At 42.5% G+C, this 72089-nt stretch overlaps 1 protein-coding gene and 1 non-coding gene across 2 annotated transcripts; one reads left to right on the top strand and one right to left on the bottom strand.

The window, feature by feature from the left end:
* Nucleotides 1-2440: 2440 nt before the first annotated feature.
* On the bottom strand, nucleotides 2441-2543 carry LOC130887094 (U6 spliceosomal RNA). The gene has a single exon (XR_009058328.1). It is a non-coding gene; the product is annotated as a U6 spliceosomal RNA (small nuclear RNA).
* A 22343-nt stretch (nucleotides 2544-24886) lies between these two features.
* Nucleotides 24887-69882, top strand: Ndfip1 (Nedd4 family interacting protein 1). The gene is made up of 8 exons (XM_057788681.1): nucleotides 24887-25149; nucleotides 49066-49153; nucleotides 51118-51248; nucleotides 52126-52213; nucleotides 53140-53264; nucleotides 57707-57773; nucleotides 62487-62592; nucleotides 68936-69882. The coding sequence occupies exons 1-7, from the start codon at nucleotides 25087-25089 to the stop codon at nucleotides 62588-62590; spliced, it is 666 nt and encodes a 221-aa protein (XP_057644664.1). The 5' UTR covers nucleotides 24887-25086; the 3' UTR covers nucleotides 62591-62592; nucleotides 68936-69882.
* The last annotated feature ends 2207 nt before the right edge of the window (nucleotides 69883-72089 follow it).

Raw genomic sequence — 72089 nt, 5'->3', positions numbered from 1 at the left:
TGCATACATGCAAACACACACACAAACACACACACACACACAGTGTCCAGGCATCTTGGAGGAAGACACAATGGCCCAGTGGACTCAGCAGGTGTATGAATATGCCATCCGTGACTATAATAAAGGAATGTTTGGGGCAACACCATTAATCTGAAGCCTCTGCAAGGAGCAATGCTGCATTGATGGGCAGAACGATGACCCTTAGCCCCAGCGTGTGACAGCCTGCTAGGACTCACTGCAAATAATCTTCACCCTGGTGCATTGCAACATTTATTCCTCATCCTGTGTCCCCTCCTCCCCATCCCAGTCCCACAGATGTTCTGCCTTGCAGTGGCGTTTGCCAGATGAAGCGAAACTGCTGGATTTTGAGCGAAAGGGTGAAACACTGATTAGAAGCAATCAGAGGCTTTCAGGGTGGAGTGGCCATTAGACTCCCTCTTACTGATAAGCAGTATTTCAAGTGGCTCCAGGGGCCCACTGGAATCTTTAAAAGATACCCTGCCACTGATAAGGACACATACATGTGTTAGAAACCCATGTGAATGAGTGAGTAGGGTACAGCCGAAAAGAATGCCAAAGTGTGTTCATCAGCTGAAAGAGATAAACCACAGGTGGGTGTGGTGGCCTAGGCCAGCACTTGGGAGGCTGCGGTAGGAGAATTGCTGTAAGCTGGAGCCAAGCCCGGGCTATGTAGTGAGTACCAGGCCAGCCAGGGGTACATAGGGAAACCCTGCCACAAACGACCAAACAAACAGAGCATGTTGTAGTGTAACATCCTCTTCTCCCTCCTTTCCGTCTTTCCCCCTCCTTCACTTCCTCCTCCTTTTCCTTCAGTCATGAACCATGTGCTCCATCAATGAACTACATTTAGTCTTTTTTAATTTTTTTTAACTTTTTCCATCATGCTTGGCTCTTTATTCTCTTCTTTTTGGTAAGATTTGTAAAAGAATATATATGATCCATTAAAGGACACAGTTAAGCAATCGGCTAACATCGGGTTACTTGAGGTCATCTTTTGGCATGTGAGGACAAAGGCAAGGTGAACTTGTCTAATCTGTTGGGATGTGGCCCAGAAGCCCATCCAAAACACTGGCCACCTGTATTTTTCACTTAATGCACTTGCATTTTCGAGAGAAACCTGTAAAAAATTGTGAATAATTATTAAGTGTGGCAATTAGAAAGCACAGGGACCAAAGCCGTCAGCTCTCACTATGCTCTCAAATTTAATTCTCTCTCTCTTTCCTTCCTTCCTTCTTTTCTTTCTTTCTTTCTTTCTTTCTTTCTTTCTTTCTTTCTTTCTTTCTTTCTTCCTTTCTTTTTTTGAGTCAGGGTTTCTCTGTGTAGTCCTGGAACTTGCTCTATAGACCAGGCTGGCTTTGAACTCAGAGAGCCACTTGCTTCTGCCTCTTGAGTGCTAGAACTAAAGGTGTGTGCCAGCATACCCAGCAAGCTCAGCATTGCCACTAATGTGATGTTGTAACTGTTGTCTAGTACTGATAAGAAAGAAGTGTACAAGCAGTGAGAATGTGCACCAGTAAATGTTTTGTTCTCCATTCTTCAAAAGTGCTAAATATTTATTACTATTATTATTAATCATTAATTATTTTGGTTTTCAAGACATGGCTTCTCTGTGTAACCCTGGCTATCCTGGAACTCTCTCTCTGTAGACCAGGCTTATCTCAAACTCACAAAGATCTGCCTTCCTCTGCCTCCTGAGTGCTAGGGCTAAAGGTGTGTGCCACTACTGCCTGTCCCTAAATACTATTTCTTATTTGAACTTTTTTGGTGTTGGAGAATAAATGAAAGCCCTAGTGCATACTAAGCACACATTCTACCACTGAGATAAACCCCTGGACCCAAATTTTATTTACTCATTTATTTAGTTAGGTTGTTTTAAAGACAGGGTATCACTATGTAGCCCAGGTTGTCCTAGCTCAGCCTAGGACAGTCTTGAGCTTCTTGAATTTGGAAATAAAATCATGAACCATTATCCCAGACAGATTTTATTTATTTGGGTGTGTATGTGTGTGTTCATATTCATCGTATGTGGGTGCATATACCTGTGCACATGTATGTGTACCTGTGTGAATATGTATAAACCCAAGGTTGACATCGAGTATCTTCCTAGATCACTGTCTACCTTATGTATTGAGGCAAGGTCCTTCAGTTGAATCCAGAGCTTGCCATTCAGCTAATCTAGCTCCCCAGCCTGATCTTGGGGTCTCCTGTTTCCCCTCCCACCTAGCATGTATGTGGGTGCTAGGGTCTTCACTCTTGCTCCACTGAGCCATCTCCTCAACCCAAATTTTATTTTAAAAAGGTATCTTTGTAGAGATTTCCTTTTTTCTACAGACAAGGGGCTGGCCCTCTGACCTTGCAGACTTTTGATGTTAGTAGAAAACAGCACTGTTTTTTTTTTAATTTTTATTTATTTATTTTTAAAAATATGGAACGCTTCACGAATTTGCGTGCCATCCTTGCACAGGGGCATGCTAATCTCTGTATCGTTCCAGTTTTAGTATACGTGCTGCCGAAGTGAGCACAAGCACCGTGTTTTTAAGGCTCCGTTATGACCAAAAGGACCTGAGCCACAATGAAAACTGAATCCAGTCTGGGGACAGACCATCTTTCCTTTTACAATGTTTGTGATAAATCGTGTAAGACTGCCAATCAATGACATAAAAATCCGCCAGCTGCTGCCTGGAATGCCGCATCAAGAGCACGGTGGCCATCTTGGGCTCAGTGGTGGCTGGGGAATGCGTTCATAATGCCGTGGTGGCAGTGGGGACGAGAGTGAGTGGATGTCCCTCATCTGAAGAGCAAGCTTAGTGTGGGTGGCGGTCTCTCAGAGGTGCGTTCTCTCTGGGGTCACCGATGATCTCTTCCACCTAAGCCTGCCATCAGATCACACGGTATTCCCCAGTGGGCTTCTGGCATCGCAGTGGGAGACGCAGAGTCTAATAGAGCGGAAACCTAACGGTGCATGAAATTAACAGCGAGTGCTGGGAAATGCCATGCAGTCCTGTCTGTTCTGGGACAAGGCAGTCATCACAACTGTTTCATCGGAAGAGAAGAGCAAAGCAGAAAAAGCCTGTGTGTCCGTGGATGGAAAGGACCGCCACTGCTCTCTCAAGTGGCGGCTCTACTGTCACCTCACAGCACCCATCGGGTGCTTCAGAAGTGAGTGGGGCTGGGGGCTGAGAGGGTCAAAAGCTAGAAAAATCTCCTCCTACATGCATCTCCTCTCATTCTCTTATTTAGCAAGTACAGAATACTTCTGATGTACGTACTACCCAGCTACAAACAAGACATAATCTTTGTTCTCAGAAACTTGAAACTTCAGTGGGAAGTCAGGGCCATTAAAAACCCATCAGCCCTGTGCATCCATTCTTTGACCTTAATAAACCTTAACTGTGGTGATCCTGTTAGCAGCAAGATTCATCAGCAAACAGTATATGTTTGTAACATTTCAAAAATTGAGCCTCCAGTGGGGAGATGGCTCAGGCGGTAAAGGTACCTGCTGCCAAGCCTGATGACCTGAGCTCAATCCCAGGACCCACATGGAAGGAAAGAACTGATTCCCTCAAGTTGTGCTCTGACCTCTTCATGAGTGTCATGGTATATGTGCCCTGACACAGGAGAACACAATAAATAAATAAATATAATTAAAAATAAATAAAATCGCAAGGTGGTGGTGGTTCACGCCTTTAATCCCAGCACTCAGGAGGAAGGGGCAGGCAGATCTGTCTCTGAGTCTGAGGTCAGTCTGGTCTATAGAACAAATTCCAGAATAGTCAGAAATACACAGAGAAATCCTGCCTCAAAAAACCCAACCAGTCAAAAAACAAATAAATTGAAGGGAACCATTGTAGGTGGTCACAGCAGGCAGAGAAGCAAATCTTAAAGAGATGAGAATGAACACTCGGTCTAGACTGAGTTCGTCAACTTAGAACAAGACTTAGGGGAGCCTGATACCAGGCAGTTTATTCCCAATACATTTAAACAGTATAATTTGGAAAAAGGTTTCCTGGGATAATACAATCCCTGATGTACAAGGAAACATAGTTACATGGAAACTTGACTCAGGGTACATGCCATTTCTTCCAAGAAGATGGGTTCTAGAAATAGGCTACCTCTACTAGCTTAAGGGCCTAGGGAAGGGTCTGGCCTGGTCTCAGTCATACAGTATAAAGGTCATTTGGACTATTGGCCATTTCTGGTCCTGGTTGTGGGAGTTTGGGGGAGCCTGGCTATATAGATAATGTAAGGGCCATTTAGACTCTTTTATGTCTCCAGTCTGGTTGTGGGAGCCTCTGGCTATATTTATATTATATTATAAATGATATGTTATATCATTTATATTCCTAGCAATGTTTAGTCCTGGTTGTAGGAGCTTGATATGGCCTGGCCCAACAGATAAAGCAGGTCCCTGGCTATTAATCACCTCCAATTCCCAGCTTTCTGGATAGAAGAACAGGTTTTGCATCTTTCCCCTTGGAAAGACAATCCTGTGTGCTTCACATTTCTGGTCTCCCTGGAGCTCTGCGGGCACAGTGACCTTTGTGCTGTGCTCCCAACAAGAAATAAAATTAAAAACTGACAAGAAAGAGCACACCGTTTGGTTTTCCAGTGCCAATCAGCCCTGAAAACATGATACAGGTAGCATTATACAGACAGACCAGGTTATTTATGAATATACATGTATATACATAAATATTTGCAAATAATACTTTGTACAAAAAGAGACCAGGAATCCAAAGCGGAGTGGGAAGGGTTTTATGGGAGGGTTTGGAGGGAGGAAAGAGAAGGGAGAAATGTTCTAATTAAAGGACGTCAAAAATTAAAAAGAAAAGATTGAATCTTGAGTTACTGCTATACCACTTCCATTGTTGGGGCTCAGCACATGACACCCCAAAATGTGATGTTTTGATGTGATGAGCTGGAGAAAGAGTCTATGAACTAAGATGTCCATACCACAGAAGACGAGATGCACGTCTGTCACAGAATCTGCAGATCAACATCTCAGCTAAAGCCCCTAGGAACAGCGCCTCGGGCCATTGCCTGCTCTCCCGGTTCAATCATTTCTCCAAAGAGCGTGCACCACCTTTTTTGGGTTACTCAGCTTCCTTTGATCACCGTGACAAACAACCTGGGAGAAATCAATGAGAAGGAACGAGAGAGCATATGGATCATGGTTTCAGTTCATGGTCACTTGCTCGGTTACTTGGAAAGCTGCTTGTTTCATGGAGGTCAGGGAGCAGAGAGATCTTGTTTTACTACCAAAGTCCTTCACATGAAAACTATTAAGCTAAGAATCCCTAAGTAGATTAAATCATTCATGAAGTCAGAGCCCTCACGAGTCAATTATCTTCCTAAAACCAATCTCAGAACAGGAGCTTTGGGGGGGGGGATAGTATCTAAACCATAACATCCAATAAAACTGTCCAGAACTACCCCATTGCCTCCTCCTCTTCCCGGTATGAAAGGCTGTTTGAGATTCAACCATGTGACCTTCTTGTATTTTTGTAGTGCTGGGAGCTGAACCCAGGACCACATACATGCATATCCTCTAGCACTGAGTCAAACTTTTTCTGGTTTTCACGTGTTCTAGACCGCCTGCCCTAATTAGATTTTTTGTCAATTTGATATCAACTAGAGTTGAGAAAATGCCTCCATCAGATTGTCTTGTGGACATGTCTCTGTGGCGTGTCAAAGACTGGTGTGGGAAAGCTGGGCGGTGGTGGCTCACACCTTTAATCCCAGCACTCAGGAGGCAGAGGCATGTAATCTCTTTGAGTTCGAGGCCAGCCTGGTCTACAAGAGCTAGTTCCAGGACAGGTTCCAAAAGCTACAGAGAAACCCTGTCTTAAAAAACAAAACAAGGGGGCTGGAGAGATGGCTCAGTGGTTAAGAGCATTGCCTGCTCTTCCAAAGGTCCTGAGTTCAATTCTCGGCAACCACATGGTGGCTCACAACCATCTATAAGGAGGTCTGGTGCCCTTTTCTGGTGTGCAGACATACACACAGACAGAATATTGTATACATAATAAATCAATAAATATTTAAAAACAAAACAAAACAAACAAAAAGATTGATGTGGGCGGGCACAGCTTACTGTGGACAGTGCCACCCCTGGGCAGATGGTCCTGGGAGGTATAGCATCCTACTGACTGAGCCCCTTTAGTGACTATTTAAAACTTTAAAAACTTTTATTATTTTGTATATATGGGTGTTTTGCTAGCAAGAATTTCTGTACACCGTGTGTTGGCAGTGCCCTTGGAAGCCAGAAGAGGACATGGAACCCCTTCAACTGGGGGTGGCCATGTGGGTGCTGGGATTGAATCTGGATCCTCCAGAGTCACCTAGTCGTCAATCTAGCCCTGTAAGCTTTTTTGGAGAGGTGGGGGAGGGTCTCACTGTGCATCACTGACTAGCCTAGAACGTGGTATACACTCCAGTCTGATTCAGAAGTCACAGAGATCCACCTGCCTCCATTTCCAGATTGCTGGTATTAAAGGTGAGCGTCACCATGCCAACCTTAAGTGATTTCTTAATTTAATGTTCTTATTGGCAATATAAATAGCATAGACTGATAGGGTTTAGACCTTCACAAATAAACTTGCATTGGGCTTTCAAGAAAGGAGGCTGTGAGTCAACAGAGTTTCTAATTATCCTGAAAAGATGGCTCACAGAACTGGTGGTTGCATAAAGTACACGGGTTCAGATAAAAGCTAATGCTTCTTTGAAAAGAAATGTATAGTTCACACAGAAACTCACTCATGAATATTCAGGGTAGCATTGTTCCTAAGCAAGAAGTGGAAATGGCCAAGATGTTCATCAGTTGACATATCAATACACCGATTGCAGCATCTACACTATGGAATATTTGCCAACAGAGGACAATGTAGTGCAGATGCAAGCTGTACCAGGGGTGAACTTTAAAAACAGTATGCTATAAAAAGAAGCAAGTCACAAAGTGACACAGAGACAGAACGTTGATTGGTGTAGCAGGGGTTGGAGAACGGTGTGAAGAATGACTGTCTGATTAGTGCACAGTTACCTTTGGAGGTGATGAAAATGCCTTGGAACGAGGTAAAGAAGACAGGAAATGCCACTAGGAGTTGGAGAGATGGCTCCACGTTTAAAAATACTAGCTGCTCTTCCAGAGGACTTGTATTCAATTCCCAGTACCCACAGGGAGGCTAACAACCTGTTGTCATTCCAGTTCCAAGGGAGTCCTCTTTGCGCTTAGTCAGACACTGCAAGCACTTAGTGCATAGACTTGCATGCAGGCAAAACACCAATATCATAAAATAAAAACAAATAAATTCTTAAGGAAAAAAAAAGCCACTAAGTTTTATTTTTAAAAATGGCTAACTTCAGGCTGCTCAGTAGTAAAGCCCTTACCCGACATGCACACTTTTGAGCACACACACACACGCACACATGCATGGACACACATGTACACACACATGCATGGACACACATGTACACACATGCATGCACGGACACACATGTACACACATGCATGCACGGACACACATGTACACACACATGCACGGACACACATGTACACACATTAAGTAAAGGAAAGTAGTGAAAGAGATCAGAAAATGTTACCTAAAGTATGATACTCTTAAAGCTTGTTGCTTTATAGCAAGACAGTTGAGGAGCTGGTTACAGGCTCTCTCTGAGCTCTCTTTATATATCTAAAGAGGGGCCCTCCAAAAGGCACTCAGTTGCCATGAGTCCCCTACCCAGGAATTTCATAAACCAGAAAATATTAACTGGGTCACAGGAAAGGAGACAAGAAGCTGACTTCATGCCTGGTCTAAAAGACTCTTCGCAGACAACTACCATCTCATCTGCACAAGGCATACGTACCACACCCTGCTTCTCCCCACTCTCCCTAACTTGTGCCACTCCACAGACGCCCCAGGCTCCTGCAGGCAATGAGTCTGTAGTTCTCCTGCCTCTGACTCTCACATGCTGGGATCACAGGCCAGCAGCTCCAGTCCTCTCTGTTGGTCAGGATGCTGTATAAGCTTTAATCGTCGGACCTTCCCGGAGTCCCATGTTTATGGGGACTTTTATGTGTATGCAGGTCATTAAGATGTTTTAAAGTTGCCTGTTAATATGCCTTATGTCTATTTAATTTGTAGTGCAGCCAGACAATCTAGTAAGGGAGGGCACTTGCTTAGCATGTACAAGGTCTTGGAGATGGTGATCCACACTTGTGATCACAGCACTTGGAAAGCCAGGGGAATCAGGAGTTCAAAGCCAGCCTTGGCTGCAGAAGAACAAGTGGGAGGCCAATTTAGACGATATGAGACCCCATTTGGCGAAAAACAATAATACCAACAAAACGAGGTCTTAAGATATTTTCCCAGCAAGCAAATTTTTTCTCCCACTCCCTTGTCCCACATTTCCAAGTGAGAATCAGTCACTCTCAAGGAGACCAGGGCCAAGAGCCATACAGAAAGCCTGGGTTAAATCCCCAGCATTGCACAAACTGGGCGTGGTGGCATAAACAGTAATCAGAGATTCAAGGTCATCCTGGGCCACATCCTGAGTTTGAGGCTAGCCTGGGTTATATGAGACCATTTTTCAAAATATTTATTTATTCATTATGTATACAGTATTCTATCTGTGTGTATGCCTGCAGGCCAGAAGAGGGCACCTCATTACAGATGGTTGTGAGCCACCATGTGGTTGTTGGGAATTGAACTCAGGACCTTTGGAAGAGCAGGCAATGCTCTTAACCACTGAGCCATCTTTCCAGCCCCTATGAGACCATTTTTAAAAGAAAAAGAGGGAGAGAGAGAGAGAGAGGAAGAAGGAGGAGGAGGAAGAAGAGGAGGAAGGGAGGGAAGGAGAAATGACGAAAGGAAAGAGAAAGAGAGAAAAGAATGCTTTCTTAATTTGTGTGAGGTGGGTCTGAGAGAAAGGAGAAATACATGGGAGACTATGGAGGGAGAAAAGGGAAGGGGAAAATTATATAATTATACTCTCAAAAAATAGAGACATAATTTTTAAAAAGAATAATTACTACTCCCACCTCTTTAACATGGTGATAGGTCAATCTACCATTAAGACAGGCCATTAACCCACCCGACTGGACTTAACCATGAAGGGAAGAGACAATGCAGTGCCATTCTTTTGGTTGGGAGGTAACAGCTTCCCCTTAATGGGCCCTCAGTGTTACAGGGGCTGCACCACAGCCCAAGGTTTGGGCTGAGACCCAAACTAGGATCTACTCACTCTTCAGTTGGGCAGGCTTTTTTATTTTTTTCGAGACAGGGTTTCTCTGTAGCTTTGGTGCCTGTCCTGGCACTAGCTCTTGTAGACCAGGCTGGTCTCGAATTCACAGAGATCCGCCTGCATCTGCCTCCCGAGTCCTGGGATTAAAGGCGTGCGCCACCACCGCCCGACTGGTTGGGCAGTTTTTACCTGAACATTACACACAACCTCCTAAAATGGCTCTAAAATCCACATAATAAGTATCTTAAATGAGTGGGAGAGAGAAGTAGTATTTCCATGGAAGAGAACCACAACGGGGCTTTGAAGAGCATCGACTCTCAGAGAACGGGCTGCTTTCTCCACAGCAAGCCTCTGACCTCTGTTTACCCGCTCCACCCAGGTCTGATGGAAACTAGCTAAAACTGCCCTCTTCTGTGGCTTCTTTCGCAGCCGCTTCAGCACCTATGGCCGTTTCCTCCTCTCTTGAAGTTCTGCAGAACTCTAGCAAAAACCCGTAGATGGAAAGAAGAGGTTACCTCCAGACAACCCGCAGTGACTCCTCACAGAGTGGAACGGAGCACAGTGTTGGGGAGGCCTCCTGCCGCCTCTGACTCTCACCTCTCCCTCGCCGGAGTGCTGCAATGCATTACTGTTAGCTGTTCTGGCTGAAGAGGAGAATTGCACGCACTCTCTGTGTGGTTTAGACAGCAGCACTTCCTGTGTCTATCCGTACTACCAAAGTCTTGAAAATGCCCGCAGTGACTCCTCTGTTTGTTCATTTGCTTGTTTTTTTGCCAAGGAAGCTAGTCGTACAGACTTCGTTCTGTTTAGAGGCTTGTGTTCATGCTGTCATGACTTTTATGGTCCCCAGGAATGCAGCGTGCAGTTAGGACAAGAACGCTCAGTAAGTACTCCGTCCATGCTACCACATCATGTCTAAAGGCTGAAGGTAAGCTTGTTCACAAAGCAGACATATCTGTTCTATCAGGCGTGCCCTGCCTCTGACCTGCTCCCAACCAAAATCACAGGTCTCTTTGGAATATTTTCTGAAAACACTCTGTATACATACATACATACATACATACATACATACATACATACATACATACACACACATATCTTTTTTTTCAAGTTTCTCTGTGTAGCTTTGGAGCTTGTCTTGGAACTCGGTCTGTAGAACAGGCTGGCCTCAAAGTCACAGAGATCCGCCTGCCTCTGCCTCCCGAGTGCTGGTATTAAAAGCGTGGGCAACCACTGCCCGGCTAAAAAACACTATTTTCAAAAGACCACTGTACTCTTCTTTTATAGTATGTTAGAAGAGTCTAGAGACTGACCCAAGGCCTGTGCTTGCTAAGCATGTGGTTCAACATGGACCTACATGCTAGTCCTTAAAATGATGTTTTTTATTTTTTTATTTTATTTTTTTTTTTTTTGGTTTTTCGAGACAGGGTTTCTCTGTAGCTTTGGAGCCTGTCCTGGAACTCCCTTTGTAGACCAGGCTGGCCTCGAACTCACAGAGATCCGTCTGCCTCTGCCTCCCAAGTGCTGGGATTAAAGGCGTGTGCCACCACCGCCCGGCAAATAAACAGAGAAAGTTGCCTGTGGAGGATAATTAAATATTTCTTTATTAAACTGGGCGGTGGTGGCACATACCTTTAATCCCAGCACTTGGGAGGCAGAGACAGGTGGATCTCAGTGAGTTCGAGGCCAGTCTGGTCTAGAAAGGGAGTTTCAGGACAGCCAGGACTGTTAGAGAGAGAAACCCTATCTCAAAAAATAGATAAACAAAAAACCAAAAATCTCTTTATTGAATGACTGAACACAATAGAACACATGAATAAAATTTTAACAAGACTGAAAACACCTCCAAGATAAGAAGCGTCTGTGGATCTTAAGTGCTCTATGACTTTGGCAAGAAACCAACAGTCAAGTCTTTATGTCAAGACCAGGCTTGCAGGGAACAGAATCCTCCCACGATAAATGCAGTTCTTCCCCTGTCTCCCCAGTTCTTAGAAGTACTATGGCTTAGGTGGTAGTGACTCTAAGCTCAGCATACGAAGAGTTACAGACAAAGAGAGCTAGGCTAGGGAAACTCCCTGGGTATTGTGTCTGGAAAAATCTATGTCACTTAGTGGTATTACTAGTGCCATTGCCCACTCACTGGGAGTGTGAGTGTGTGTGTGTGTGTGTGTGTGTGCAGGTGTTGGGGACTGAACACAGAGCCTTACGCATAATAGCCCAGTACCCTCCTGCTGAACCACATCCCCAGCCCACTTGATATCATTTTGAAGAGGCAGGAAATGTACAGAGATACGCGATAGTTCTGGGGATTTTGTGCTTTGTTCCATTTAGTTCATGTTCAGGATGGAAAGGCATCTAGAGAGCCACTCCCTCCTCCTTGATGTCATCCTGCTTTAGAGAAAGCAGTTTTTGTTCAGGTTCCCAGGAAAGGGCTTTGCTGCCTGGTGAGAAACACTCTTCTCCCTACTCAAGAAGGAAGTCCTCTCCCCAGGCAAGAAGGGAAGAGCCATGCGCAGTGCCCAGGCAGGCAGGGGGAGAGCTGTTTCTGAAAGGAGAAAGGAATGACTTTTAGGGGTTACGAGCCTCTTCTGGAAGCTGTTGTCGACTCTATTTAGATGTGTTTTCTGAACCCCTACAGAAATGCAAAGATAACTAAGCACTTGGCAAGGGTACTGAGCCCGGGAGCTCAGCGTTTGACCTCACCAGGCTGACACAGACAGAACGCACCTTTTACATAAAAATGTAAGGTCGTATTTGGTTGTACCAGGATACTGGAGAACGGCATGTATCTTCAGAACATGAAAAGCTCAGACTCAAAGAGAGCAGTAAGCTTCAGTGATGTACACTAACTCAGAGCCACTTCCTGACTGTACGACCACGGGCACGTGACCTGATCTCTCAGGTTCCTCATCTCTAAGAAATAAACACTTAAACTAAGTAATTAAATCATTTCTTCTTCTTTTTCTTTCTTTTTCCTTTTTTTGTTTTTTTGTTTGTTTTATTTTATTGATATTTATTGAGCTCTACATTTTTTTCTGCTCCCCTCTCTGCCTCTCCCCTCCCCGCTTCAATCCTCCCCCAAGGTCCCCATGCTCCCAATTTACTCAGGAGATCTTGTCTTTTTCTACTTTCTACTTTCCATCTTTTTTTGGTTTTTTTGAGACAGGGTTTCTCTGTAACTTTGGAGTTGGTCCTGGAACTACCTTTGTAAACCAGGCTGGCCTTGAACTCACAGAGATCCACCTGCCTCTGCCTCCTGAGTGCTGGGATTAAAGGCGTGTACCACGACTGCCTGGCCTGCCTCATTTCTAAAGTCCTTTATGGGCCTTGTCCTCCTCCTAATGCCTCCTAAATGATAGGATTATAGGCCTGTACTAATTCCTAATCTCCTAAAATACACACACACACACACACACACACACACACACACACACACACACACACACACATGCATACTCCACTCCACATGATTCTTTCTTTTCTTTCTTTCTTTTCTTTCTTTCTTTCTTTCTTTCTTTCTTTCTTTCTTTCTTTCTTTTTTTCTTTCTTTCTTTCTTGAAACAGGGTTTCTCTGTTGTTTTGGAGCTTGTCCTGGAACTAGTTCTTGTAGACCAGGTTGGCCTCGAACTCACAGAGATATGCTTACCTCTGCCTCCCAAGTGCTGGGATTAAAGGCGTGCGCCACCACTGCCTAGTGATAATTAATTTCTATATGGTCTGTTTCCTCATTCACACAATGAGAAAGATCTAGACCCCGCTCTTTGTGTTTATTGTGAGTGGTAGAAAAGATGTGTACATTGCCTACCATAGGCCCTGACATAAAATCTTCTATGCAGGTGTTACTAAAATAGAGTTCTTAGGGCTAGAGACGCTTTTGTTAAAGCATTGAACACTAAAAACACTGTATGGTGGGCTGTGTGGAGGGAGGGAGCCCAGTGCTCTGCAGGAGCTGTCAGGCTTTTGACCATGGTGCTCGTGGATTAACATTGACTCAAGGGAGAGTCAACGTCAGAGATGGGTTAGTGTTTTAATAGCCAGTAATATAGCCTCAACTCAGCCTCTGAGAATGTGTCCATCATAATACCATTTGGAGTCGAACTCGGGGGATTTATGACTTATTCTGTTATAATCAACTCGAGAAACACCTCATTGCCAGGCGGCTGTGCCACCCTGTGCTACCGCTCATGTTAGCTGGCTTTCACGATAATACATACCTGAGATAATCAACTTAGGATAAGAAAATGTTGATTTTGGCTTACAGCTTTAGTGGGCTTGGGCTGCGGTTGCTTAGCTCCGTTGCCGATGAGTGTGTGTCAAGGCAGCACACATGGAGTGATTCTCCCCACCTCGTGGATGGGACTCGAGGTGAAAAAGAGGAAGAAACAAATATTCCACAATTCCCTTCTAGGACACATCCCAGTGACCTAATAACTTCCATTAGGCCTCACTACTTCCTCCTCCTTCTCCCCCCCGCCCCTTTTTCATGAAACAGGATTTCTCTCTGTAGCCCTGGCTGTCCTGGAATCATTCTGTAGAGCAGGCTGTCCTCAAACTCACAGATCTACCTGCCTCTGCCTCTGGAGTGCTGATATTAAAGGTGTGTGCCATCACAGCCAGGCAGGTGCCTAGCTTCTAAAAATTTTAAATAATTAATTTATTTTCTCTACCTTGAAAGGTTCCACTACTTTATAAGACATCCTATGACAAGCCTTTAGCACATGGGCATCTGGAGGCCATTTAACGTCCAAATAATAGCACAGCCCTGCCTGTTATTCGCTGCTCATTCGATGCCAGAGATGTGGAATGAGGTGGGTTTTGTTCCTGTCGCAGGCCTTCGGCTATTGAAGATGTTGCCTTCTCGGGGATAATGTCAAAAAGGAAGTCCTGAGTTATTTGACCAGAGCTAAGGCATCATTTGTAGCCTTGGAGTCATCTTAAGGACACCGTAGCAACCAGTCTGCATGGCCCCAAGCTGTGGTCCAACTCTAACCAACGTGGGCTTCTTTCAGCGGAGCCAGGCAGGTGGCTCCTCTTCTGTGTCCTAATGAGCGCATACCACTCCTCCCCTGGAACACCTCAAGGAACACGAGAGCTCCAAGCGTTAGTGATTTCCCTCGTGTTATTGTGTTTCTGATGATAATTCCCTAAACACGGCAGCAAACTACCGTCCTGGGGAATGTATATGGAACCCTTGTTTGACTCTCCAGATCAGCCTGGGAGCTTGGAAGAGCCAAGCATCCCCCCACCCTGCTCTTCTTGGTCCTTTTCCAAGTTACTTGAAATTCAGCTGTTTGCAACATTGTATCCAAAGATAGGGCTCATCAGCCTTTCCTCCAGCAGGGACATTTTGTTCTTCCTAGCTTCTCCACCCCCCCCCCCATAAAAAAACAGGGTTTCTCTGTAGCTTTGGTGCCTGTCCTGGAACTAGTTCTTGTAGACCAGGCTGGCCTCGAACTCCCAGAGATCCGCCTGCCTCTGCCTCCCGAGTGCTGGGATTAAAGGCGTGCGCCACCACCGCCCGGCTCTTCCTAGCTTCTTGGTCACCCACAGCAACTGGCAGGGTACCAGAAATAATTTACCCCATACTTTTCCTAGTTCATGACTGAAACCCCTGTAACAAAAGACAGATTAAGGGACAAAAGAACAAATGAAAGGTGACTAGCACACTCATGTCAGGCATACATGGGGGATCCCCAAGGAATGAGGAATTTTCATAGAGGTGGCTTGGAGCTCAGTTTGAAATAACATTCTCAGCTAAACCAGAGTTTAAAAAGCACATGAGGTCATTTAGCAGAGCAGGTAGTAGTGTAGAAGACGAGGTGGTTCGCAGGAGAATGTCCCCCATAAGCTAGGATGTTTGAATGCTTGATCCCTAGTTAGTACAACTGTTTGGGAAGGACTAGGAGGTGTGGGCTTGTTGGAATAGTTGTAGCATTGTTGGAGGAGGTCTGTCACTGGAGGTGGGCTTTGAAGTTCCAAAAGCCCATGCCAGGTCCAGTCTCTCTCTCTCTCTCTCTCTCTCTCTCTCTCTCTCTCTCTCTCTCTCTCTCTCTCTCTCTCCTGCCTGAGGATCAGGATACAGAGTTCTCGGCTCCTTTCGCAGCATTACATCTGCCTGTGTGCTGCTGTGCTTCCCATCATGATGGTAATGGACTAAACTTCTGAAACTGTAAGCAAACCCTCAATTAAAAGCTTTCTTCTAAAAGTTGCCTTGGTCATGTGTCTCCTCATAGCAATAAAACAGAACCTAAAACAGTAGGTAAATAAAACAGAGCCTAAAACAGTAGGTAAATTAGAAGAACAATCAGGAAAAGTGAACACAAAATTTTTAGATTTAAATTGGAGCCTTCATTGATATAGTCTTTTGAGATCTAGAATTATTTTTCCTGGCAAGGGAATGAAAACACATATATAAATAAAGATTTCATTTTGTTTAAAGGGAGCTGTATCGGTCATGTAGCAGCGTTCTTGTGTCTTTCCCCAGCATCAGGATTTATTGAAAACAATACATTAACAAGCTATGCCAATTTCATCATCTCTGAGTCTTTATCTTTAATTTCACTTGTCACTGGGATCTTTTATTCTGTTTCGATCTTGATTTTTAGTATTGGGTCTCAGTTTCTACATTCCACGTCACACCATGATATATAGATTACAGAACGGATGAACAGGTGTTTGAGTGGCTGCAGGGTCCAGAGGAGCCTCACTGAAGGTAGCAGAAAGCTGATGTGGATGGCAAGGAAGAGTTAGTGCATACTGCATGAGGTTAGCCATCAGCATGAGTTTAGTCCCATACTCTTCAGTCAAAGCACAGTGGGTCTACACAGATGACAGTCCCAGTGGGCAATGGTGGGCTCAGCTGAAGTCCTGGAGACTGGGTTGGGAGTCTGTGATCTGCCACTCCCATGACACACACACCAAATGGCGCATCTGTTGTGTGGGAAGGCAACGTACCTTACTGTGTTAGGCACTTTCCCTTTTCTATGACCCACATGAGGGTGTTATATTATTTGTTAGTCTAGTGGTGAGCTCACAGGCCTGCTTCTGACATGGTTCTTGTCATGTCCATGTGTGCTCGTTTTAAATGGGTGAGTTCACAGGTGGTGAAGCTACATTGGCATCAGTAAGCTGTCAGTCTGCATGTCAGGGTTTGTGCGGGCAGATGGTGACCGTTCACGTGCACGAACTAGGTGCAGAGTCATTCTGCTTCCCTGCTTGCCACTGCTTTTAAAAATGGAGTCAGTTAGGATGAGGCCTCGCCTGGGAGCTTCTGATCTCTGCAATGAGGAGTAACTTAGAGCAAAACACAGCCAGATCTCCACACCTATAGGTGCGATTTCTCCGTACAAAAGAGCCACTTCTGCTTTCATGGCAGCTCATGCCCACCATTTCATGAAATAATCAGTTTGAAGTAATGGGGAGTACCATATGTCAGAAACACAGAAGAATATATTTGGGTCTTTATACAATATCTAAATTTATTGGTAAACAATAAATTAACAAGGCATGGTGGTTTCAATGGCAGTAATTTGCCTGATAGTCCCACGTTCTTCAATAGCCCTGAATAATATGAGCACAGATACTTTTATTCCAATATTTTTTGAAAATCTCATTATATATTATTTATTTATTTATTGTGTGTGTGCGCATGCACATGTGCACTTGTGCGCGCTTGCACTCACACCGATATACTTGCCAATATATGCTTGCATGCCAGCAGGCACCTTGCAGGAGTTGATTCTCTCCTTCTACTATGTGGGTCCCAGAGACTAAACTCAGGTCATCAGACATGGTACGGTGCTTTTACTTGTTGAGTCATCTCGCTAAGCCCTTTTATTCCAATCTTAATTACTAATAGATCATAAATCATAGTAAATTATTTATCTACGTGCCTATCAATCATCTATCTATCTATCTATCTATCTATCTATCTATCTATCTATCTATCTATCTATCTATCTGCATATAGGTTGTAAAAAGATCCCAAAGGGTTAAGGAGGCAAGGAATTTCAAAAAGGCATAAGAGGCTAAGACCTGGAAACTGCTAGGGATGCGGGAGTTTTGATACAATGATGAGCCCAACTGAGCAGCAGAAGAAGCTGGTGAAACAGCTGCTGGCCACAAGGGTAGGTGTTAGGATCAGAGCTGAGCTTCAGGAGCAAAGTGAAGCTAAAAGCAAAGCCAGGAGTGGATAAAGAAATGTACAGACAGAGGGAAGGTCCAGATGGACAGACAGCAATTTGAATAGGCTATGTCAAAGGTAGGGTCCAAGCAAAGCTGAAGCTCCTGAGGCAGTTGAGAATTCTCTGCCTGTCTGTCCCTTGATGCACACACGGGGTGGTCAGATGACAGGTGGGTGGGTGCCATCGCCATCACAGTGCTATTTTCTCATCTCTGGATTGGGTCCAGAGGAGAGAGTCACACACATCCCTTAATCTGGTGTGTACGAAAAGTTCTTGGGCTTGGTCTTCTTGATATTTTAATACACATATTTCCCCCTAAAATCTCATATTGCACAGATAAGTTTACAGAGAACAGGAATAAGTCATTTATTGGTTTCTGCCATGTGGGTGGTGCCAGACAGATGGTGCTGCTCACACGTCCACTCAGGTGCAGTCATCCCACGCCTTCAAAATAGAGTCAGCTGCTGCTCATAAAATGGAACCTCTCTGGGTAAGACACAGTGAGGGGAAAATATAGCTGTTTTATACAATATAGAATATCTTCAGGCAGGGAACAGCCTTCTCCCCACACAATCCTCACTTAAAGAGTCACATTTTGGGCTGGGGACATTGTTTGATTGGTAAGATGTTTCAGTGCAAGCCCGAAGACCTGAGTTCAGATCCCCAGCACATATGTAGAGGCTGGGTATGGAGGTGTGTATCTGTAACCCCAGCATTAGCAAGGAGGGTAGGTGGAGACGGTTCATCACTGTGACTTGCTGGCCAGTCAGTCTAGCCAAAATAGCAACCTTTAGGTTCGGTGAAATATTCTGTATCAAAAAGCATGGTGGGAAGCAATGGAAGAAGATACCTGAAGGAGGCAACCTCTGACCTCCATATGCCCAGGGGCAAGTTCAAGTTTGTGCATACACCCCCCCCACACACACACACAGTTGGTGGGTTTTTTGTCTGTTTATTTGTTTTAACTCTTTGCTCTCTTTGGGGGCTGTCACCTAGCTTCCAAATAAATACACAGAGACTTATTCTTTCTTATGAATGCCTGGCCTTAGCTTGGCTTATTTTTAGCCAACTTTTCTTAAATTATCTGTCTACTTTTTGCCTCTGGACTTTTACCTTTCTCTTATTCTATATGCCTTTCATTATTTCTTACTCTGTAGCTGACCGTCACTGGCCCCTTGCGTCCTCTTTCCTTTTCCTTCCCTATCTCCCCCTCTTCGTTTCTTCTATTTATTCTCTCTGCATTCCAGTTCCACCCATCTATTTCTCTCTTCTGCCTAGCTATTGGCTGTTCAGTTCTTTATTAGACCAATCAGGTGTTTTAGACAGGCAAAGCAACAGAGTTTTGCAGAGTTGAACAAATGCAACATAAAAGAATGCAGCACATCTTTGTATCACTAAACAAATATTTCACAGCATAAACAAGTGTAACACATCTTAAACTAATATTCCATAGCACACACACCCCACACACCTGCATACATACTTTCAGAGAATAAAAAAATAAAAACACAAAGAAGCATATTTTGAGGTGGCATATTTTGGTCTCTTAAAGCCCCTAACTATGGGCTGGAGAGATGGCTCAGAGGTTAAGAGCATTGCCTGCTCTACCAAAGGTCCTGAGTTCAATTCCCAGCAACCACATGGTGGCTCACAACCATCTGTAATGGGGTCTGGTGCCCTCTTCTGGCCAGCAGGCATACACACAGACAGAATATTGTATACATAATAAATAAATATTTAAAAAAAAAACCCTAACTATATAACAACTAGTAAGCCATTTTTATAGGAGAGGGATCACTCAGAACCAGGTGTGGTGATGCATATCCATAATGTCAACTCCTTGGAGTGGAGGCAGGAGAAATTCTGTGAGTTTGAAGTCAGCCTGGGCTACACATAGAGTTCCAGGTCAGCCAAACTGACACAGAAAGATTGAAAACAAAACAAACCCAAACCAAAAGAAAAAGAAAAAAAAAAACCACTAAAAACTGACCAAACAAAAAAGAATAAAAAGAGGAGGGTAAAGAGGAGGTAGAGAAGAAGGAGGAGGAGGGAGAGGAGAAATAATTACTCAAGCATTTTATGGGGAAAGCTCCTTTGAATGCACAAGTTGTATTCTGTCCAAATACAGAGTTGGACATGTCATTTGAATGTAATGTGATATTGGTCATTGGAGATGGATAGTGTATATTTGAACACTCAAATGTGGAAACTCATATGGTCCAATTGTAGCATCATTCGTGGGATGAAGGAACTCCCAAAGTTGGTGGACTGGAGAGATGGGTCAGTGGTTATGAGCACTTGTTCCTTTTGTTTAGTTTTGTTTTGAGACAGGGTGTGTTTGTATAACAGCCCTGGCTGTCCTGAAACTTGCTTTGTTGACCAGGTTAGCCTTGAACTCACAGAGATCTACTTGCCTCTCTCTCTCTCTCTCTCTCTCTCTCTCTCTCTCTCTCTCTCTCTCTCTCTCCCTTCCAAGTGTTGCAATATAAGTCGTAAACCACCATGCCCAGTTTGCACTTGTTCCTTCAGAGGGCCTGGATTAGATTTCTAGAAACCACATGTTGGTTCACAGCCATAGTCTATATCTCCAATTCCAGGGGATTTGATGTGCTCTTCTGACCTCCCTGGACACAGGCACACACGTAGTGCACAGACATACATGTGAGCAAAACACTCATAAACATAAAATAAAATAGACAAACCTAAAGCATTACCCTATTTAAGATAAAGGATTAGTTCTAGCATATTTATAATTTCCTTTTGTGTGTGTGTGTTTGTAATTGAATACTAGTGATCATCCATGGATAAATTTTTCCATTGGTCTTGGTCTTATCTCCTGTTTCATTCATCTCAGTGTCATTAGCAACTATGTAATCAGCCGGGCCTCTAGCTGACACCGTGTCAAACCTGTGGTGCATTTGTAACATTGATAACATCTTGTTTGGTTTTTGAGACTGGCTTTGGAGCAGTGTTCCTTTGCTTCAGCTCTTCAAATTCTGGGATTACAGTCCTGTGCCACCACGCCTGTATCAATACAGCTGCACGGGGACCATTCAAACCATAACAACAGCCATGCCAGTTTGTTTAGTAACGTCCATGGCTGTGTGTGTGACCCAGTGATGACAGACTATCTATGGTAGCCAGTTACCGGTCCACAGAGCCAGAGGTGGAGGTGGTTACTACTTGTCCCTTTACATAAAGTTTCGCGAAGCTCTGTGCGAAACTAAGCAATCACACTCACACGTGACTTGGTATGCTCCCCCCTTTCCCATGACAGCAAAGCCCGTTTCTCTTTTAAAATGCTTTCTCTCCAGTCCTTATGTAATTATCCCACCCGGGCACATAATTTCCTTCACTATTTCTCAGCTCAACAGGACTGCAATTAAGTAGTACTCTGTGTGTGTATGTGTGTGTGTGTGTGTGTGTGTGTGTGTGTGTGGTTGAGTATTAAACCCTTGCTCAACTATGCAAGCATTGAGCTGTGGCCTTACCTTCAACTTGAAATTTTTTACATCAAAAATAATCTTAAATGTGTGCTTACTAAGCTGGGCATGGTGGCACATACTTTAATCCCAGCATTTAGGAGGAGGAGGCAGAAGCAGGTAGATCTCTGAGAGTTCCAGGCCAGTCAAAAACAAAACAAAACAAAATCAAACAAACAAAAAAGCGTGCTTACTGTCTGCTCTATTTCATCATGAAGACCCAAAGGTTGGCCCTTCAGCGTCCTGTATTTTTTTGTATGCACTGAGCAGTGCTCGTGTTTTTAAGTCAGGAAGACCTGAGTCTTCACTTTGACCCTATCCCTCCCGAGCTGAACAAGTGCCATGAATTTTTTGAATCTTGTCATCTGCCGAGTACATTTGTTATGAGTATTAGAGAGATGGTGCGTGTTCACTTCCAAGACCCAGAAAGCACTCTCTGACAGCATCAGTCACCAGGGTCCAACCTCTTTCCTCGGAATATGACCGACATTACTGGCCCTTAACAATCACATGGCGAGGCAGTGTAGCTAAAACAAAACGCTCAGCTGGGAGAAATAAAACTGCAAGGCTCAGGGGGAGCCCTGTCTGACTAGCTGCAATGGCTAACGCCTCAATGAGACGCTAGACTAATGAGACTTTGAAAAAATTAAACAGACACACTTGACTATTTAGGGAGCCAAGCACTGCCCAGGCTTCTGCAAGACAGAAGGCCATGCCTATCCCATTTTTATCTAGGTTTGAGGAGGAGAGCAATGCAGACCTGACCTACGCTCCCGCTTCTCCATAATGTCTCCTTTCTCTCCTAGGATGGTTGCATCAGCAAGTCACGTAAAGAGTACTGCGCGTGGAATGTTGGACTGCGGCTCTCCGGGGAAATAGGTTTCTAAGTGCAGCAATTGGAAATTAATAACGTTCTGGGGGAAGTTGTTTTGACAACATCTGGAGATGAAGCTGGGTGCAGTTTTCACCACCTTGGGTTACCCTCCCTGTTCGCTTGGCATGTAGCAGGCATGGGTCCACTGGGCAAGCAACACAGCCTCTTCTTTCCTCCTGCAGTCTGCAGCAGCTGGAGGTCTCAAACAGCAGTGACTTGGGGCGCTATGGGGGCTCCGACGTGAAGGCATCTGCTCTTTCTGTCAGGATTGGTTTGATGTTGGAAAGTCAGAGAGAGAGCAAACATGTTTTTAATTTTCGGTTTAGATACTCATTGAATCAAGACAAATAATCTTGACTTGTGTATTAAAAGTTTAGCGAAAGCCAGGCAGTGGTGATGCATGCTTTGATCCCCACACTGAGGAGGCAGAGGCAGGTGGATCTCTGTTGAGTTTGAGGCTAGCCTGGTCTACAGAGTGAGTCCCAGAACAGCCAGAGCTGTTATACAGAGAAACCCTGTTGGGGGTGGGTGGGTAAAAAGATAGAGCAAAATGTTACTCAAAACACCGTGATTGAGGGTATCAAAAAAGGAGCTGGGAAGGGACATTAGAAGGGAGAGATCAATTGTCTGTGGCTATTGTTTATAGCTTGCTATTATCTGGGTGCACATGCAGGCAGTATATAGACATTAAGGGAGACATAAGAGATGAAGAGGAGCATCTCCTCCTCCAGAGTAAGCCTTCGAGAAGATGGCAGTTCCTGTAACAGCCATATGTGACAGGACAGACATATGCTTTTTTATTCCTTCTTACTTACAAATTTAGACAAAGTGACCTGATTTCTATTTTCCACTGATGATATATGCTTTTAAATTTCAAAACAGGCTTTCCCCCTTTCTTATATAAGACCACATGGAAGGAAATTGTGTTTGTTTGGTTCGCTGTAGCAAATAACATGTAAAGTTTGTCCTTCTGGATTTGATATGCTACTCAGAGGCAGAGAGGGCTTGTCTTGCGTGCTCAAAGCACGGGCTTCAGTTCCCAGCACTGAAAAGGAAGAGGAAAAAGAAAAGAGAAAGGGAGTAAGCAGCCTAGCTGACTTCCCAGCTTAGCAAGTTGCTAAGTATCTACGCTCTTAGCACACAAATACATACCCAGTGCTAATTCTTAGTAATAGGGAGTTATATAGGGGCTTAGATATGGAAAGACCCAGAGTGAAAATATATGTATCTAGATATTTCATTTGAAAATTACTTTGTGTGTATGGGTGTTTTCCCTGCATGTATGTTTATGCACCATGTGCCTGCAATGTCCTTAAAGGCTAAAAACGGGAGTCTGATCTCCTGAAACTGGAGTTACAGATGTTTCTACAATGTGGGTACTGAGGATTGAACCTGGGTCCCCTGAAAGGGCAGCCAGTGCTCTTAACGACCAGTGCTCTTAACCACTAAGCCATCACTGTCTCTTTATAGAATATTTTATTTTATTATTTGAAACAAGGTTTCTCTGTGTAGCTGTGGCTGTTCTGGAATTCACTCTGTAGGGCTGCCTGCGTCTGCCTCCTGAGTGCTAGGATTAAAGGAGTGAGCTACCACTGACCCATGAATTTTTATTTGATTATAATGCACTCCTATACATGGAAATCTTAGGGTAGTTCAAAACAGCTATGTTTAAAAAAATACAACCAACACATAAAGATATATCTAAACTTCAAAATTAGAAGCTAAGATAATCCTATTATAACCAACTGCAGAGTACTAACTTGGAAAGACAACAAAAAAGGAACAGGAATTGCAACATGCTTTCAGGAGTGAGGAATTCTCCCCCTATGCCTCCTTCCGTGTTAGCCAGGTTCTTAGAAGTGATTCTAGACGGCTGAATGTGATAAGAACAGTTCCTGAACTGTGTGCTACGCAGCTGCACCGTTCATTCACTGTAGAAAATGGAAGGCCTGTGTCAATCCCACTGGTGGAGAATAAGACCACTAACTGCAGTTCAAAGTCAAATTTGAAGCAAGTTTAAATACTGGCCAGGTCCATCTCTGGTTTCCCAGAAAATGGTCCCCAGTCACAGTTTGCAGGGGCTTATTTTCCAGCGGGTCCAATGGAGGGCAAGCACACATTCTGATATATTTCCTGCCAATGAACTTCCACCCACTTGTGATCCAGCACATCCGGTGCAGGTGTGTCAAACAACTTGTTCAGGGGAGTGAAAACATGTGACCTGTTATCTCACCTAAACAACAGCCTCCAGCGTTTTAGGAACTGTCCATCCTCGGGCAAGGGGCTTGCAAGTTAGAGGCATTTGTTTCCCGGATCTCTTAGGCCCGGTAATTAAGACTTAAAACTTAACTGTCTCTCACACCTGAGAGACACTGTTGTCTTCACAAAGCTTATAATTTAAACTGTGTGGCAATGGTTAAGAAAGCTGGCTTAATGGACTCGCATTCCACCTCTTCTTAGGAGCTGAACTGAATCCTCACACACAACTTCCTCATCTGAACCACCGCTCACAGAAGCTCCTCCACCAAGGGCCCAGAGCCTTTCAGTTCTGTGAGGCTAGCTCTCTCTTGTCTCGGCCACAGCACACGTTCCTGCTATCTGAATAGAATCCTTCAATTTGACTTTCATGCCACTTCCTCAGAGAGTTTTGTTTCAGATAATATGGATTCTGTATCAACAGAAGATCTACTAAACGGCTACATACATGAGGCTGTATTATAAATAACCCAGGCTAAGATTTAGGGTCAGCATTTTTTTCTCTATAAAAGGTCAGGCAATATACATTCTTCAGCGTTTGCAGGCCACACAAGACAGAAGGAGCCGTGTTACAATAAAACATTTACATATATCCTCCAATTTACATACATCCTAAGGGTCTTGACTGGAGGGATGAGGCCCCTGCTCTATGGCTGGTTGACGTCTGAAGTCTGAGGATGGCAGTTAGGTAGGGAACCGATAGAAACCTCAAACCTATAGAAAAGCGACTTCGGAAACTGGCGGAATCTGGGGCGGGGGCAAGGGGCGCGGCCGGGCCTGGCGGGGCGGGGCGGGGCGCGGAGGGGGCGGGGCGGCGGCGCAGCGTCGTCGTCGTCCCCGCCTCCTCCCCAGGGGCCGCGACGGAGCCTCGGCGGCGACGTTCAGTGCCCGAGGAGAGCGTGCCAGCGCTAGCAGCGGCCATCCCCGACACCGCGGCGCGTACCTCTCGGCTTCCCGGCGACCCTCGGCCGCGGCGTCCGCGCCCCTTCACCTCGCTCGTTCGCGCTCCTTCCCTGAGGCCCGCTGCGCCATGGCCTTGGCGTTGGCAGCGCTGGCAGCCGTGGAGCCGGCCTGCGGCACCGGGTACCAGCAGGTGAGCTGCCCTGGGCCCGCCCCGCCCTCCGCCGGCCACTCGACGCCGGGGCTTTACAGGCCGCGCCGGGCCTGGGCCGGACCTTGGGGCCTGGGCCTGTCGCGGTTCGGGCCAGCCGGGCGGGGACCTCGTTAACCCTGGTTCCTAGGTCGGGCGGGGCCCGGAGGCCGAACTCGTGGCGCTCTGGGGGCTCCGACCTGGAGGCATCCGTCCTTCCTTCTCTCAGCGTTGGTTTGATGTCATTGGAAAATCGTGGGGGAGAGGATTTTCTTTTCTATTTTTTTAAGCCAAAAAGGTAAAGGAAATGGGTTTAGAAGCAAAGATCGCAATCGCCCGTGCTGCCGCCGGCGGCTGTCCGCAGCGAGGTGCGATTACTCAGGGTTTCAGAACCTCGCTTCTGCCCAAACCCACCCCCGTCGTTCCCTTTAAGACTCGAGTCAAAAAAATAAAGCGAGAGGCGAACCCGCAGCTTTTAATCGATTTGGAAGAGGCGATGTTTGGTTGGAGAGAGGCCCCCAAAATGTAGGGCTACGTGAGGCTGTAGGGCGTGTGCCCGGGTGTATTTTGCACGCTTGGAAATGACGTTTAAAGAGATTTAATAGCATATCTAGGGAGGAAATATATCCAGATGATTGGATTATTATCTGTGTGAATCTGTAAATTGGGGCCCTAGGGAGAAGAGATTTTTTTTTTCCCTACCGGCCTGTGGGTTGGTTTCCTCGGGAAATTAGAGACTTTTTTTGGGGGGGGGTGTGAGATAATAATCTAAAGCCTCGTAATTGTGGGAGGTAGCCAGAGAGAGTTGTTGACTGAACTGCTTCTGTTTTGTCAAATTTCAAGTGTTTTCAGTATAATTTGCATACGAAAACGTCAGTCTTGCTTTTTCCGACATAAAATGGCGTGATTTAAGTGTTCTACGTTGTAGAAATAAAACCAGTACGATTAAAGCGTGTTGCAGATTAACCCTGGCGCAGTCGACTACTGGTTTGTTTTGCTGTCTTCAGTGGTGTGTTGTAATCCGCCCTCCTTCCCGCCCCCGCCCGGACTCCTGAAATGACTAGTTAAGGATTTAGCCTCTTGGTTTCATAAACACTCCAAATTGTGGCCCCGCAGTCTATCTTTATATCTTCTCTGCCTTTATTCTGTGACCTTGGATGAGAATCCAGTGCTTTCTTGTTTTAATAAATTCGAGTCACAGGCTTTTATCAACCTGTTTACAAATCCCCTGAACCTTAAGAGTGTCTATCTTTCCATCCCGACTCGGATAGGCAAACAAGCAGAAGAACTGTGAATTTTCTTTGTACTGCCATCTTACTGAGCTACGGGGTAATGCTCGTTTACGGCTAGAATACAGAAAATTTGTTAGAGTGCTAAAATAATGCTTTTGTTGGCGTCTGTGTTTAGGAACTTTTTGATTATGCAGAATTTATGTATGTTAGAGATAGGTCATCTTTATATCATTACTCTAAAAGTATTGATTTTGCTGGGCGTGGTGGCTCGGGTCCCTAACCTGGCACTTGGGAGGCTGAGGCAGGAAAATCAGAAGTTTAAGGACTGCCAGATTAGTTGCAAGCAGCCTGAGGTACAGGAAGATCCTGTCTCAACAACAGCAAAATAAATTTGAAGAAATTTCAAGAAATAATCTTCAATAAAACTTGAAAAAAATCCTTCTAGGAAAAAATTGTAAAATTTGAAAGCAAAGGTCGAGGCAGCACCAAATCTGTCCCCATGGATAAGCAAAGTTTACGGATGGGTCGGTATTTTTGTGGATTGGAGCCGAGTAGACGTGGAAAAGTGTGCATGTGTGCAGATGAGGAGTGCTAGCTGATCTCCCTGTGCCAGGCACGACGGACTCCGTTTAAATCCGCCTTCATTGAACCCTGACAACGCCTTGATGACTCAAGGTTTGTTCTCATTTTATAGATGACATTTTATAGAAGTCAGGTCTCTTAGGGTCTCAGTGACGTGCTCAAGTCAACAAAGCTGTCAGATTGTGATTATAAGAGAATTTATGTACTTACATAAAAGGCTTAAGGCCCAAAACAGGCTGTGTCCATTAGTGGGTACATATGTGTACATGTATATTATGTACGCATGCATGTCTGTACGGGCCATCTTTACATTCATGCAGTTCTGTGGGCTCCTAATCACACTTGGATGTGTCCATAGTCTCAGGCATGTGCATTCATGAATATTCATATGTTGGTCTTGCATCAATGTATGTACAAAGGCACACAATTATTAGCAAAATTGGATTTTTATGTCTCATTTTTGTTTTTAATTTTTTTTTAAAGTCAGTGCTGAGAGTAGGGCCTACAACCTAAGGCCTTACACTGTCTAGGTAAACCCTGCCACTGAACTATATCTCTAGCCTCTCTTATCAACCATGGGGGGGCGGGTGAGACTGGGTTTCTCTGTGTAACATATCAGCTATTTTTAATGCCTGTGTGACATTTAATTGCATGACTGAGCAATAACTCAACCACCTATTGGTAGTCCCTATTGGGAGCAGTGAGACCCCAGATCCTGAATTTCTTGTAATCCCCTGATCTGAGTGCCTACAGCTGCTCTGAGAACAAGACCTTCAGGAGTTCCTGATGACAGGAGAGTGGTTTCTGGTGGGTTTGGCTGGGGCGTCACTATCTCTATATAATCTGCCCCTGAACACAATAAAGGGAGCATTCTTTGGGAATTCAAGGATGACCCCTGTCGCTGTCTCTCTGCCTGTGTGTGTCTGTGTATTTTAACCTCCAGCTCCCTTGTCCGAAACTCGCGAACTGGATGCCAGCGCACAGAGCACAGACAGAGGGGCCGGGGCAGTGCGTGGCAAGTCCCTAAGAATATTTTTAATTTTTTAAATTTTTTTCATTCATTGAAGTTTGTTTTCCACACACATGTAACTGTCCTTTATAGTGTGATCAGAGACTATACATATTTTTTTTTTTTTTTAAATATTTATTTATTATGTATACAACATTCCTTCCATGTATGCTTGCAGGCCAGAAGAGGGCAGCAGACCTCATTACAGATGGCTGTGAGCCACCATGTGGTTGCTGGGAATTGAACTCAGGACCTCTGGAAGAGCAGTCAGTGCTCTTAACCTCTGAGCCATCTCTCCAGCCCCAGAGACTATACATATTTAAAAGGCTTTTGAATTATAGAATGCTGGTGAATTGTCCAGCCCCTTGATAGGAACATGGCTACTCTTTAGACTGTCACGAAAGACTGTTCTGACTTCTTTTGATCTGGTTCATCTAACTGAGATGGTCTTCCAGCTAAGTGACTGTAATGGAAAGCTTTATGATTCATTCAGAAATGCTAACACTGCTGGCTTCCTTTGCTCTTACAAGATTTTATGAGTGTGTGCACATTTATGCACAACTTGAACTTAGTATGGACCCAGTGTCCCTGTAGTATGATTTCTCCCCCCACCCCTGTTTTTGCAGTTTTAAAACTGAGACTGTATCCAAATAGATGGAGCAGTGTTTCTGAAAGGTTTACCTGGGCTCATGCCCAGCTGTGGCTAGCTCAAAGAAGACATTAGTTGCATTTTCCTTACTGCAATAGATCTTTGCCTTTATTTCATGAATTTTGCTACCTCATGCCAGATATTTTAAGATATTTGGACTTGAGCTGGGAGGTGGTGGTGCATGCCTGTGATCCGAGTGCTCAGGAGATAGAGGCAGGAGGATTTCTGAGTTAGAGGCCAGTTTGGTCTACAGGGCCAGTTCCAGATGGTTACACAGAGAAATGTTGTCTCAAAAAAACAAAAAAGTTTGAATTTGGATCCTGTGTAAATGGACAGTGCTGCAGTATACATAAAAAACCACGCGCACACACAGGGTGTGCTGTTTTAGACGTAACTCATTGCCTACCTGCGGTCATCACCAGTAAGTTTGTATAGCACTCAGATGACATCATAAACCAAGCATGGGGATGATAACTTTTTGGGTTAAGTTCCCTGAGTATTCTGGAAGGGAATTTTAATAGATTAGGAAATGGATTAGGGAAAGAGTGTCAGCTCTCTCTACTGGGTAAAACTGAGTATATGGTGAAGTTAGGATCTTGGAAGAAGGTCTAGGCAGTGCCCCTGTGGTTGCTTTTTGCATGTTTGTTATATAGTTTTCAGAAGTTACAGTTACATTGACAGGTTATCTCTTTCACATCTTGTTTTAAAGATTACTTGCTGTATTTGTGGCCAATGGTTAGTCATCTAAGAAAACATACAAAAATCCTTGAAGCAGGACTCAGTGGTTGGTGCACTCTTGTGATTTCAGGGCTCTGGAGGCTGAGGCAGTAGGGTTGTGACTCTAGGACTGCTGGATTACACAGTGAGACCCTGTTTGAAACAAACATGGGTAGATTGTTTATGGAAGATAGAGTACTTGTTTCTTTGAAATGTTTTAGAATTGTGTAAAATAAACAAAATATATCACACTAATTTTTCATCCCCTCGCCTCTTGGTGCTGGGATTGAACCTAGAGCTTTATACATGGTAACCATGTGTTCTGCCACGGAACACCTCCCACCTGAGCATTTCTAAGTACAGAATCTGCCAGCATTAAGTGTATTCGTGTGTATGAAACCAACCCTGTGTCTAGTTCCCATCAAACAATACTCCACCTTGCTTATTCCTGCCTGTGTCAACTAGATACCAGTGTAAATGCAACCAATTATTTATCTTTTTGTAATTGTCTTTTCATGTGACATGGCATCAGTTATGTATTTATCCCTTTGTAACTGTCTTTATTTCATGTGGCATGTTGCTAAGGTTTATCCATATAGTAACTGTCAGAATTCCTTCCTTCCTTCCTTCCTTCCTTCCTTCCTTCCTTCCTTCCTTCCTTCCTTCCTTCCTCCGTTCTTTTTCTGTAGAATTTTTCTTTTTTTTTTTTAATATTTATTCATGTATTTTACACCAGCATCCTCTGTCTTTATGCATATCAGAAGAAGGAATCTGATCCCACTACAGATGGTTGTGAGCCATCATTTGGTTGCTGGGAATTAAACTCAGGACCTCTGGAAAAACAATCAAGTGCTCTTAACTGCTGAGCCATCATCTTTCAGCCCCCTTAGGTAGAATTTATTAGCTGACAAGGTTTTATTTATTCATTTGTTTGTTTGTTTAATGTGCATTGGTGTTTTTGCCATTGGTGTCAGGTCCCCTGGAACTGGAATTATAGACAGTTGTGAGCTGCCATGTGGGTGCTGGGAATTGAACCTGGGTCCTCTGGAAGAGCAATCAGTGTTCTTAACCACTGAGCATCTCTCCAGCCTCAGAATTTCTTTCTTAAGGCTGAACAATATTTTGTTTTATGTTTGTCTTGTCTATACTTTCTTGTTTGTTTGTTGGTTTTGGGATGGGTTCTTATATCAAGGCCTGACCACCCCCACCCCTCAAATACCCCCTTCTCTCTCTCTTTTTTTTTTTTTTTTGGTTTTTCGAGACAAGGTTTCTCTGTGGTTTTGGAGCCTGTCCTGGAACTAGCTCTTGTAGACCAGACTGGTCTCGAACTCCCAGAGATCCGCCTGCCTCTGCCTCCCAAGTGCTGGGATTAAAGGCATGCGCCACCATCGCCCGGCAATCCCCCCCTTCTCTGAGGCTCACCTTGAACTCCTTATCTTCCTGTTTCTATCTCCCAAGAGCTGGGATTACAAGCCGATGGCACCAGGCCTACCTGTTCTACGTTTTTAAAAATAAATTCCTTTGCTGGTGGACATTTGGTCTTTGAGCATAATGCACTGAGAACATGGGTGTATGCGTACCTCTTGGTCTTCACTTTTGAGTTTTATGAGAATATACCCAGAAGTGGAATTTCTGGATGGTTTAGCAATTCTATTTTAAGTTTTCTTAGAAGTACTATTCTGTTACCCATAGCAGCCACACCATCTTGAATTGCTGCCAGCATTTTACAGAGATTACAGTTTCTCCATATTCTCAACAACAGTCTCTAATTTTTCTTTTCTTTTCTTTTTTTAGTGCTAAGGATGAAAGCTAGGCTTTTGTTCATGGCTGGCAGTCACTGTCCTCTTGAGCTATACACTAGCCTTATTCTGATTTCTTTTTCATTACATTGACTGCATATTGTCTTTGGAAAGATGGCTATTGTAATTGTTACTTGAATCAGGCTAGCCTAGAATTTCCTATGTGTGTAGGTTGATTTAACTTTGAACTTACAGAGCTGTGACTGCCTCTGCCACCTATAGGGATTAAAGGTGTTTACCACCACACCTGGCCTGTACTTATTATTATATTTTTAGATTTATTTATTTTATGTGTATTGGTATTTTACCTGCATGTATATCTGTGTGAGGGTGTCAGATGCCCAGGAACTGGAGTTAAAGTCAGTTGTGAGCTGTCATGTGGGTACTGGGAATTGAACCCAGGTCCTCTGGAAGAGCACCTAGTGATCTAAACTGCTGAACCTTCTCTGCAGTTCCGTGTAATTATTTCTTAATGGTATTTGTTTTTTCAGCCTTTGTTTGTTTGTTTGTTTTGAGACAGGGTCTCAGTAAGTAGTCCTGATTGTCCTAGAACTTGCTATGTAGACCGGACTGGCCTTGGACTCAAACAGACAGATCTGCCTGCCTCTGCCTCCTGAGTGCTGGGATTAAAAGGAGTGTATCACTATCCCTGGCTCAACTTTTTATTAGTATTTCAAATACATACAAAGTAGAATAGTATGATAAGCGTTATGGAAACCATCACCTGTATTCAGTAAATAACTATCAATAGCCAGTCTTATTTATATTCCTGGATCAGAAATTTTTATTTTGCATCATATAATTTCTTTTGTCAATATTTTTATATTTTTATGTTTGGAGAAAACAGATCTTATACTGTAGCTCAGGCTGACCTAGTACAGTATAGCTCAGACTAGTCTTGAACTTATAACAATCCTCCTGCCTTAGTCTCCAAAGTGCTAGGGTTACAGACATATACCACTATGCCTGGCTGTAAATCCTATAATTTCATTTACAAATATTTTTTATGTGAAATAGAGAAAAGTGATGTTTCAAGTGGATATTGTCACATGAGGTTAGTATCATAAGAGCTTTAAAAAAGACTTTTATTGTGTTTTTTATTTGTGGGTGTAGGTAGAGGATCTGATTTTCTCCTTCGGTGCAGCTCCTGGAGATGGAATTCAGGTTGTCAGGCTTGGTGACTAGTGCCTTTTACCTGCCCAGCTATCTTGCCAGCCTTGAGAGCTCTCTTTGAATCTGTTAGAAGTATGGAAATAGGATTTGTCAATGTCGGGAAGCACAGAACTGTGACTGTCCTTTGTTTTTGAATTGGCTCACTCTTGGCAAGCCTTTTTCTCTGCGTCGTTTTTTTGTGGCACTGGTAGATTCTTGATTCATTCTTGCTTTCTGGCTGGCTCCACTGGTCATCACTTGTTAGGGGAGATTTATTGGCTTCATCACTCTGTGCTCTGTAAACAGAACAGAACTTCCTGGTTTGGGCAGAAACCAAGACTCAATTGGCTACCCTTGGGAATCCTGTTCTAAGGACTGGACACCACTGGTCCTGTGCATACATGTTTATTCCAAACATCAGTTATAATACACTGTACTATGTTAAGTTATAAAAATAAATATTACCCCAAGAATAATTTTGTTGTTTTATTTTCAATTGGGTTTTATTGTGTAGCACAGACTGGCTTTGAACTTGGGACCCTTGCGCTTCAGTCTTCACAGTGCTGGGATTACAAAGACTTTAAAATAAATCCTTAAATTTGTTTATTTTGATATTATCTTTGGATAAGTACAGTTGCTTAGTGAGAACCATATTCTTGTAGAGGGCCATACCTATTTTATTTTATTTTTTATTTTTTTATTTTTGGTTTTTTTCGAGACAGGGTTTCTTTGTGGTTTTGGAGCCTGTCCTGGAACTAGCTCTTGTAGACCAGGCTGGTCTCGAACTCACAGAGATCCGCCTGCCTCTGCCTCCCAAGTGCTGGGATTAAAGGTGTGCGCCACCACCACCCAGCTCCTATTTTAGATAAAGAAGTTTAATTGCAGATTAATGCTGAAAATAAGGTCAAAGATATTTTCCCCCTTGTTATTATTGCCAATAAGCTAGACAAGTGGTCAACATTTGTCAGATTTATTGTGCTCTGCAAACATTTTAGTTAGTCGCCTCTGGTGACTGCCAGGTAGAGACACAGTTTCTATTATCAGTTTCAAGTGTAGTGTTACAACAAGTGTGCTATTAGCTAGTACACCCTGCCTATAAATTAGGCTCTCTGTTTTCTGAGTCCATAATTTCTTTCTTTCTTTTTTGTCTTTTTATTGTTTATTGAGACAGGGTCTCCTCTCTCTGCGGTCCTGGCTGTCCTGGAACCTAGTAGATAGACAAGGCTGGCTTCTGACTCCTAGAATCTGTCTGTTTCTGGAGTGCTGGGATTAAAGGTGTACACCACACCGTGTGTTGATTTCTTATTCCACCAACAGTTTGGAAGTATGGCTCAGTCAGAGTGCCTGTAGCCTGAGGACCTGAGTTCTGATTGCCAGCACCCACATAAGGTGCAGGCTGTATGTAGTATGTATGCACATACATGCTTTAACTTAAGAGTTGGGTGTGGAGACAGGAGGATGCCTAGGACTTCTGGCCAATCAGATAGGTTCAGTGAGAGATATTGTCTCAGAAAGTAAAATTACAGATAGAAAACGAGAGAGGAAGATACCCTCAATCCACTTTTAGCCTCTGCACATGACACCTGATTGAGCACATGTGCTCATAGACACGCACATACAACAAATGGTCTGTCAGCATGCCTTGTTCCACGGCTGAAGTCTGTGTCAGGCTCTCTTCTGTAAAAGGCGCTCTCCCCTCTTGCATGCTGTGCTGTGTGAGAACGGTGGCACTCGCAGACTGAGTGGAAGGGGTGGAACTAACAATTGCCAGCAGAGTATTGGCATACATTATTTGCCATTTTTATGTGTGTAACATTGATTTCTTCTCTATTAGCTTACTTAGTCATTTATATCTGTATGAACTCATAATTATTTGGGACTATAATTCCAGTACCACTGTGTAGTGCTGTCTTTGGCAATTGGGAAACTCTCAGTTGGTCCTGTGTCCTGTATCTGGTTCCCTTTGGGACACCTACATCTTTGCTTTGTTTTAGAGCACTTTCTTTTTGGACCAGTCTTATCTAGTATATTTTTTTACACCATTTTAGAATGATTCATGTCCCCCAAAGGAAGCCTTCCTTCCTTTTCTTGGAGAATGATACCAGAAATCAGGTGTTGTTAGTTGTAGGCCTTCTAAGGTGGCAAAACTCAGGAATGCCTATCTATGTACTTGTTTCTTTAAGTGCTGAACATTGAAGCCAGGCTCTTCCACATGCTGCGTGTATACTTTGTTACTCAGTTACACCCTCAGCCTCATGAACAACATTTGTATAAATAAATTACCCAAAGCCAAGTTCACACAGTGTCTCCAACTTTCATTCAAGCATGAGGATTACACTAATTTATTCTCCTAATCTATAAACTCCCATTTCAGCAGTGAAAAATTTGACTTCTACCGTATAGCATCTGTTTACATAATTCTTCAGTTTTAATATACATATATAAAGTGGTACCAGAATTATTAACTCATATGCATATGGGAAACATTCTCCAGAAGTCAGGACACATACACAGTTGTCGGGGACTAGATTCTAGAATTAAATGGCACCTTTGCTCTCTTACGAGAAGTGGTTTCCTACAGTTTTGTTATTGTTTGTTTTCTGAGACAGGGTTATTTCTTGTTGCCCTACCTGGGGAACTCAGGGCTTTGTGCATGCCAAGAATTAGAAGATACACAACAGAGAGCCTGCATTTGGTGTTCGTTAATGTGAAACTAAGAAATGCTGAATGAATTCAGTTCTGCATCAGATATATCTTTATTGTGTGTGCGCGCGTGCTCTAAAGGTAAGAGGACAGGCAGATTTGAAGTGGATCCTCAGAGTTCAAGACCAGCCTGGTCTACATAGCAAATTCCAGGACAGCCAGGGCTGCATAAAGAAACCCTTTCTTGAAAAAAACAAAACAAAGCTGGGTCATGGTGGTGCATGCTTTTAATCCCAGCACTCAGAGGCAGAGGCAGGTGAATCCATGTGAGTTCGAGGCCAACCTGGTCTACAAGAGCTAGTTCCAGGACAGATGTCTCCCCAGAGCTCCTTCCCTGTCTTATGTTCTCCCGAGAATAATTGTTTTTGTTTTTTGTACTGGGGATAGAACCTGTGGCCTTACACACGCTAGGTGAGCCTTCTAAAAGGAGACCTGGGAGCTGCGTGTTTTAGTTGTTCCTACAACTTTCCTTCTTTCTGTTTAAATCTTTTTCAACTCAGTTTATCAGTACCTGGTGTCACCAATTTCTGAGCTTTTGGGTCATGTAAAACAGGTTGCCTACTTTGTGTTCTGATTTAGGATTCAGTCTTTCCTGTGTGCTGAACCAGTCCCCCATGTCAATCTCACTTGTAGCTGTCAAGGTTTTGCTACTTTCTGTCTTGTTGCTTGACTTTATAGGTTTTTCTCTTTTTTTGGCTTGTTTTTTTTTTCATGATTTATTTATTTTTATTTTATGTTCAGTGCTGTTTTGCCTGCATATGTGTCTGTGAGCTGGAGTCATAGACAGTTGTGAGTTGCCATGTAGTTCCTTGGGCCATATCTCCAGCCCTGATTTTTTTGTTTGTTTGTTTGGTTGGTTTTTTGTTTTTGTTAGGATCTCACTATGTAGCCCTGGCTAGCCTAAAACTCACTGTGTAGACCAAGCCATCATGGAACTTACCTGCCTCTGTCTCCCATGTTCTGATATTAAAGGTGTGTGCACCATGCCTGTTTTTGTTGTTGTTTGCTTGTTTTGTTGTTTCTTTTTTTATGAGCTTATTAAGTATAGAGCAAGCAAGAGTAAAAGAATAAATAGCAAGTGATACAAATAGCAAGACACCGTCAATTGAGGGCTTATAAACATTGACCAGAAATAACTGGGAAAACCAGTTGAGGCAGCCAGCTGGAGTTCTGGATTGAGGGACACCTAGGCAGAGCAGATTGTTCCCTCCAGTGCAGCTCCCAAGTGAAAGAACAAATAGCAGCAGATAGATAACATCATCAAATCTGGCACTTACAACACCCAGCAGAAACCTCCATGGGAAATTGAGGCAGTCAGCTGGAGTTCCAGACTGAGCTTTTGCTCCATGGATGGATTTCCATGGCAGTTTTATATTTTGGGATAAACCTCTGTTGAAAATGGTTCACCTTTTAGTCGTTCTCAAGTACACAACGTTTCTACTTGAGCTATTTTGCTGTTTCTTTCCTCCCCGTTTTAGTTAGCAGGGAGGAGGACCAGCCCATCCCGGGACTCTGAAGGACATTTGGAGATACACATGCCTGATTCTGAAGGGAAGGGGATCAACCCTTTTTCCAGAGCCAGCTTCTCAGTAAGCTCAAACAACACATGATGATTTAACAATGCAATGTACGTCACAACATGGCTGTTGACTTTCAGCCTCTATAATTGTGCTGTCTTGACAGTAGAGAGTATTGTATTTCGTAAATATGCCAACTGTTTGTTTTTAGAAGGAAAAACATCTTAGGAATTGCAATATGATAAAAATTACCAAATTTTTCTTTATGTGTACCAGAAGCATCTATTAGACACTTATTTGTATTCAGCAGGCTATAGTATGTGTTACAGATTGAATAATGGACAGTCAAGGTTTTTTTTTTCTTTAAAAAAATGAATTTAGTGTGTGTGTCTGTGTGCTGTCAGAAGACAGCTTACAGGACTCTGTTCTATCCTTCCATGTGGGTTCCTGCGATTGAATTTAGGTTCTAAGGCTCTTACTCTCAGAGCCATCCTTATCATCCCCATTCAGTATTGCTTTATAAGAAAAAAGACTTAGAGATATATTTCTTGTTTCTGTTTATTAATTTTTGTTGCCATTTCTTTTTAAAATCATTAACTATATAACTACCGTCTCTTCCCTTATGTTATTAATTTGATAGACAGGAAAGGAACATATTGTACATTTTGTGTGTGTGTGTGTGTATGAGAGAGAGAGAGAGAGAGAGAGAGAGAGAGAGGTGTTCCTGTTCCTAGGAAGAGTGATAATCAAGCACTTGTAGCTTGTAGCTCTATATCCTCGGGCATAGATGTTTTTATTATTATTTTTTTAAGGTTTGTTTCTCAAACAAATTTGCTTTTACACTATATGGTAACAGTGAGCCTCTCATGCTTCATAAGGCTCCTTTCCCTTAGTGTCTGTTTGTCTTTAACATATTTTCCATGGACAGTAGTTATGGGGATACTATCTACCTGTAAATCACTCCCGGAGCCATTGTCATTGTCCCTTCCTTGGTTATAGCACTCATCCATAAGTAGCTAAAATTTCAATTACCTTTTAAAAGAAAGGAAAATTATTGACTAGTGCAAGGAACAGAATACTGCCGCCTTCATTAAATTTTAATAAAAAAATTTTTTTGATGTCCCGGCCAGCGGGGTGCGAATGGTGGTCCCTGATAAACCTAGGGGAGAGGAATGGAGGGTACAAGAGACACAAGAAATGACGGTAAGACAGTATTTCTGATCAAATCGTCATTTATTATATTCTCAGAAGCTGTTGTATAGCAAAAGGGTGAGGGAGAAGGAGAGGGGTGTCAGGTCTGCTGGAATTCAGGCTTGTAGACATCCCTAGCTGATAAGTAAATACTGCAGCTCAGTGATCAGTGACTAACAAAGGAAAACGCAAATTGTTTCTGAAGCATGGTGCCTGCAGGGCTTGCTAGAAGATAAGATGCCAGGTCTATTTCCTAGACCTTGCAGAGGGGATAGAGGTAAATATTTTTCTTAACTTGTGAGTTTAGATGACTGTAAACAAAATGCAGATCTCAAAATACAGGTCTTTGCTTCCATCATTTTGAGATAGGGTTTCATTGTGTAATGCTGGCTGGCCTGGTGTTCACTATGTAGCCTAGGTTGGCTACAAACTCACAGAGATCTGACTGTCTGCCTCTACTTCCTAAATGCTGAGATTGAAGGTGTGCACCATACACCCAGCTAATTTTTTTTTTTTTTCAGTGCTGGGAATTGAACCCAAAACCTTGTATGTTAGGCAAGTGTTCTAATTTGTATATGTGAAGAGGGGAGTCCTCACACTTGTGCAGTAAGCACTTCACTTCTTGAGCTGGCTCCCTCACCCCTGTAACTTACCATTGTGTGAATTAATTACTTGGATTTATTACTTATGTGGATTTGCTGTGGGGGGTTGTTTGTTGAGACAGGGTTTCACTCTGTAGCATCGAGACCTGGTGTTAACTATCTGAGCTTGGGCAATTGTCCTCCTTACTATATAAACTGCTGACATGACAGCTCGTGGTGTGCTGCCTAAGGGGAAGGTTATTGTAGTTATGAGAGAACAAGCAGAGGCATCTGGAGGAGTCCAGAGTTGAGAGAGAAAATAGTAGAACATGGCCAGCAGCCCGAACCTGGCCATGAGAGATGGGGTTGGGGAGAGAGAGAGGGCGGGGCGAGGGGGGGATGGTAATCAGGGTTATTTGGAGAATGAGTAGCTGGGGGAGGGAAGCCCATGAGTTGGAAGTTGAGGGTAGGGGAGTAGGTGAGAAGAGCTAGAATGTTAACATATCTTTGAAAGTGTAACAGGTACTTGTGACAGTGAGGGAGAGGCCAGCAGGTCCTTTGGTATGCCAGTTGGCACCATAGGTGTCCCTTCTGCATTTGGAAATTTGGGGAAATGGAGTTTTCTTTAGTGGGGATATAGGTATGTGCCAACACACTTTTAAGTTTTTTTGACTATGTAATTCTATATTATATGGTTCTTAAAATCATTTAACAGTGATTTAAATGGCATAATGAGCTGAAAGGGGAGACAGACACACACAAAAAATGGTCTGAAACAACACATAAAAATAAAAAAGATGAGACCAACCTGTACTACATAGACTCTTGTCTCTGAAAATTACAATAAGGGAGATAAGACAGTTCAGCAGTTAAGAGACTTCCTCTCTTAAGGAGGACCTCACTTAGTTCCTAGCGCCTGTATAGCAGGTCACAACCATCTGTAACTCCAGTTCTGGAGATCCAATTCTTTCTTCTGGACTCTATGGGTACCAGGGACCCATGTGGTGCATATATGCATGCATGTGGTATATACACATATATGCAAGCAAAACTTTCACCTATTTGTATACATAAAGTAAATACAAAAAATTACAATGAGGTTTGTATGGTGTTGCACTTCTTTGGTTCCAGCACTTGGAAGGCAGAGGCAAGTAGATATACCTGTGAATTGAAGGATAGGTCAACACATACCAAGCTGCAGGCCAGCAGTACATGGTGAGACCTTGTCTACAAACAAAAACTTTTAGGGGCGAGAGATGGCTCAGCGGTTAAGAGCACTGGCTGCTCTTTCTAAGGTCGTGAGTTCAATTCCCAGCAAATATATGGTGGCTCACAACCATCTGTAATGAGATCTGGTGCCCTCTTGAGGAAGAGACCTGGTCAGTTGTCCTCATCAACTTTGACCATGAAATCCAATATGGACAAGTTCATTTTTCATTCAGTTTCTTTAGACCTGACACATCTTCTGTCTTTGTGAAATCCTAGCCCACTGAGGGCAAGTGTTAGCCTGGAAGACTCTTGGCTTCAGGTTTTACTGAAGCTAGGTGCCATTTACTTAAGTGTCTTGGCCAAGACACTTAAGTAAATGGAAATTATTTGGGCATAAGACACTGATTCCATAGGTCAGTAAGCTGATGACAAAGAGCTGGCACCGTAATTGCAGCTGTTCAGTGCTTTTGCAGATGAGCAGTGACTTTGCTCAGTTTTAGCTTTTTAGGTGAGGTGAATTGGAGGTGAGTGCCTACGATGTGCTCACCTTGTATCTCCTGTTAGTACGACCTAATATGGAGAACCGGGGGTTGAAGGAAATGCAAGTTGGTGATCTCACTTGGCGGCATCTGCTCTCATTTCTAAGGACTTCTATAGATATTGCAGGTATTTTCCCTCGTAAAGCCAAGTGTTCGTCTGTTCTATTTATGCTACCAGCCAGACAGCCACACAACAAGCAAGCCTTTAACCAAAAGCTCTGTGAACATGGCCTTTCTAAGAGGAAGCATTCTGTCTGTTAGACACTTTTAAGTCATTGTTCTCATCACTTGATTTTCCTTTGCTTTGGTACATTTTTAGGTTTTCAACTTGGTAAAACATGTAATCATGTTTACATTATTTTTTTTTCTGATAGTCTTGGATATTCTAAATGCTGCAGTAGCGCGATATATACACATATAACTTTAAAAATCATTACTTTATGTGTATGGATGCTTTCTCTACATAGATGTCTGTGCACCACATGTATACAGTGCCTGTGGAGGTCAGAGGTAGGTATTGTATCTCCTGGACCTTGAGTTACAGATGGCTGTGAACTGCCTGTCCTCTGGGAGAGCAGCCAGTGCACTTAACCACGGAACTCTCTCCAGTCCCAGGAAATGATTTTTTTAATTGCAGTGATTCACTGTGCTTGTCATTTTACCCATTTACAGTCATGTTCTGTGGTGATTTGTGGGCTATTGAGGGTGACAGATACTGACGTAACAAGGGAACAGTGATGTACAACAGTTAATTTGACGTTTTATTTAAATAAAATTATACAGTACAGATTTGGCTTTTTGAAAATAGAAAACACTATTATTCTTTTGAGATTGAAAATTTATTTCCTTAAAGTTTATTCTTTTAAAAATCTCTTTAGATTTATTTTTATGTTTACATGTATGAATGTTTTGTCTTGAATGTATGTATGTACACTCACCATGTGCATGTTTGATATTTTTGGAGGTCAGCAGAGGGTTCAGAGCCCTTGGAAGTTATGAATGGTTGTGAACCACCATGTGTCTGCAAGGAGTTGGACCCAGGTTCTCTGCAAGAGCAACAAGTACTCTTAACCTCCAAGCCATATCTCTCCAGCCCAAGTGTATTCTTTTAAAGTATAATTAAAAATAAACTATTTTCCACTAGGCTGTATAACCATTATCCCCATCTAATTTTTTTTTTTTTTTTCTCGAGACAGGGTTTCTCCGTAGCTTTTGGTTCCTGTCCTGGAACTAGTTCTTGTAGACCAGGCTGGCCTCGAACTCATAAAGATCTGCCTGCCTCTGCCTCCCTAGTGCTGGGATTAAAGGCATGTGCCACCACCGACCGGCCCCATCTAATTTTTAAACAATTTTTATTACTATCCCTGACCCTACAAGAAATTCAGACATAGCCGCAGTAAGCTGTCACGGTCCCCCTCGGCCAGCAAGAAGGACGCGCAACACCGGAGCTCTTCTTGCTAAGCAGTTTATTCAGGACCTTGTTAACAATTGTAAAATCTCTCTCTCTCCCTCTCTCTCTTTTCCTCTCTCCCAGGGCAAACCTCTCCCAGCCCTTAAGTAGGCATGGGCTACCAATCCTGGATTGCCAGGTGGGCACTGCTCATAGGTCCACGCATATGCAAGCAGCTGACAATCATTGCGTGATAATAGCATAAGTCAGGCCTAGTTGATATTAGGAGTTGATTATCACAGAAAGCACTCACTTTCGGGATCGCGGAGGGCGGGAGCCAGCACCGTCAGGTGCAACTCCACGCAGCTCTCTACACATAGCCATCAGGTGTGACTCCACACGGCTCTCTACAGTAAGCTACTATTTTCCCCACCCCCATTATCTTAGTTACCAATAACCATTGATCTTTCTCTATGAAATCACACTTTTGGTCATTTTAATATAAATAGAAGCATGCAACAGACAGTATTTTCTTAGTGGCTTTATTTTTAGTATAATGCTCTCAAAGCTTATTTATATCACAAGCAATTTTTTTTTTTTTTTTTTTTTTTGCTGAATAGTGTTTCATTGTATAGATAAACCACAGATCTTTTTGGTTTTTCAAGACAAGGTTTCTCTGTGACTTTTGGAGCCTGTCCTGGAACTAGCTCTGTAGACCAGGCTGGTCTCAAACTCACAGAGATTCGCCTGCCTCTGCCTCCCGAGTGCTGGGATTAAAGGCGTGCGCCACCATCGCCTGGCTATGTATGCTAAATTTTTGACAATGCTGTACCATCAAATTTTGTGTGGACATATGTCTTAACTCTGGGCTTAACCATTTACCAATAGAAACACACTTTCTATTGCCACCAGTAGTTTGTTAGAGTTCTAGTTTTCCCCCAAGCATAAGAACTTGTTACTGGCTGGGCAGTGTTGGTGCATGCTTTTAATCCGAGCACTCGTGAGTTCGAGGACAGTCTGATCTTCAGAGCAGTCTACAGAGCCAGTTTCAGGACAGGCTTGAAAGCTACACAGAGAAACTGCCTTGGGGAAAAAAAGAACTTGTTACTGTCTTTTTAGCAGGTATGGAGTATTATCTCATGATTTTTTCTGATGACCTTAAGAGTGTTGAGCATTTCATTTTGTGTCTACTGGCCATTTGTATACTGGTCTTTGGAGAAATGTTTGATCAACTCCTGCGTGTGTGTGGTTTGAGTGTGCCTATGTGTGTGCATGTGCACTTACAGACAGGCATGTGTGGAGTCCTGAGGTTGACATCAGGATGCCTTCTCAGTTGCTCTCCACTTTATTTTTTGAGATGGGTTTCTCACTGAGCTTGGAGCTTGACCTTGTCATTAGGGCTAGACTGACTGGCCAGCAGGCCCAAGCCATCCTTCTGTCTATGTTTCCCCTGTTGCTAGGGTTGCATGCAGTACTTGGGGTCTGAACTCACTCGCATGGCAAGCAGGTTTTTTTTTTTTTTTTTTTTTGTTTTGTTTTGTTTTGTTTTATTTTTGAGACAGGGTTTCTCTGTAGCTTTTTGGTTCCTGACCTGGAACTAGCTCTTGTAGACCAGGCTGGCCTCGAACTCACAGAGATCTGCCTGCCTCTGCCTCCCGAGTGCTGGGATTAAAGGCGTGCGCCACCACCGCCAGGCCAAGCAGTTTATTATTCATTGGGCAAACTCTAGCCTTCCTTTGTTCATTGTTAGATGAGGTTGCATTTCTTACAGTTGAGGTTCTCATACCTTGTCAGAATTACTTAAAATATACCTAATATATTAATAGCAAGTTAGCAGAGAACTCTTCTTGCAAGTAAAGAATTTGGGGCTGGAAAGATAGATGCTCGGTGCTTAAGAGCACTTGCTAATCTTCCAACTTCAGTTCTCAGCAACTGTGTGTGAGCACACACACGACATTTGCACAAACACCAAGTACAAACACTTATTTTTTTTTAGAGAAAGCAAAGAATCTGATGAGGCTACAGTGTCACAGTAGATGCATTAGATATAGTAGAAAATGTGCAGTTCTTGCTCTCTGGCTCTATCTTTTACCCCAGGCAGAGGCAGGAGGATCTCTGAGTTCAAGACCAGACGGTGTACAGAGCTAGTTCTAGGAGAGCCAAGGCTACACAAAGAAAACTTGTCCCGATAAACCAAAATAAATAAAGTAAAATTAAATAGGACCCAACAACAACAAATTAAGTAGTGTGAATACTTGTAATATTAGGGATTTCTTGGCTAGTTTGGCATTATTTGTCATGTATTTTTTTGTGTTTGTGTGAGGTACATATTGATGTCATTTCACCTTGCGTATAAAGATTTGTGAGGTTTATTTGGTTTGGTTTTGTTGAGACTGAGTCTCACTGTGTAAACTGGACAGCCCAGAACTCAGATGTAGACCAGGGTGCGGAGCTTGTGACATCCCTGCCTTTGCCTCCCAAGGGCTGGGGTTACAGGTGTGCACCACCACACCTACTTTATGCAATAGGATGGGTTTTTTTTTTTTCCTCACTTTTTCCAGTCTTTAGAGAATGTAAATGCCTGGGACTATTAGTACCATTCATTGTAAGATTAAATATTGTCTCTTAGTGAGATCCAACCTAGCTCTGCTTTACTGTTCCTCAGAACAATTCATTTTAAAACTGAAGGTGTGTGTATGTATTATGTATGATGTGTTGTGTTTGTATGTGACTATTGCTTCTTACATGCTGTGGAGGGTCCCTTCTAATACCTTGTTTTTGAATAAGGCTCTTTTAATTTCTGCTGCTCGACACACTCTGGGCTAAGACCTAAGAGTTTCTGGGGGGAGAAAAAAGAGTTTGTGGCAACCACCTGTCTCTCCAGTTCCATAAGTGTCTTTAAACTAGTTAAATTCAAAGTTGCTTCTATTAAAACTAGCTATCATTGGGTGGTGGTTGAGCATGCCTTTAATCCCAGCACTTGAAAATGGAGACAGGCAGATCTCTGAGTTCAAAGCCAACCTGGTCTTCAGAGCTAGTTCCAGGACAGTCAGGACTGTTACAGGGAAGCCCAGTCTCAAAAAACAAACCAAAAACTATGTATGATTTCTGTAGTGAGCATTTCTGGCTTCTACTAATTATGCAGCCAAAGATGAACTTGGATTCCTGATTCTCCCATCTCTCAATCTCCCAAGTTTTGGGATTTATAGGCTTGTGCTGCCATCCATACCTAGCAGATTTTTTTTTTTTTTAAAGATACTAATATAATTTCATGCTCCCCAGCTTGGCATCAGTTAACTAGACTTAAGTGATTATTTTGCCTCAGTTTCCCCACAAGTTGGGACTACCAGTGAGTGTCATTGCACCTGCTCTTTAATGCTGTATTTATTTCTAATAGGCACAATACTTATATTCAAAGGAAGGTGGTCCCTTTATTTTAGATGTACTATATTTTATAGCCTTAACCTTAAAAACAAAACAATAGCACCTTTTATAAATTTTTAAAGTATTTATTTGTTTGTTTATTTTCGGTTTCTTGAGTCAGGATTTCTCGTTGTAGGCCCTGGCTCCTAGAACTTGCTCTGTAGACTAGATTGGCCTCAAACTCAAGAGTTTCATCCCCCTGCTTCTTGTGTTGTGGAATTAAAGGTGTGTGCCATCACCACCTGGTTTAAGGTTTATTTTTTTATAGACAGGTGGTGGTGGTACACACACACCTTTAATCCTAGCACTCGGGAGACAGATGCAGGTGGATTTCTTTGAGTTTGAGGCCAACGTGGTCTACAGAGCTAGTTCAGGACCACTGGGCTATTACACAGAGAAACCTTGTCTCAACACCCCTCACCCCCAGATTTATTTTTATAAGCTTTTGATCATTTTTATTTATGTGTCTGTATGTTTATCTGGCAGGTGAGTGCAGGTACCCAAGGAGGCCAGAAGAGGGCTTGGTAACTCTTGAAGCTGGAGTTAAGGGTAGTTGTGAGCCATTTGACCATGAGTACTGGAAACCAGACTCAGGTCCTCTGAAGAAGAGCAAGCATTCTTAACTGCTGAGCTGGCTCGCTAGTCCTAATAGACATATTTTTAAAACTTTTTAAAAATTTTATGTGTGTGTCTGTTTATCCAGCATATATGTTGGTGTACCACATGCATAATTAACAGATGGTTGTGAGCCACCATGTGATTGTTAGGGGTTGAACCTGGGCCCTCTGGAAGAGCAGTTAGTGCTCTTAACCTTCAAGCCATTTCTCTAGCCCCCAGGATACATATTTTCAAAATCAAAGGTTAATAAGACCAAGGAGTATTATGGCAGATTGGGATCATGCACCAAGTGGGGATATGGAAAAGAAAATCAGGACGTAGTGTAAGTGTGTGACAAAGCAAAATGCTACTTGAAATTTCAGATTATTGGATTATTCTCATCTTGGTAGAGACATAGGTAGTTCTCTATTAAGCTCAACACTTTGTATGGCTCCTTTGGTGAGCAGGCAAAGTTGCTTACTATGTAGCAACTCAGTCTGGCCAGGAACTTACTTCCTTAATGTTCCAGCTTCAGTCTCCCAAGTATTGAGATTACAAGTGTGAGCCACTACACCTGGCCTTTTCTTTCATTTATGAGTAATTTTATAGTTCAATTTGTAAAACAGTGCCATATTTTTTTTAAAATGTCATTATTGTTGATCACAATAAAGATAAAACTGGTTCAAAATGTAATAAGTCATGTAATGGGGTGAAAACTCTAGCTACCGTGGTATTTATTAGTCTCCAGAGTCAGCGGCAGAGACTGTTCCTGTGTGTGCTCTGAGTTAAGTTCCCTCTCTTAGACCTGCCTCAAGGACCGGCTACAGCCTGGCCTGTACTGTGCTGGACCTGGGCTTACTTGGCCCAACTGATGGAAGAGTGGGAGTCTTTCCAGTGCTGACCCAGAAGTAACATGCTTGTGCTCTGTGAGCACCAGGAAGGGATCAGTGTGGCTGGGTAGGCTGCACCAGAAAGGTTCTTGGGGACAGAGCAAGAAAATGGGCAAAACTCATCATGGAAGCAAGTAAACTGTTTCCTAAAGGCTACACTCCAGTTGTGGTACTCGCATTTCTTTTCCTTCATTGCTGAGCAGTGGCCTTGAGACCCCAAAGTGTAAGAATGTGGGTGCTTACAGCTCTGTGGTTCAGCAGTCATTACTAAGCATGTGTGGCCTTTGGAATGTGATTCCCTTTGTTCTTCTTGCAGTGTTTTTGTTTTAGAGCAGCTTCTCCGAGCCTAACCTTACCACCAGCAGTGTGGAAGTAATTAGGTTTCTGTGGTAGGAGGAGGCAATGAGAACAGTTGAGTGGGGGGTCATTCCAACATGTGGCACCTCCATCAGTCATAATGGTTTTTTTTCGGGGGGTTTCTTTTTTCTTCTTTTTACTTGGAAATGTATGGTTCTAAAATACTGAATTTTAAGGGAGAAAAAAAAATCTTGACCTGGTAATGTTTGTTTTTTCTCACCAACGAGATAGTGTTTCTGAGAAGGCTGGAATTTCTCTGCTGTTATCTGTTACTGTGCTGGGGAGTGATCACATTTCACATTTCTAGGTTGCTAGGAGACAGGCAACCTATCTTACAGCTACCGGCATGGTAGTCTATTTTACCTCCTGAGTTTTTTGAATGTCTATGTTTCTAAGAACTGCCAGGCTTCCTTTCTGAAACCAAATTGTGTAGAAGAAACATGCTTGCTTTGACCAGACTCCAGAATTATAGAGCAGGTTAGAAATACAGATGGTACCAGCTGCTGCAGATAGAGACTGCATTCTCAAATAATCTTTTTCCCCTTTCTTGTTGCTGTCGTTCTCCCTCGGTGCTGTCTTCTCTCATACAGTGATTAGTCGTGAGGAGGCTAAGAATATCCTTCTAAGGCTGACATAATGTTAAGATCTTGGATTGAGGAGATTCATGCTCCCAGGAGCTCTTCAAATAAGTCACTATATGATGTCCCTGGAATATTTGCTTTCCTATAACTATTTTGCCTGTATGTTTTCTTTTCCAAGGAAAAAATTACCTTAGTTTACAGTACAATTATTTTGGGAATGACTTAAGTTTAAGATTAGATTGTTAGAGCTAAAAAATGTGCCCAAGTTAGAAATGGTGGCACATGCCTATAATCCAGTATTTGAGACAAGGGGATTAGGGTTCCAGGCCAGCCCAAAGGTATACAGGAAAACCCTGTCTCAAAAAAAAAAAAAAAAAAAAAAATCAAGGCCTAGAGATGAAAGTCACTGGTAAAATGTTTGTACTAGGTTTCATACCCTGCACAGGTTATAGAAAGTGCCTGGATGGTAGATGCTGCTAAGAATATGGCCCAAGAACCCATGTCAAATTGAATTTATAGATAAATCTATATTGTAGTGATTAGTGGATAGCGCAGGATTGGAGATTGATGCAGACTCTGCTTCTTATCAAAACCCAGGCTCTTCTGTCTCAGCTTACCATGAACTTCTTTGTAAAGTGTGCTTAGGAGCTGGTGTGTCTTACAAGCACCTCAGTTGACTTCCTGTGTGGTAATACTGAAAACAGGATCAGACCCTTATCAGCAGACTCCCTTTATAGTTTAATTCCAGTGTAGACCGGCTCATTACAAAGTATATCTATTGAGAAATCTTTGTTTCATGACAGTGACTAGGGTGGGCACTTGGCAGCAACAGTAGGTAGACAGTGCACATTCAGTGTGGACGATTGAAATAACTGGAGGAGCTGGGGAGTTCTGGAGTTAGCTCTGCTGTAAATAACTTGCTTGGGATTCTTAAAACCCAGGGTTTGATTCCCAGCACTAAAACACTAAATCAGATAGGTGAGAGAAAGAGCTGACAGAAGTTAGACATTTATGTTTTCATAACTGTCTCACTTACCAAATAAGATAGTAGGACTTGGTTTCTGTATTTTCAATATTTGTCCTACCAGATTGCTTTTCTAACTTTAAAGAAATTATACAAGCAATGAATGTTCAACAAGTCCTGAAATTAGAGTCTAAATGTAAACAAGGAAAAACCCTTTATACTTTCATTACCTAAAGATAGTTCTGAATTATAGATGTCTGTCATTCTAGATCTCCTTTCCATTATATAATTATCCTTTTACAAACAAATTGCACAATGCATATTGTTTGATAAAAATCAGACTTTTCTTCATGTAATGGTTCTATAAGGTTTCTAAGTTGTCGAATTTTCTTTGAAGTTTTGATTTTTTTCTTAATCTATTTTTTGATAGCTGGGCATGGTGGTTCACACCTGAAATCCCAACACGTGGAAAATAGGAGTGGGAAGGTCAGGAGTACAGGGCCTTTATCAGCTCCTTGACAAATTTGAGGCAAGCTTGGGCTACATTTGGCTTTTTCTGTTTTCTTTTTAGATAGGCCTCATATTTTATGTAGCCCAGGCTTGTCTATGACTGAGACTACAGGAATGTGTACTTGGAGTATGATTCTTATATAACTTTTTATTTTTGTCTCATTTCCTTAAAATAACTTCCTGGGATTAGGATACTTTTAAAAAGGCTTTGGAAACAAACACAGTGCCAGATAGCCTTCCAGATAGGCTACTCTAGTTTTTAGATTTGTATCTTTTGAATTTGTTTTTGTGTGTGTGTGAGTGTTAATATCTGGTATTTTTATTCAGCTGCAGAATGAAGAGGAGCCTGGGGAACCCGAGCAGACTGCAGGTGATGCTCCTCCACCGTACAGCAGCATTTCTGCAGAGAATGCAGGTGGGTACTGAGGCCAGGGCTAGCACAGACCCCTCCTGTTGTTGCAAGGGAGCAGGTTCCTTGTTTGTCTTGGCCTCCCGGCTAGCTTACACCCAAAATAACCACACAGAAACTGTATTAAAACACTGCTTCACCATTAGCTCTAACTTCTTATTGACTTTTTTTCCAAATGGATATTTAATATTTCTTTTTGTTTTGAGAAAAGATCCCCATAGACCAGGTTGTCCTCAAATACTATGTATAGGGAGACTGACCTTTAACTCCTGGTTTTCCTGCCTCTACCTGGAAAGTTAGGGTTATAGGCATGTACCACCACACCCAACACCTGAATACTGGGCATGATGGCTCATACCTTGAAAGGTTGAGACTGGAGACAGTTTGAATACATACTGAGTACATAGTCTCTTAAAGATTTGTTCATATATTTTCTGTGTAGAAGTGCTCCACTTGCTTATATGTCTGCATGATGGAAGAGGGCACTAGATCCCATTATAGATGGTTGTGAGCTGCCATGTCATCATTGGGAATCAAACTCAGGGCCTCCGGAAGGGGCAGTCAGTGCTCTTAACCACTGAGCCATCTCTCCAGTCCCCCAGGTTGAGTTTTATATTATTAGATCCTATTACAGAAGAGGAGGAGAAGGAAGAGGAGATTGTTATTCCTTTTTTGTTAATGAGGAGCATTGATGATTGACATTTTCAATAATTATTACAATAAGAATGTTGAAGTTAGCTGGTGTATTAGTTCACACTTCTAATATCAGTACCCTGGAGGTCAAGGCAGGGCAGTGGCAGTTCCAGGCCAGCTGAGGCTACACAACAACAAATTTAAGGAGAAACTAATTTATAACTAGAGAGTAAGAGAAAGATTATTTTTTTCTTTTGAAACTTGAAAAATATTTAGAAGCCAGGTGGTGGTGGCGCACGCCTTTAATCCCAGCACTTGGGAAGCAGAGGCAGGTGGATCTCTGTGAGTTTGAGGCCAGCCTGGTCTACAAGAGCTAGTTCCAGGACAGCTAGGAAACCCTGCCTCAAAAAACAAAAACAAAACAACAACAAAAAGTTTAATCTTGTAAATACATCTTTTCTGTTGTGCTGCATATTTTGTAACAGAAGTCAGTGAGCGTGAAATACAGTGTTCAAAAGAGGAGATGAAAGAGTTCATAGAATTATTTTATAACCTAGTTAGTTACCTAGTAAAAACAGGAACACATGAATATTAAGCCCTTTCCTTATTTTCAAGTTTGATTTTCGCTTTTTTTTAATGAGAGGAAACTACAGTGTAGATCTTAGTGCACGTGTGAAGACTTTTTAACCATTGACAGGAGATCTGGCTATGTTTCCTAGGCGAAACTCAAGCTGTGACCCTGTAACATCCATCGCTCAAGAACGTGCGATCACAGGCACACACACCATACCTGGCTTGTGTAAAGTGTTAGCCTAAGTGTTTTCCATGACTATTTAAATCACCAGTTCTAGTGATCACTTAAGAGTCTGGGACAGGCAGATTGTAAGTTCAAGGGTAGCCTAGCAAAATAAAAGGTAAAGAGAGGGTTGGAGATGGCAGCTCGATGGTAGAGTACTTGCTACAAGCCCTGGGTTTGATCCCCAGTACCACAGAGTAAATGCCTGGTAGATTCAGAGTGCTCCAAAACAGTTGGAAATAAGTATAGCAAGTGAGTTTTTAATTTATTTATTTTTATGTATGTGTGTTTATATGTATGTATGTACTTTGAGGCAAGGTCTCACAGTGTAGCCTTGGCTGAATTGGAACTTGATATGTATAACAGGCTGGCCTTGAACTCACAGAGATCCACCCACTTTTGTCTCCTGAGTGCTAGGAATAAAGGTATGGACAATCTTGTTTTTAAACACATACTTAAAAATTGTTCCAAGTGTCACATTTATTTATAAATAAATGTCTTTTGCTTCAGATGGATTTTATTACTTCCTTTTTTTCTGCAGCGTATTTTGACTACAAAGATGAATCTGGGTTTCCAAAGCCCCCTTCTTATAACGTGGCTACAACACTGCCCAGTTATGATGAGGCTGAAAGAACCAAGACTGAAGCCACAATCCCTTTGGTTCCTGGAAGAGTAAGCAGTTTGTTTGATCTATGTTGTTTTGGGGCTGCTTAGTTGGAGTTATTTTCATTATCCATTATTGAGTTACTAGAATTGTCTTGGTTACAGCTAATTTTAAGCATATATATTTTCTTTTGGAATAATAAGCATCTTCTGAAAATGATGCACCAAGCAGTGTAGCATGAATAATAAAAACCCAGAGACAGATATTGGGGTTCAACCTGAAGATCAGAAAAGCAAAACTGCCAACCACTAGAGAGATTACCAAATCTTCAGACCAAAAGGGTGATCCTGTAGTGCTCTCCATTAACCTCAGACTCCACACTCCACTGAGTTCCTGTCTCTTCCCTACCCAGCCATAGCTCCTGTCACCACCTCTGTAGTGCAGGGATTAAAGGCATGTGATCCCAAGGTCTGGGATTACCTTTGTATGGGCTCTGTTTCTCTTTTAGACAGGTTCCGTCTTCTGTAGCCCAAGGTGGTTTTGAACTCACAGAGATCCATTTGCTTCTTAGGAGGCAGAAACAGGCATATCTTTGAGTTTGAGGCTAGCCTGATATACAAAGTGAGTTTCGGGATAACCAAGTCTACATAGAGAAGCCCTGTCTTGAAAAACAAAAGCAAACAAAGAAAGACGTAGGCAATCCTTTATTGGGTCTAACATTGCAGCACTGAGGAAGCAACAAGGAAAGATTGTCTCTTAGCCAACTTACCAAGCAGTCTTATGCAACCTACTTAAATAGTCAGTGAAGGGGTACGTTTGCACCAATTACAGTAGACCTTTCACGAAAAGGATGGTTTTTGGTTATGCATCTCACCTTTTGTGCCAGTCATTCTTTTGTCTAGAAATAATTCATCATAACTCTCTTACTCTTTTTCCTTTATTTAGGATGAAGATTTTGTAGGTCGGGATGATTTTGACGATGCTGACCAGCTGAGGATAGGAAATGATGGGATTTTTATGTTAACTTTTTTCAGTAAGTATACATGCAGCCGTCGCTTCCTATAAACCCAAGTGCTCTGAATGGACAGTATGTTTAAAGCAATTATGGATGCCACAGTGTTAACACATGCCAAATCTCATCTTTCAGGCCTACAGGGCCCATTGTTATTGCTGCTGCTCATACCCAGATGGCAGAGTAGGAATGCAGCAGCATTGATAGATTTTGTTCTGTAAACTTCTAATTTTCTGATAGATCAAAGTCAATCAAGACAGGGTTTCTCAGTAGCTATGGAGCCAGTCCTAAAACAGGCTGGACTCGAACTCACAGAGTTCCTCCTGCCTCTGAGGACTAGAATTAAAGGCGTGCGCCACTACTACCCGGCTATTACTTATACACTGTTCTGCCTGCATTCCAGAATAGGGCCCCAGATCTCATTTCAAATGGTTGTGAGCCACCAAGGAGCTACTGGGAGTTGAACTCAGGACATCTGGAAGAACAGCCATCTCTCCAGCAAACTTTTCCCCTTCTTAATGCTGTTTTATACTTTTTTATGCACCTCACTTACATGTGAGCACCTATTTTATTTACTCTGTGAAAAATAAAAAATGTAGTTCAAAAGTAGTGATGCTCTGAGCTGTCAGAAGACACAGCAGGAGGATGAGTAACTTGACTCACTTATGTGAGGCACCAGGTTGCTGTCCGAAGTGTTTCGTTTACTCACTAACCTATATGGCAACAAAGGCAGGAGCAGGTTGGTAGGCACTGACAGCAGCACACAGAGCATGCAGCATGAGATTTACAAAGTCTTTCCTTGCTTTTGAGGGAGATCAAGGGTAGGCGGAGATGGTTTGTCAAGGGCAGGCTATCTTTTATATCCTAGGGAACGCTACATAAGTAGGGCTGTTGCAGAGAGCACTCCTGTCCCTTGGTTAACATGTCTTTTCCCTCCACTCTTACAGTGGCATTCCTCTTCAACTGGATTGGGTTCTTCTTGTCTTTTTGCCTGACCACCTCAGCTGCGGGAAGGTATGGGGCCATCTCAGGATTTGGCCTTTCTCTAATTAAATGGATCCTTATTGTCAGGGTAAGTTGCATAGCAGAGAACATAGATTGTGTCAAGAGGCAGTAATTAGAATGACTTTGAATATTTGATTTTTAATTTTCTGTTATCTTGATATTTAAAGGGATAATCTGGTTTGTCTTTGTTCTGATTCCATGGTAAAGTGAGCTAAAATCAGTTGCATGTAATTCCTATCTCCTTGTTTCATGTTCACATCTAGGAGATGATCTCTTTTACAGGTTGTTTTGATATGTATGAAGCGCTAATGTGTGTGGACACCTGGAGTTTCTGTGATAGAGGGGCGGGCATTCTTCATGTTAATTCTTGTGAAATTTTAATTTCATGACATTGTCTATCCTTTCCTAGTTTTTTCTTCTAGGACTGGTTATGTAGAAACTTCTACTGCTCCATTAGTGAATTTTCTTTTGATAAAAGTATAGCAATGTCTTCGGTGATATGGGAGTTCCCAGTTATATTGCGTAAAATAGTTTAAGTTCTAGGATGTATAAGCGCTTTTAAAAAGTAACTTTAATTTGTTCAATGCCACACAACTGTACAAAATGGTTTCAAAGAGGGAGCCAAGGTCCACAAGATGCTTGATCTTGGGTTCTAGAAATTCTTCAGTAATCCCGGATGTGCTTATACTCAGTCTCTTGGCTTTCTCCAGTGTTCTCTGAATACTCCTTGATGATGTACCTGGTGATCTTGATGGAGCTGCTGTACATGTCAGGATCATCGGGTACAAAGTATACTTCAAAAACCTAGATGTTGAACAAGATTCATCAGTGGGGCTGGGTGTGGTGATACACACCTTTATTCCCAGCACTTGAGAGGCAGAGGCAGGCAGATCTCTGTGAGTTCGAGACCAGCCTGGTCTACAAGAGCTAGTTTCTAGGACATGCTCCAAAACTACAAAGAAACCCTGTCTTGGAAAAAAAACAAAACAAAAAACAACAACAAAAAAAAACAGCAGCAGCAACAACAAAAGAAGATTCACCAATGGGTTCAATACTTTTGTTTTAATAAAGTATACTTTGCTGCCACACATGGGCACACACCTTTAATCCCATCAGAGATGGATGGATCTCTATGAGTTCAAGGCCAACCTGGTTGTATAGTGAGTTCCAAGCCTGCCAGGACCATACAGGGAGATCCTGTCTACAAACAGCAAACAAGCAAAACAAGTATAGTTTGTCTTCAAGTGAGTTTGTTGCTGTTGTCGACCTGGCAGAGGAAACCAGGTAATTATAAACTGGTAAACTGTGGCTGGGGAAATTGTTCAGTGGGTATGAACACTTGCTCACAAGCACAACGATCCCAGTTTTGAGTACCCACCCATATAAAAAGGTAGGCATAGCTGCACATGTCTATGAACCCCAAGCATTGGAGAGTGGAAATAGGCAGATCACAGAGCTCACTGCCCAGCCAGTCCAGTCAAAAAGGCAAGCTTCTGATTTAGTGAGACCTTGTCTCTGGCTTCTGTGTGTGTCCATGCACACTGGTGCATATTTGTACTGTGCATCCACATCACACACAACATACATAGCTAATTGATGTTAACTTGGCCATTGCAGTTTTTCAGAGTAAGTCAAAGGACTCATTGACTATTTTAGAAATCTAAAATCCTTTGAAAATTAGGTAATTGTGGGTTTTCCCCCTGTATAGTTCATTTATATTCATCTAAAAACATGGACTTTCAGAAAAACAAAGAGTCAAAAACAATGGACTTTAAGACCCTAGTCCAAGAGAAGTTGACATTTCTTTAAATTTTAACTGCTGTTTTATTAAGAAATAAAATATTAGGAGCTGGGGATATGACTCAGTGGGAAAGTATTTGCTGCAAAAGCTTAACGTCCTGATTTTGGGTTCCTAGAACTTCAGGAAAACCCAGATTCAGTAGTAGTACCAGCGCTCCTGTGGGGAGATGACAGGCAAAGACAAGAACCCCTGGAAGGGAGCAGCCAGCCAGCGTCTGTGTGTAGCACGGAGGGGGGGGGGGTAACCCTACTTTTAACAAGGTGGAAAGCCAGGACACCAAGGCATGCATGCACACATGCGCAAACACATGCTTTTTTGCATATAAACACACACACATGGAATAGAAAGTATATATGCACTGGAGCCTCCTGTGTCTCTGCTTCTGGTCAAAATCTGAATTTTTCAGAAACAGTTGATAAGGGTTTTTTAGTTTGTTTGTTTGTTTCATTGTTTGTTTTGAGACAGTGTTACATTGTATAGCTCTTGCTGGACTGGTACTTGCTATGTAGACCAGACTGGCTTTTAGAACTCACAGATCCACCTGCCTCTATCTTCTGAGTGCTGGGATCAAAGGCATGCACTACTATGCCTGACCCAAGCCATAAGTTTTAATTGACATGCCATACAAAACAATAAATTCTGAAATCCTGTTCAAAACTTGCCTTGTTTGGGAACCATATTGGTATCACAGTGCTTGTGGTTGGTAATCTTTATTTTAAAAGTTCCACATTGCAGTCGTGGCAATGCTGGCAGTTTGGATATGGCAAAGAGAAGCCACATGTTTTTAATGAAAGGTGAAAGCATTCACACAATAATGAAAGAAAAAATTCCATGGGCTGGAGAGATGGCTCAGAGGGTAAGAGCACTGGCTGCTCTTTCAGAGGTCCCGAGTTCAATTCCCAGCAACCACATGGTGGCTCACAACCACCTGTAATGTAATGAGACCTGGTGCCTTCCTTGCCAGCAGTACATTGTATGCTTAATAAAAAGAAAAAAAGAAAAAAATTCCATACTGAGGTTTCTAAGATCTTTATAGCAGCAAAAATTTTTTTAAAGAGCCATGTTTGTATAACTTATCACAGTATATTGTTAGTTCAAAGGCACTTATCATTAATCTTTTATTGTGCTCAATTCATAATCAAACTTTATCAAAGGTCTACATATATGGAAAGACTGTATATATGCATAGGCTTTGGAGCTATCTGCCATTTAAAGCGTTCGTGAGGGTCTTGAACGCTATCTCTTCATGGACAAAGAGGGAATACCACACTTTTATTCTCAGACTTTGGACACCAAGGCCTCCAAGAGAATAGACTAAGTTTACATTATTAGTTATCTTTGGAATCTAAATGAAAACCAAGGTCAGAATGGCTTAGCAAGTCAGAAAAAAAATAGGGGAAGTTTTTATTCCTTACGAAAACAGGTCCTGCCAGAGGTGTTCATTAGATCAAATCAGCTGTTCTGTAGTTCTTGCTCCCCTCAAGGTTAAAGACTGATGGTTCTGTATCACACTAAAACACAGCAGTACTTCACAGGAGAGCATGAACTTCACATACATTTAATACATTTACCCTGCCAATGGCACATTCTGGTTCACCCCGTGATCTTAAAGCTGATAGAGACCTGCGGCTGACTACTGCCACCCAGCGTCCTGAGGGATTTTGTTTCATCCTGCCTGTCACAAAGCTGGGGAAAGACTCAAGTGTAAAAGATGGTTTTACTGAATGCATATTGCTCTTGTTCTGTCATAAAGCTAGAGACCATCTGTGTTCTTTTTCTCTTTTACGAGACCTTCAGTTCTAACTTGCCAAAAGAATGCCTTGTGCCAATTCCTGGCACAGGTATAGGATTACCATGAAGTACATGATACAAAGTTGAGAATTCAAGGTTAGGAACAAATTGAATTTCATTGGCAAGGAGACAGTAATGCCAACCAAATAATCACATCTAATGCTAAGTATATACAATGAAACTAGAAACATATTTAGATGGGTACTTTGTGGAGTATTGCCAGGGTTACAGGCATGCACCACCATGCCAGAGATTTTAAAGTTTTCTAACAAAATGAAGAGTTAAGTATGGTGGCACAAGCGTGTTATCCTAGCCCTTCGTAGGCTGAAGGAGAAGAAGCGTTACTAAATCCAGCCTGAGTTATATACCAAACAGTCCTCAACACCCTCAAAATCCATTTGTGTGTGTGTATGTGCACACACGTGCACATTTGGAAAATAAGGAGTCCGGAAGAGAACAGAGAACTTTACAGCTTTTTTTCCATTAGAAGAAGTCATTTTTCATTTCTTCTAAACGATTTCAAATTAGAAGTAAATAGACCGTATTTTTAAAAATTATTATGCTGCTAGTAGATTGTTCAGTGGTTAAGAGCACTTGTTGCACTTTCAGGGAACTTGGGTTTGATTCTCAGCACCCCATGGTGTCTCACAACCATTCCTAACACCAGTTCTAGAGGATCTGATGCTTTCTTCCAAATTCTTCAGGCACCAAACTTGATGCATGTAGTGCACATACAACAGCACAGCCAAAACATGCACATTAAATGAATGAATGAATTAACTAAGTAATTAATTTAAAAAGTATGTATATGTGGTCTAAGTGACCGTTGTGTTTTGTGTGCTCCTAAATTAATAAGTGAAATTGTTCTGTTAGGCTGCAATAAAGTCTCTGCCTTTTTCTTCTGCTGCTTCTTCCAGTTTTCCACCTATTTCCCTGGATACTTTGATGGCCAGTACTGGCTCTGGTGGGTGTTCTTGGTTTTAGGTAAGTGCTTTTAACTTTTTAAAGTAGAAAAACAATTATCTAATTAAAAAATGTCTTAGACAGCTAAGATTACTTTAATAAAGCCTCATCTCACTGTATTGTATTTACCATCAATTTAAAATACAATTTTTAGATTTTTTTTCATTAAAGATTAGATAGTTTCCTAATGCATGCATGTTAAAATAGAGTCTGTGAAGTGCTTTTCTAATCCATTTATGTGTGATACATGGGCATACTAATGACAGTCAGTGTGGCTTTTTTTCTGCTTTTGAGTTATTTCCGCAGAGGGTTTGCAGACTCAGCCCTAAGTTGATTATTAGTGAACTGTATCCAATTGAATTAATTCCTGTATATTTGTGAGCCATCTTAAGTTAGACCTGTCAGTAGACCACCAAAGAATGTACATAACTTCTGAAATTACGGGCTTTCCAGAATTCTGTAGTTCACCCTTGATAAAAAGACTTAATTTATATTAAAAAAGAAGTTTTAAAATTATATACGTACACATGCATACATACATATACATATGTGTTACATGCACACATGAAGGCAGTCTGATTATTAATCTGTAGATTATAATGATTTATTTTCTTGTTTATTTTAAATTATTTTCCTCCTAAATCATTAAAGCAATGAAATTAGCATCGGGGTGAATTTTTTAATGTGGGTTTGTTATCTATAAAAAAATATGTGTGATTCAGTAAAGAAACCAATCTTTACTGCTGTCATGTCTACAAAGCAGTAGCCCCCGGTAGCTTTTAAAGGAGAGATGGCTCAGTGGTTAAAAGTTCATAGTATTTTTGCATATCCCAGCCAGCGGATGCAAACAGTGGTCCCTGATAAACCTATAGGAGGAAGAGGAATGGAAGAACACAAGAGACACAAGAAATGAAGGCAAGACAGTATTTCTGATCAAGCCGCCAGGTTTTTTTTTTTTTTTTTTTTTTTTTTTTTTGGTTTTTCGAGACAGGGTTTCTCTGTGGTTTTGGAGCCTGTCCTGGAACTAGCTCTTGTAGACCAGGCTGGTCTCGAACTCACAGAGATCCACCTGCCTCTGCCTCCCAAGTGCTGGGATTAAAGGCGTGCGCCACCACCGCCCGGCTCAGAAGCTGTTACATGGCAAACTGGCAAGGGGGAGGGGAGGTGTGTCAGGTGTGCCGGAATTTAGGCCTGGAGACATCCCTAGCTGATGGGTAAATACTGGGGGTCTGTGATTGTTGACTAACAAAGGAAAATGCTAATGTTTTCCAAAAGCCTGGTGCCTGCAGGTCTCACTAGGCTAATGTCCTAGGTCCGGAATTTGCCTGCAAAGGTGAATATCCCCCCCCCCCCCCCCCCACAGAGTTTCTCCGTAGCTTTTTTTTGAGTTCCTGTCCTGGAACTAGCTCTTGTAGACCAGGCTGGCCTCGAACTCACAGAGATCCGCCTGCCTCTGCCTCCCGAGTGCTGGGATTAAAATGTACAGCTACATCTGGCCTTCTTTGTTGGGTCGTGTATTTTTTGTTTGTTTGTTTGTTGTTGTTTTTGAGTCCCAGTGTTGGCCAGGTTGGCCTTAAACTTGCTGTGTAACTGAGGATGACCTTGAACTACTGATCTTCCTGCTGATGCCTCTCAAGTACTGGGTTATGTGTATACACCATCATGCCTGGTATTCAGATTTGTAATTTGACTGTCTCCTATTTTTGAGACAAGATCTTGCTATGCACCCTATCGCTGGCCAGCACTTGATGTCCTTGAACTTGATCTTCCTCTGCCTCCCAACTGTTCACCACTGTATCTAGTTCCTGCCTTACACACCTTGAATCATCTGTTAAAGCTATTGGTATACTGTTGCTTGTGAATCTGCCTGCTTAGCCCAACACCTATGCCCAGCAGGAACTTGACTTGGACCTGCCTTTCTTAGCCACCAGATGAGTGCATTCCTGACCCTGCATCTTAAGAAATGCAAGTGGTCCATGGTGTCGCTCCCCGCCTCCTCCACTGAGGCGTTGTCTACTCCTGCTCACTGGAATCTAAAGATTCCAGAGAGAAAGGGTGAATTTCCTCCTCCCTGGAGTTCCACAAGTTTAGTAAAAATGAGTGGCATGAGAGTAGCTCGGGAGCAATCATTTATTGGCTTGTTGTCTAAGGTGGACCCTGAGAGAAAGGCTAGGTAGGATATTGAGCTCTGTGGCCTAGATGCTCTAATCAAAGGGGAAACAGTAAACATTCACATGGGTTGTTGGCAATGTAATTTGAGGATTGATTTCTGTATTAATGTTTCATGGAAGAGAGATTAATATTGTATTATTGATTATTCTTACTGTGCTCTATTTCTGTAATAACAGCAAAAAGGGGGTTTTGATGAGGCATTGGTGACACATGCCTTTAATCCCAGTACTCAGGCGGCAGAGACAGGTGGATCTCTGAATTCAAGGCTAGCCTCATCTGTAGAGTGAGGATAACCAAGACTCCACAGAGATTCTGTTTCAAATAAAAACAAAAAACAAAACAAAACAAAAAAAAAAACAGATGCTGGGGTAGGACTTTGTGTACCTTTGTGTGTTTGTACCCTCTATTTGACGGGTGTGCTTGCATCCTCTCTGGGAGCTTCTGTAGGAATCTGTTCAGAGCACGTTCAACTTGGTGGCTGCAGTTAACCTACACTAGTAGTTTATTTACCCCATTTTTTATTATTGTTGCTATTATTTTGGTTCAAGACAGGGTTTCTTTATGTATCCCTGGCTGTCCTGAAACTCATGTAGATCAGGCTGTCTTTGAACTCACAGAGATCCACTTGTCTCTGCCTCTTGTGTGCTGAGATTAAAGATATCTACCACCACCACCACTGCCTGGCCAAAGCCCCCCTTTCCCTTCCCTTCCCTTCCCTTCCCTTTCCCTTTCCCTTTCCCTTTCCCTTTCCCTTTCCCTTTCCTTTTGTCGTTCCCCCTGCCTCTACCTCCTGAGTGCTGGGATTAAAGGCGCCACCACCCCCCGGCTCCCCCTTTTTAAAATATTAATCTTTCCAAGTTACTCCAGCTATTTTTAAAGTTGTTTTAAATTAGTTGGCAGCATTTAAAAATGTTGTAAGCTTTTCTTAGTAGTTGAAATATTTATCAAAAATTCACCTGCATTCCCAAGTAGTACCTGTTGGTCCCTCCATTCCAATGATTGAGCTCCCATTTCAGGAGAACAAGCATATGAGCATATGCTGTATTTCTGGTTTGAAATCAAACTGAATGGTATTATTAGTCTCAACACAGATATCTTGGTTTTTAATCAAAGAAAGAGGAATAGAGGAACTTTTCACCACTGAGTTTATTTTAAAATTCTTCAGACAAATTAGGCTAATAATTGCTTGGGGCTGGGAGAGAGGAGGTGGGAGCAGGTGAATGAACAGCTACTAACTAAGGTTCAGGGGTTGGGAAGGTGATGACAAACATGCTGTGAAATTAGATCGGGAGCCTGGGAGCACTCGGGAGGCGGCCTGGTCTACAGAGTTCCAGGAGAGCTGAAGGACTATTACACAGAGAAATCCTGTCTTGAAAAACAAAACAAGGGGCTGGAGAGATGGCTCTGCGATTAAGAGCACTGACTGCTCTTCAGGAGGACCTAGGTTCAACTCTCAGCACCCACATGGCAACTCGCAACTGTTTGTAACTCTAAGATCTGACACCCTCAAACAGACTGCAGGTGAAAAACTAATACATAAAAAATTAAAAAAAAACAAGAAAAAACAAAATTAGATTGTGGTTGTACAAGTCAGTCAGTAAATACATTAAAACTCGTGTATTGTATACAATGAACTTTATAACATGCAAATTGTATCAGTAAAAATATTGAAATCTTGTTAGAGTGTCTCTGAAGGAAGGTCAAGAGCGTGTTTTCATTGGAGGGGCATATCACCACCTGAGGGGCGCATGTGTAAGCATGGCACTGTCAAACCGCCTTTAAGAGTAGAAAACTGGAGCTTACATAAGTGGATGCTGACATCTAGTGGACAGTATTGTGTACTGTTGGCAGAAAAAGAAAAAGATTAGAATTAAGCTGGAGAAAAGTAAAGTTGTATGTGCCTGTAATCCCAGAATACTCCAGAGATGGAGGCTGGAAAATTAGGAGTTCAAGACCAGCCTCTGTACTGAGACCATATTCAGAAAACAAAACAACAAAACCCGTTTATCATCACTCCTTTTGATATTAATTGTGTGGATGCTGTTTGGGGACTCAGCAGGGAGATTCTGTAGGCTTCCCAGTGAGGCTTCCACATGCAAATGTTTGGTTCCATTTTACATTCCAGAACCTTTTTTTTTTTTAAAAAATATTTATTTATTTATTTATTCATTATGTACACAATATTCTGTCTGTGTGTATGTCTGCAGGCCAGAAGAGGGCACCAGACCTCATTACCGATGGTTGTGAGCCACCATGTGGTTGCTGGGAATTGAACTCAGGACCTTTGGAAGAGCAGGCAATGCTCTTAACCACTGAGCCATGTCTCCAGCCCCATTCCAGAACCTTTTGAGACCAATTAGATCCTATGCAAAAGAGGTGTTTACTTGAGATTATGTCTGCCCATTGAAAAGTGGGCACTGTGATAGGAAAGCCCCTAGAGATGCCTGTATTAATAGGCTTCAGCAGGAAAATGGCTTGTTCTTGTTACAAGGGGGTACTTCTGGGGGGCGAACTTAATGTAGGAATTAGAAGTTCATTCTTGACTTTTCTTTTTTTATTTAGGCTTTCTCCTGTTTCTCAGAGGATTTATCAATTACGCAAAAGTTCGGAAGATGCCAGAAACTTTCTCAAATCTCCCCAGGACCAGAGTTCTCTTTATTTATTAAAGGTAATGAAGGAGGGATGGGGGCGCTGTTTTCTAGTTGCATTGTGATCATTTGATACATTCCGAGTGAGATTCTGTGACGGGTATATAAATGTCCAGAAAAGGAGGACATACAGACTCCTTGCCTTGTCGCGTTTTTATCAGAGGGGTGGCGTCTGCAGAAAGATGTTGATGAGGGTGAGGGAGAAGAGAAATCTTTTGCCAGCATAAAGAACCGGAGTAGTAATAGGGGTGCAAGTAAGGTATTGATGGTGTGATCGAACCCATAGGCCTCCTCCCTCTCCCACAACCTCAGAGCCCCAGAATGTCCTGCAGAGAATGCTCTGAGGGAAGTTGGCAGGCACATTTGGGGTAGGTCCTTTTACTTGAGCTACTGACAAGCCCACTAAGGCATCTATTTCTTACAATTAGTCATTGAGCCTTTCCAGCAGCCAGTTTTCAGGATCATACTCAGAATTCATCACTCTGGTGGAGAGGAAACTCAAATCCAAGGGAAGGAGAGACCTTTCCTTTACCTGGAACATTTAGGTTGTTTCCAGGTTCTGGCTATGACAAACAAAGCTACTGTGAGCATAGTTGAGCACATGTCCTTGTGGACGATTGAGCATCCTTTGGATGTATACCCAAAAGTGGTATTAGTGGGTCTTGAGGAAGGTTGTTTCCTAATTTTCTGAGAAATCGCCACACTGACGTCCAAAGAAGCTGCACCAGCCTGCACTCCCCCCAGCAATGCGGGAATGTTGTCCCCCTTTCCCCACAGTCTCTCCAGCATAGGTTGTCATCAGTGTTTTTGATCTTGGCCATTCTTGCAGGTGTAAGAATTTCAGAGTTGTTTTGATTTGCATTTCTCTGATGACTAAGGATGTTGAACATTTCCTTAAGTTTCTTTCAGCCATTTTAGATTCCTCTGTTGAGAATTCTCTGTTTAGGTCTGTACTCCATTTTTTTTATTGGATTATGTGATCTTTTGGTGTTCAATTTCTTGAGTTCATTGTATATTTTGGAGATCAGATCTCTGTCTGATGTGGCGTTAGTGGAGATCTTTCCCCATTCTGTAGGCTGTTGTTTTGTCTTGTTGACCATGTCCTTTGCTTTACAAAAGCTTTTCAGTTTCAGGAGGTCCCATTTATTAATTGTTTCTCTCAGTGTCTGTGCTGCTGGGGTTCTATTTAGGAAGTGGTTCCCTGTGCCAATGCGTTCAAGTGTACTTCCCACTTTCTCTTCTATAAGGTTCAGTGTGGGTGGCTTTATGTCGAGGTCTTTGATACATTTGGATTTGAGTTTTGTGCATGGTGATAGATTGGGTCTATTTTCATTTTTCTATGTGTGGATATCCAGTTATGCCAGCACCACTTGTTAAATATGTCTTTTTTCCCCCATTTGATATTTTTTGCTTCTTTATCAAATATCAGGTGTTTGATTGTGGATGTGTGGATTGATATCTGGGTCTTCTGTTCGGTTCCATTGGTCCTCCTGTCTGTTCTTATGCCAGTACCAGGCTTTTTTTTTTTCAGTACTGAAGCTCTGTAGTAGAGATTGAAGTCAGGGATTGTGATGCCTCCAGAAGTTCTTTTATTGTACAGGATTGTTTTGGATTTGCTTTTCCAAATGAAGTTGAGTACCGTTCTTTCGAGGTATTTGAAGAATTTTGCTGGGATTTTGATGGGAGAGTGTTAAATTTTTGGGATATTTCTGAGTGGTCTAGATTGAAAGTCATGAATCTGGGGCTGGAGAGACGGCTCAGTGGTTAAGAGCACTGGCTGCTCTTCCAGAGGTCCTGAGTTCAATTTCCAGCAACCATATGATGGCTCACAGCCATCTGTAATGAGATATGGCGCCCTCTTCTGGTGTGCGGGCATATATGCAGGCAGAATGTTATGTATATAATAAATAAATAAATCTTTAAAAGAAAGTCATGAATCTGCCGGGCCATGTTTGCAGCACCAGTCTTGAAGACAGTGCTGGTGCTGTGGGAGCTGGTCAGGAACTGGTTTGAGTAAGGCTGCTGCAGTGCGCTTTAGAGGCAGTCAGAAAAAAGAAAAGAAAATAGCAGTGAATGAGAGCTCTCTGAGGGCACCAGAACAGTTCCTGCTTTCTGCCTAGTGTCAGTGTACTGGTTAGTATGAAATCACTCAGATAGGCCCAGAGAGTCTAGAGCATCAGGTGAAGGGGATGGATTGGAAAGCAGTGCTTTCAGTTCTAACTGCTTCCTTACCAATTAGCTCTCAGAATTCTTAGGAGGGAAATGGTTAGGGTCTGTAGATATGAGTGATTTTTGCTTATTGAAAAGACTAAAACCTCTGTCCAGATCCACATGTAGAACACTTGTTTTCTTTAGTTGACAGACATTTTGGTTAGAAGTTACAGTAAAACCATCATGTGAAGTATTACGGCATTACTCCATTGCATCTGACTTTCTTTCGTGGTGATATCCTTCATTAGAAGCTAGCTGTAGGCTTACCTGTGCCAGAAAGACCACAGGTACAGAATTTCGGAAGTAACTCTATGGTAGAAAGTAACACACCTTTCATTCTGGATTCAGCTTGGTGCTTACAGAAGCTGTTAGAACAGAGACCTCTCTTACTGTGTGCTGTGTTGTGCTGGGAGTCTCTGAATTTGAGGTCAGCCTGGTCTACATCGTTCCAGGACAGCAAGGGCTTTGTAGAGAGACTCTGTCTAAAAACATAAACCAAAAGGAAGAGAGACTTCTAGGCTATCCAGTATATAGGACAAACAAAAATAACTATAAAGTGTTCCCAGTAGACTGAACCCATGGGGGCTGGAGCAATGGCTCTGCAGTTAAAAGCACTTGCTCTTTCAGAGGACCGGGTTTTGGTTGCCCGGAACTCTGTACTTCAGACTGGCCTCAAACTCAAATATTCACCTGCTTCTGCCTCCCAAGTGCTGAGATAAAAGGTATGTGCCACCACTACCTGGACCATAAGTTTCTTAAAGAAAAAGACCGTCTTTAACAACTGAAGCAGGAGTTAGAGAGTTTGTGACTATGGTAGAGCAGTAATCAAACACCCTTTCACAGCTCACTCAGGCTCTAGGGAAAAATGGTACACTGATAGCTTGCCACCCACAGTCCCAGAACTGGGAAGACTGAGACAGGAGGATGATACTGAGTTAGATATGGGAGGTAGTGAGTTACAGGCCGGCTTTGAATATGTCTCAGTAAAACAAATGAAAAAGTACATAGTTAACTAAATAACTCAACACTTTTACCTATTTGCAAGAAAAGTCAGCAGAGGTCTCTATGAGTGGGCATAGTGATACCAGTTGTGGCTATGGAAGCAGCAGAAAGCCTGTACCTTTTATATTACTCAAGTGATAATGTTCTTCCTTTACTGAAAGTGTGCTTTTATAGAACACACCTTGGTGTATAATACAAGGGCAAGCTGCTGTTGCTGGAGAACTCTCCTGTAGCTGTGGCACTCCAGAGCATGTGCACAGTGCATTGCACAGCTTTTTTTTTTAAAGCCTCATTAACCCTTTATACTTTTGAACTTGAAAAACTTCTCTTTTTGAGAATTTCGTGTCTTTTCATCTTCACTTCTTCCCTTCCAACTATTCCTGCATCTCACAGCTCTGTCAAATTATTGCTACACATGTATGTTATATACACACACAAAACTTGCTGAGGCCATTTAGTGTTCCTCCAATTTTTCAAGCTTGTTTTTTCTGTGGGTTTTTTTTTTTGGGGGGGGGGTGTTTTTGTTGTTGTTTTGTTTTGTTTTTTGGTTTTTTTGTTGTTGTTGTTGATTTTGCTTCTGTGTTTCTCAAGACAGGGTTTCTCTGTGTAGCCCTGGCTATGCTGGAACTCACTCTGTAGACCATACTGGCCTTGAACCCACGAAAATCAACCTGCCTCTGCCCCCGAGTACTGAATTAAAGGTGTGCACCACCAACAACCAGCAGTATTTTTGGTTTTTGGTTTTTTTTAAGGCATTGTCTCCATAGATAACTCAGACTGTCCTTAAACAACTCCTTCCTCAACTTGAGTGCCACCGTGATCACAGCATGCCACCACCCACTGTAGTGGCTGCTTTACTGTTTCGCTGTGTCAAAACACCCAACAAGCAGCTTGAAGGAGGAGCTTACTGTGGCTCCCAGTTTGAGAAGATAGTGGTAGGGAAGGCATGGCAGTATGGCCGTGAGCCGACTGGTCACATGGCATCTGCATTTGAGAAGCGAGGATGAATGCTGATGTTCAGTCTCGCTCCTTTCTTCAGTCTGGATCCTCCAGCAGGATGTTACGTAACTCTGAGTCCTGTTAAAGCTGTTTATAAAGCAGCAGGGACTAACTGGTGGGGAAGTTACCTGTATTCCAGTGTGTCCTGCAGTTGGACTTGGCGGTCATCGACTCTTGGTTTTCATCTGTTCATCAAAACTGATGAAGGGGCAATGACTTGAGTTTGTTAGGCCTCGGTAGAACGGCCTCCAGGCAGGAGCCATAGGTTCCTTTTTGTCTGTGCTCATGTTTCCAGTCTGAGTCCTCCAGTGTCGATGATGAGTTAGTTGTCTGTCACTTTGTGTTCTTGGTGTGAAAGGCAATCCATACCAGTGATCTACCAGACAGGGTTGAATCTGGAGTTGTGGCAGATGTTGGCAGGTTCCCTGACTATTTGAATCTTCTTTGCATGTTGGTGCCTTTTAAGCTTATATGGTCTAAGGAGAAACAAAACAAAAGGAATAGCAAGGTTTTCTGTGGTTTTTACTACACTCTGGAGAGATGGGAAAGGGGACACTAAAGACTCATATCATAGATGATCCCATCCATTGTCATGCAGCATTGGATGCCAAAAAGTAGTTCCTTATACTTGTTAAAGTAATTGTATGTGTGTCCCTAGTGCTCTTTCTTTGGGCATTACAATGAGGAATTACTCAACATTTTTCCCCACACCACCTCCACAAGAACTGAACCAGTGTGTTTGTACAGGGCTGAGACTGTGATCAGTGACACATCTCTGTTTAGCATTCAAGGCCCTGAGTTCAGTTCCCAGCCCAGGAGAGGAGGGCAGGGACACACATAGACACAGACATCATCTTGAAAGTATACATTTCAGGTGCTGGGGAGATGGCTCAGTGGTTAAGGGCACTGCCTGTTCTTCCAGATGACCTGGGTTCAATTCCCAGCAACTAGATGGCAGCTCACAACTGCTTGTAATTCTAGTTCCAAGGGATTTGACACCTTCACACCAATGCACATAAAATAAAGTTAAATACACTTTTAAAAAATTTTTTAAAAAAAAGTATACATGTCTGTCATATTACTTTTTAAAAGTTGATTAGGAATTGCATGTTGCTGTGATCCAGCTGCCCTCACTCCCCCTGACTGACAGTGGAACTTCCTTGTGGTCTGTAATTGACAAGGATGTTTGTGTTCTTTCTGGCTAGTGGATCTCCACAGAAGGAATAGAGGTATAAAAGGTTGCTGGGCAAAATAAAGGTTGCTGTTCTTCCACCTGAAAAGAAGCCTCTGTGTCTCAATCCCAGAGCCCCTGCACCAGTCTTAGCTATCCAGGCTACGCTGGCTGCAGCAGCGTATATTCTGAAAAACAGGCTTCCTGCACACATTGGTTTGAAATTTTCTGCAGCATATTTGTAGGCTAGGACAGGTGAGTTTACTATGCTCACTTTTTAACTTTGCCACAGTTTACAGAGAGAGTGACATCATTGGGTATCCCCACTGCAGTTCACTGTGTGAGAGCTGACAGAATCATCAAGTGAATGCTAACAACAGTGGATTAGGAAATGGTCCTGTTCTAGTCTGTCCTAAGGAGAATAACTGGAGGATGAAGAACCACTGCTTCCATTTGTCCTTTTTTAGAACAGAAGAGAAAAGAATGAGAAACTCCTGATCCCTTTTTTTTTTTTTTTTTTTTTTTAAAGAAAAAACATCCTGGGGCTGGAGAGTTGGCTCAGCAGTTAAGAGCACTTGCTGCTCTTCCAGAGGACCAGGGTTCAATTCTCAGCACCCACATGGTGGTCAAAGCCATCTTTAACTGCAGTGTCCTTTTTTGACCTCGGAGAGCACTGCCCACATGTGGTGCACAGATGGACATGCAGATAAAACACCCATACACATAAAATAAAATTCTCTCTTTAGAGAGAATGTATCAGTAATTTATAGTGTGTGTTTGGGGGGGGGGGGCGCTTGATGTTAAGAACTGAAAGTTGACTGTTCATTGGCTACTATGATGTCCATGTATAGTAATCTTCAAATTATGTTGAAATATACCACAAATGTCTCAAAACATCTTGTCTTCTGTGACTACATCCTGTTTCTAGTCAAAATAGCAGGCTAACTAGAGATTGACTATTCAATGTCCTTCTTTGGCAGATGGTTTCTGGCAAAGGCCTTCCTGCACTGATGAAGTCCCTTGAGAAGCGCGTGCACCTGCAGGAAGTGAATCACCACCAGAATGGAGGAACAGTCACCTGCTTTAAAAAATAAAAGTACTGTTGAAAAAGATCATTTCTCTCTATTTGTTCCTAGGTGTAAAATGTTAATAGTTAATGCAGAATTCTGTAATCATCGAATCATTAGTGGTTAATGTTTGAAAAAGCTCTTGCAATCAAGTCTGTGATGTATTATTAATAATGCCTTATATATTGTTTGTAGTCATTTTAAATAGCATGAGCCATGCCCCTGTAGTCAGTAGGGGGCAATCTTGCTTTATTCATTCTCCATCTCAAAGAAGATTTGAAATTACAGATTAGTGTAAGCTGTGCATAAAGCTGGCTGTTTGAAAGGGGGTTTTCTCAAAAGTCAAAACTTTGGTTATGACTGCATTTCTGCACATAATCCATATTTCCTGTTCAAATTAATCTAGAAATATGTTAAATTGTACTGTGTGTGAACACCTGGAAGCAAAACCATAGTGCAAAAGTCATTGTAGTGTTAAAAAGATGTTCTCAATTGGTACATAAGCATTAATTTTTCATAGTCTCTACTCAGAAATTACCTTTTCATTCTGTAGTTCTGTGTACAAAGGAATTCTAAAGGCATTTGTCATTGTATAAAATGGAAAGGGCAAAGGCAGATTCAGATTAAATACTAAACGTTATTCTGGACACGGGCTAGAATCCCAGAGGGTCAGGAACCAAGAATTAGCTTGGAACTTTTGAGAGGATCCCTAACATTCTGTACTCCTTGCTTTTACAACTGTTATAACTGTAGAATGATGTGCTTGCTGCCCAAGTGCTAGCTCACTTTGGTTGCTATATTAAACTGTAAATACAATAGAACATTAATAAATGTCTCTTGTGTAGCACCTTTTACTGTAATCAGTGTTTAATTTTGGAGTTTAAAGTTCTTGACTGTGACTGCATTTTCTAATCTTACACAATAATCCAGAATATATTCTAAAAATTAAAACTTTGTGTCTTAATTATGGTTTTATTGCTGTGGGAAAAAAATATCACAGCCAAGTCAGGCGTGGTGCATGCATGCCTTTAATCTCAACTCTCGGGAGGCAGAGGCAGTCAGATCTCTGAGTTCCAGGACAGCCAGTGTTACACAGAGAAACCTTGTCTCAAAAAAAAACTGCTTGGTGAAGAAAGGGTTTATTTCAGTTTATAGTTCCACAACACAGTCCACCACTGAGGGAAGTCAGGGTAAGAACTCAAGGCAGGGACCTGCAGGAGGGAACTGGAGCAGAGACCGTGGAAAAGTGCTGCTTGCTGGTTTATCTTCCATGGCTCCCAGGACCTCCTGTCCACAGTGAACTGGGCCCTCCCAAACCTATTATCAGTTAAGAAAATGCACACAAGCCAGTCTGGAGGTGGGTATTCTCTCAGTTTAGGTTCCTTCTTCCTAACTCTAACTTGGGTCAAGCTGTCATAAAACTGGCCAACACACTATGATTGCATTTCTGCACACAGTTCATGTTTGTACACTCACAAATTGGAGTAGAAGTCTCCCCTTTCACGTCTCACTCTGTCCATTCCTACAGTATCTGAACATTGCCCCTACAAAAGACATTAGACCAAAGTAGAAGGAGCATGGCGAGCCTGCAGAAGCTGCTGTGGAACTCGCTGTCGGCTTCCTTCTGGTGCCACCACCACAGAAAGCCTGCGTGGATCATTGACCGTCTTCCTCTGTTTAACACAGCCTATGACTTAAGGAATGAACGGGAAAGGGTCCTGATGCCTCCACATCTTTATTGCTATTTATTTGTATTAATTTAAAGACAAGTGGTAGTCATATTAGCCATTTTTTTACACCATATTCTACTTAGATGAAATATAAAGAAAAATATGTCACAAGGTTTCAAACTACCTTGTAAACCAGCACTAGCATGTATGATAGTTATAAAAGTGCTCATTTGCTGCCTGGGAACAACCTAGGAAGTCTTTGGGGTGTTGGTATATAATACATAGAAACATTAAGTTGTCTGAAACTAAACAAACATCAGAGCCTCCTGGAATTGCTTTGTTATGTATTGTGTATGTTGTATTATTTTACTTTATTTATTGGGTTTTTGGAGACAGGGTTTCTCTGTGTAACAGTCCTAGCTGTCTTGGGACTCACTCTGTAGACTCACTCTGAAATCCAGCTGCCTCTGCCTCCTGAGCACTGGGATTAAAGGCGTGCGCCTCTGCCGGTCAGTTTTTTTATTTTTTGAGACAGGCGCTCACTAATGTAACTTTAGCTGGCCTGAAATCTAATGTAGACCAAGTTGGCCTTGAACTTATGTCAGCCCTCAAGCCTTTACCTTCTGAGTGCTGTCATTACAGATGTGTGTCACTGCATCCTGCCTAGATTGACAAATCAATAGTTGCAACCATATGATTGGTTATTATTGTGTATTATTGTTCTGTTTTGTGAGGGGCTTCCTGTTGAGCCCAGGCTGCTATTGACTTCTCGTCCCTCCTGCCCAAGCCTCACGGCATCGTCTACCACCACGCTCAGCTGTATAGTCTTGTTTAAAGATGATAGTCTCTGAAATCCCCCTCCATCAGATTATACCAGTCAGACATTTTTATGACCACTTGTGTCTTAATTCCTGAATGAAAACAATCTGGATATAGAAATGCAGCAGAGAACTATTAAAATGGTCATGCAGAACAGTAAAATATGATAAAGGGTAGAGGTTTTAATAAATTACTTGGAAGAAGATAGGAAGGAAACACGGCTTGCTTAGGTTTAGAATGAATTGGCTTGGGTCAACACCATCGCGCTCTGTAATTGCCATTTGAAGCAGGCGTGCGTATGCTTAGCACATTGTGTAATTGTCATTCCTTTTTCTGGAAAGCACTAGATTGTTTGGCAATAAACGGCATTGATAAATTTCCTTATGAAGAAATAGTAAACACAGGATTGGAGAGATGGCTCAGCGGTTAAGAGCACCAACTGCTATTCCAGAGCACCTGGGTTCAAACCCCAGCACCCACATGGCAGCTCCCAGCTGTAACTCCTGTTCCACAGGTTCTGACACCCTCACACAGACATATCTGATGACATACATAAAACCAGTGTACATAAAAATAAA

This window comes from Chionomys nivalis, chromosome 14, assembly GCF_950005125.1.
Source record: "Chionomys nivalis chromosome 14, mChiNiv1.1, whole genome shotgun sequence".
Lineage (NCBI taxonomy): Eukaryota > Metazoa > Chordata > Mammalia > Rodentia > Cricetidae > Chionomys > Chionomys nivalis.
This window is presented reverse-complemented; position numbering and strand designations above follow the sequence as displayed.

What these genes read in the sequence shown, in the direction of transcription:
- Ndfip1 (XM_057788681.1), top strand. Translation starts at nt 25,087, where the DNA reads ATGGCCTTGGCGTTGGCAGCGCTGGCAGCCGTGGAGCCGGCCTGCGGC. An exon ending in CATTTCTGCAGAGAATGCAG is followed by an intron (nt 49,154 to 51,117) that starts GTGGGTACTGAG and finishes TTTTTTCTGCAG; the next exon opens with CGTATTTTGACTACAAAGAT. An exon ending in TCCCTTTGGTTCCTGGAAGA is followed by an intron (nt 51,249 to 52,125) that starts GTAAGCAGTTTG and finishes TCCTTTATTTAG; the next exon opens with GATGAAGATTTTGTAGGTCG.